Below are 71,270 nucleotides of genomic sequence, written 5' to 3'. Positions count from 1 at the left end.
TTTTTAAATTTCTCTTTTTTAATACATATTTTGATCCTGTCAATCAATGGGGTAGCAACTCCAAAACAATACATACACATCAGTAATGAATGTGATCCATTTGGTGCTAATGTGATTTTCTTTAATTATGTTGTTGCTGACTCAAGCGCTACAGGAATGCTCTTCCTCCACGTGAATGTGAGGCAATACAAAGAGTTATTGTTTCATTTATATTTTGTTGGGAAAACTACCAAAACGTTTATATTAGAACATTTGACAACAGTGTCAACAACATTTCCCTGGACTGCTGCTTAATATATTTTTATTATTTGTTTTCCATATATTCGTTCTTTTAATCTGTTCTTATTAAAGTCTTCCATGTTTCAGTAATATTGTCATTGTGTTTCTTTTGAAGGAGGCAAGTGTGTGTACTGAAAGATTAGATTATACCGTTTTTAAAAAAAAAAAAAGAGAAAAGGGAGAAATGTCTTCAAAATGAAGTACATCAAAAGTAAAAGTAGGTGACAAATGTTAATATTTGCAAAGTGCTTCTGCTTTGATCCTGCATTTCTATTTTTTTAAGAGCTTGACAAATGTGTCCTGTGGTTTGGCTTCAAACCTCTTTGCCTAGTGCTTTACTTGACCCACAACCCATTTGATCTTCCACTTGTTTTTCCTTCTGTCCAGGAGGCCTCTGGACTTGATAAAAGACTAGTTCTTATCTTCCACTTGCTGCTGTTCAGAGGCATCATTTTTTATTTTTGGTTGGATTAGGTTATTGTGTCTGTTTGCTTAGGCAGTTTTGAAAGACACATTCATTTTGCTGTTATTGTTTGGGATGGTTCCCTTCCCATTTCCATGCCAGTAACAGCTATATCAGATCAGGATCTGGATCGGCCAATTGATTCTGGCAATAGATGTGAGGAAATTGTGGACGCTGAAGTGGCTGGCTTGGATGGCATTTCTATCGTACAATTTCCAGGCATGCTGCATCCAGTATCTGAGCTTACTGTTATTTAATATACCAGACCCTTTCAGGGGCTCTGGGGAGGACTCCCTCAGGTGTAAGGATCCTATTGATTGTCTTTGTTTTTCCCAAAGCTATTGAGCACTGCTCCAGGTTCCCTTGCCTGCAGCCCAGTAGTTACAACTGGAGACTGGCAGCTGGAGACAGCTGGCTAAAATGCATATGCTTCTACAGCCCCCAAACACCCACCTTAATCTGTCCCCTCTGATCCCAACCCCTGTATTGCCCGTCATGTGTCTGATCTCCTGCCTTCACCACGCTGCTTGCCCTATCCCAATATTGTCCAGCTCAGTAAGAGCTGTCCCACTGCCCGAAAGCCCGGGCAAGCTGAAAGCTGCTTCTATGAATACTCACGTTGGCCAGAAAAGCCGACGTTTGACTTACAGCCTGTTTTATAGCATCAGCTCCTGCGTTCTCTGTCGAGAGCCCCTCCTCCCAAGAAACCATAAACCGCAACTGAGGAAAGCACGGAGGTTTGAGCTGCCATTTCAGCCAAGTGAGCCAGGAGGTGCAGCATCCTCCAGCCTACGAATCACTCCTCCAGCTCCAGGCACGGCGGCACCTCTCCACGTCTCGTCCTTGGGAGCCTCCCGCTGTCTTTAAAGAAATGGAGAAGAAACCATAAACTGAAGTCAACGATGCCCACTTATGTGTCAGTCGGGGAAGCATCCCGCCAATCAAATGTGCCCCCACAGTAGTGTTGCCCCAGGACTTCGGGTGATGAGAGTGAGGTTAGCGTTATCTATGCTGCTACCAGGTTTTAGGACAGTACATATGCCAGGGCTCCCATGTGCTGTGCATTTGTTTTCTGGCGACATGTTTAGGATATCATTTGCATTGCAGATGTGTGGCTTCTCTGCATTGCACCCAACTTCTCTCCCCGGAAAAAGGTATTGACACAGTGAGACTAATTCCACTGCCGTTGCAAGAGGCATGTATATTTTGAGTAAGTGTGCATGTGAGGAAAGAAGGGGAGCTCGCGTTTAGGAGCAACACTTACAGTGCCTTGCTTACCTGGAGTGGTTAAGCAGGATGTTATAACAGTAAAAAGACCTTTGCGGCTACATTTCTCGTCTTTAATGGGAGTGTGACACCTGCCAGCTCTCTGTTTCTCTCTCCTGCAGAATACATGCCAGCGTGTGAGTAAAGAAGAGAAGGTATGCAGCAAAGCAGACCAGGGTTCAGATTTTCGTGGGTACAATTGCCTGTCAATTAAGAAAAAAAACAAAACACATTAAAAATTCCGAGAATGAGGAAAACTGTGATGATGGCACTCAGAGATTCAGAGAGAGCCTAGCTAGGTAAACACTTCATCACCGTAGTGGCCTCCTCTGTGTTTGTTTATCCCTTTCCATTCACTCATTTTTCATGCAGAGCTATTTCCTTTTGCTCTTACAAGTATACGAACCCTTCTTCTGGCAGCTTTGTATCTTCTAATACTTGACCCTTAATAAGGCACTCTGCCTTTTGTGGGGTGGCAGAATGCTTTTCTTCTGGTGAGAACTCTTTTGTTTTCTTTAAAAAAAAAGGCACCAGGATTTTGCACCTTTCTTATTTCAGGGAATATCTGCGGCCAGATCAGCTATTATTTTCCAAAACTGTTTTCACAGGCATTTCCTGAAGACAGACTATCAGATAAAATGCTGACTTTAGCCTTTTCTTTATCCTCTGCGTAGGGTACTATTTTATTGCTCTTGTTTGTTTTTGCAGTTTCTTTTTCTGGGTTTTACTGAAAGCACTTTTGCCAGTGAATCAGGAGGTTCGGTGCCAGTGGTGTGTCAAAGAAGCTGTGCATGTCTCTGCTGGATAAATCCCTGAGCTTGTTTTATGATTTATAGCCAAACTAAGTTAAACAATTAATCATTATTAAGGAATGAATTAGATTAAAAAAAAAAAAAGGCAGTCTTTGCAAGGATTCCTCTGCTTGGGGGATGCCTCTGATGGACAAAGGCTGCTGTAATGTCTCATTCCACCTCTCAGTCTGCAGGAGTCCGAGCGGAGAGTAGAAATAACTAATGCTTGACACAGTGCTGTGATCCTCTCCACTGGCTTGCCAGCCTCAGGATGCCAGAAATATTGTCAATCTACCTCTGAACAGGTCCAGTCAATCTTTAACTATTCTGGTGCTTCTGAGGCTGGAAGTCTGCCATTTTTCCACAACGGTTATGAGCAACTGAACGCAAGAAGATGTAGTTAGTTACTCCTTAAGTACAGTGCTTTATTGTGGGGAAAAAAAACGCCAACAAAACAACCAAAACCATGCAAAATGGAGGATGTAGACTAATATACAATAATATTAAGTGTTTTAATAGAAATGAAGTTTCTCCCCTCCCCTGTAGCCTTCTCTTATGCCCTCTCCCCACACTGTTATCTGGATATACAAATTTCCTCGCATTTCCTGGAGTGACTCAGAGAAGACCAGGCATAATCTTTGTGCCTGGACACTGGTGCGCTCAGCAGTAATTGCTTGATTTGCATGAAGATGGAATATGTCATTGCTAAAGGGAAGGGTGTACACAAGGTGGAGAGTCGGGGGTCCCGAAAAGCTGCCTCTCCAAGGAGCTCCTCTTTTCCTTGGACAAACGACCTGCTGCATTGTCTCTCTGAACTTCAAGCTAACGGGAAATGCATCTTGTAGAAGATGAGAAATTTGGAACCACGTCTAAGCAGCTGGGACCCAAGGAAGGAGATTCATCCCACTTAATTGAAAGTTAGATGTTCAATTTCAGCTAATTGTCCAGATTAATTGATGGCCAAAGAGATTTAATGGCAAGGAGTGATTTAACCTAGTTTAGTCTGGACACTTATTCTAGGATGAAACAGGCCACCTTGCAGGGATGCCTATTTCCCCATAAAAAAGGCAGCTAACTTGCCTAGATGGGTAACTTTTTCATGGCCGAGAATCCATCCTCCAAATATTTCACATCTCCCACACATCGCATAGCTTTAGTAGATCATTTGTTCCTTAAACTGTTCTCACTCTCTGGATGTTGCAGGAGGGAGAGTGCAGCAGGCTTCTGCACGCACCGTGGGTACGACTGTGCATGTGTGTGCTCCTCCACAGGGGGCAGAAAAGGCGAGTGAGGGATGCAGAGAGAAGAAGAGGATCCAGCATCTCTCTGAAGAGCACTCCAGAGTGCTTGTGCTCTGCGTGCCTGCACTACTGCTTCTATTCAGCACTGGCGTTTTGTTATCTCCTCCAGCTTTTTTACCTGCTGCAACCAAATTGGCATCCCAAGAGTTCAAATTCTGTGTTATCTGCCCCGTGTCTGTTACAGTCGGGCCCCATCCTTGTCCTGGTTTCCTAGGTCTGGTTATAACATTGCTTATGTAGGTAAGCTATATAAGTGCATGCGTGGGTTGACCCCCTCCATGGACAAGGACTAACTATTTGGTGTCTGAGATGCATTTCTGTGCCTCCATGTGGTTACTTTGCTCCTCTGGTTCTCCAATTTCAGCCCAAGCATGACCCTGCCTGGCAGAAGGTTTCCCAGCATCGTGCCTCAGACAGAGCCTGACCCAGGAGGGGCAATGCCAGCCATGGCCATCGCAGAAGAGCCCTGAGGCTGCACTCATGCGTGCTGGCTATTCTCGACACCGTGTAATATGGGGAAAGTCTGTCTTTTGCTTTTGCATTCGTGGAGGTGTGAGTGGCTTTTTGCCTTGGCACAAGCAAAGCCAAGAAACCTCCAGGGAGGATGAAATAGCAGGAAGAAAAGTAACCCGCAGCAGTCTGCAGAATGGAAACTTTTATAAGTCGAGGTGGTTCAGCGCTGTTATAACACCTGTCAAGGGTAGGAAATAATACCTTGACCCTTCCCTAGTGCTGCTCAGACAGGTGCTGATACAGTGATGGATGTTACTTACACAGGGATAAGGGGGAGGCAGGAGGAGGGGCTCCTTCTTGTCAGAGAAATGAGTAAGGTAAAAGGTGCAGATTTAGCAGGTCTGGAAATGCTGGGCAAAAGCAGTGAAGGATAAGCATGACAGGAAGCATGTTAAGAGAGGCAAATGAATATAGCTTAAAAATAAGTAAGTAAGCAGAGTTAATCTGTAAGCCCAAACTCGAACCAACCTCACACTGAAACTTGAAGTTTGAATGTGCACAGATATCTTACATGAACTATTTTCCATTTTAAGGAAGGGCTGTCATTGCTGGGTTTGACCAGAATTGGCTTGCAAGGTGTAGCACTGTGAAATGTTCAGGCAAGATTTGTAGCCTGCCTTGAAACGGGAAATACTGGAAATCACATGAGAACTTGTGGTGGATTTTTAGTTCCATTTTGGAGACACAAGAGATTTGGTCTTGATCCAGCAAGACAAGTAGCTGTGTCTGACTTTTAAGTGTGTGAGTGGCTCCTTTATTTTTGTGGGACTGTGCAGGGGCTCAGTGTTACACCAAGTATTACACAGGTAGAGAGATACCCCACAAAACCCTTCCTTCATGTGATCTTTTTAGGCATCCAGGCTTTTGTGAAACATCCAAAATGAGGTGAATGCCACCATCTTGTGAAGCTTGTTGTTGCCACAGTCTGCCTGGGTTCACGCTTTTGCCCAATAAGATGCCACTAATGTGAATTATGCAAGTAAAACTGGTAATTTTAGTTTAATATCTATCTCTCATGAATAGTTTGTTGTTGCCTTCAAACAATTAATTGGTAACCAGCAGGGCTATCTGAACCTTGTGCATTATTTGCGGTACCTGCATATTAACATTCATCATCGACTGACCAAAGCAAATCTTAAAAGGGATGGGGAAAGAGATAATCTGCCTGTCCCTTCTGCTATTAAGTTTATCTTTCTGCTTGATGCCGAAGATAGCAGACTCACTTTCTGTTGTTCTCCCCCACAGGTGGCTGACATAGGCAATGCCCATCACCAGCATGACCACCTTTTATGCTCTTGCCCTTCCTGAAATCTGCCGAAGTGGTGGCATACGGGGCAGGAAATCTGTTCTTGTGCCCACAGAGTGGGGCCGTGGGATGCTGGGGCTCCTCTGCGCCCCAGCCTTCCCCCTTGCTCCCTCATCTACCCTGTGCTGCCTCCTGTCGCACTTGGAGCCGAGCAGCTCAAATCACCTTCCTTTCCCCAAGTCTCAGTTATATTGCGCTCCTCTTCCAAGTTGGCTTTTCCTCCTCAGAAATGGGCACCCCAGTTCTGCCAAAGAGTGAGTGGTAGAGGCTGTAAGTGAGGGTCCTGGGCAATTTGGGGCTTTTATACAAGGCTCCTGTAAGTCCCTTAGGAAAATGGTCATCATGGCCTTTATTTTGGTCATTAGTGTGGGCGTAGCCAAAACCCAATTTGCCATAGTTCTTTCTGCTTCGTGCCTGAGATCTCTGGGAGTTTGGTATTCTACCTTGCTTGGCTGTCCCATGGTCTTAAATGACAAAATAACATTTCAAGAAAAAAAAGAGGTTTTCTATTTTCCCCAGAATAAATGGTCTTCCATGAAATGTATCTGAAAAATTCCAGGACACCCTCTCTTTTTTAACCCATCACAACCTATAGACCCAGTGTTTTTCTACTGAGAGCAACTGAGGAGATTTTCTTTCTGCTTTGCTTCTCCCTTGTCTTCCCCCACATCCCCCATTTTCCCTCTTGTATTGTTACCTTAAACAATGCCTTTTTGGAAAGCGTACTCTTTCTAGAGGTGCTTTGTTAAAAAGCAAAACAAAAACACAAAACCAACAGCAAATAACAAACTTCCCCCAAATCCCCACAGAAACAAATAAGACGACTTTGAAATTGGAAAGCACTGGCACACAGTGCGGCTGAGCCCAGATGTTACAGCCCAGGTGTACCGCAGTTGCCCTCCAGTTGCTCTGCTGACTTATTTTTTACCTTCCATTTGATGCTTTTCCATTGAGCCCCAAGGTTTCCAGGCTCAAGTACCAACATCCACAGAGACCAGCTAATTGGCAATGGGAGATCAGAGTGTGTTTAGAAATCATGTTCCCTCTGCTTCCTCCCTCCATGTCTTGGTATCTGAAAGAGCTCTCAAGGAAGGTGGCTATAATGAGAAAGGTGGATTAGAGACTATATGCTCATAAGCGTGTGGACAAAAGGAAGCTGAGAAAGACCCCACTGAGCTGGAGCAACTGGCATGTACTAGGATGAGGTTTTTTCCCCAAAGACCAGGAGCTGCTGTTCCTCCTCCCTCAGCCCTCATGAGCTTTCTGGGAAGAAGAAAAGTAGGTGCCCCATCTGCGTAGTGCCACATGCCCTTAGCTAACCCTCAAACCTTTTTGCAAGCAGAGGACAGCTGAGCTCCCCCGTTCCAGGCAGGACCCTGAAAATCCCTCTTTCCCTGCAGCTTGACTCCCAGCTAATTATTTTGTGGTGGGCACCATCAGAATAATCATGCCGTGAGAAGGCGCCCTCTTTGCACTGCTCAGTGTTCTGGAAGGACAGACAGATGGAGGTCAAGGATAAAAACATGTGTAGTCCTTTCTCATTTCTTTTTAAAACCATACATGACTCTTAATGTTACAGCCTCACCAAGTATTTGGAGACTGTGTCTTACCATTGGAAGGACCTTAGGCCTAGTGGATTTATTATATCATTGTTTCTAGAGGAATTTCTATATTTTAAACTATCCTCTGGGCCCAAGGCTATATAAAATGCTCAAACACTTTCATTGTATTCTGGTGATTATGAATATGTATTAATTTTTTTAATGTCCTGCCACATCTGCAGTGTTGATATCACAGGACCGATTTCTCCTGACAGATACTCCTGGGTAAAGTAGCTCATGTGAGGATCATGCAGCACATACAATTTGTGTGCAGGCAATTGTATATGACCTTCTCTGCATTGTCCTACCAATGACCCCTTCTGTAATCAGGCAGAAATCATGCTCCTGAAGAGTGGGAGGTATTACTGGTTCCATGCTGGCCTGTTCCTGGGCCCCCGCTGCACAGACATTGCCAACAGTAACAAATTGCTGTGAGTTATGTGCAGCGGTTTAGTGATGTGGACTAGTTATTTATTAGAGAGGGAGCTGAAACACTGGCAAAGGGTAAAAGAGGGAATAAAAGAAAAATCCCAAATCAAATGATTTGGGATGCCTCACCTAGCAGGCTTCTCGCAAAACTGATCTCCCATTTTTCGCTTCTGGATCACACCTTATTTATCTAATGGGGGACCACATGCAGAGTTTTGAAAGTAAACCCCGTACAAGTAAAGAAATGTCCCCAAGGGCTGTGGATAAGGACAACAGGGTTGGGCTAAACTGCATTTCCAGAGGTGGCAAATCAGTGTTTTATTGTTTCTTTAGTCACAGTTTCCTAGGCGTAAACCTGGCTGTGATATTGATTGCCTCGCTCACAGGCACCTTTCAATTTGATGAAGTGTGATAAAAATACGGGAGCTCCTCCCATGCACTTGAAAGAAGACGGCAGATCCAGAAGAGTGAGGGCCCTGTCTGGCAAAAGCCAAGTCAATGGAGGCCACTGGAGCAATGGTGATTGCCATGAGCAGAAAGCCAGGCCCTGTGTTTGTTTTGACTTGAAAAAGAAACTTCTAAGTTTAACACCATGGGTCTTTAATGTGGAGGTTTCAAAAATGGGAGAAGAGCTGTTTATGGTGACCCTTTAATGGTTGTATTGATGTGCAAAAACGATGCCATTAGATTACTGGTCTGCAAAGATAACTGTTTCACCCCCGTTGATTCAATTCAGTTTGCCCAGAATGGATTTCTTGCTTGCTTGCTTTCTTCCCTTTCATTGCTGAGCGGTCACCATGCTCAGTACATTCGCCTGGTACAGAGGCCTGAAGGGCTGGAGACGCTCTGGAGAGGAAACTGTCAGCTCCTGAGGAGCAAAGGGCTTCACAGGCAGAGCGAGATGTACCAGCAACGTGACCCAGACTTGTAAAGATCTGGAGCAGAAGAATGGGTGGGAAAAGGTGTTGATGTAAATGCCAGGGCAAAAAGCAGGCTATGCTGAATAAGTGCCTCTCTCTCTCTGGGCCCCTGCCTGGGCACCAGAGCGACTTCTTTTGCTTGTGTGATGCACCAGAGAAGTCAAACGTGTTTTTCAGTTGGAGCAGCAACTGTGGCACACGTCCCTGGGAACGGAGACCCAAGGAACTGGTGCTGAACTCTTTGCTTAAGTTATCCTTCAAAAATCCCGCAACATGTTGGGGAAATGGCTTTTGCACGCAGAGAGAGAACCAAAGTAGACAGCCACATTTTTAAACAGATGTTGATCTGTGAATTCTGCTGGAAAAAAAATCTGACCCTAATAGCAGGTACAAGCTGCTACCTAACCACTGTGGGGATCGTGTCTCCAGGATCAAAGTTTGCAATAAAAAAGGAGATTGGCTTGATTCAGGTCGAATCAGCTCCTCCCCCAAAAAAACACTGCGCCAAGACCCTTTCACTTAACAGCTTTGGAGGGTCTGAGGGCTGTATCTGCAGGGACTCGATGCTGAGGCTGCAAAGCTATACATTGCTCACCGGTTAGCCACCTGTATGCAAGGCAGGGGCTGTACCTGCCTTCCACAGGGACAACCACTAGCAGACCACTTACTTGTGAAATTGTTCATTCTGTAAAAAAAAAAAAGGATTTTTAAAAAAAATTTGGGTTTTTAATTATAAATCTTTGAAATACTGGACTATCTTTTTCTCTTTCTCTTTCTCTTTTCTTTTTTTTCCATTATCTCTTTTGCTGGATAATGCAATAAGTGAACTCTTTCAATTTCCCTCCTGTTGCCTCTCCCTGATGTTTCAACATTTCCTCTGCGTTGGAGGCACACTGACCAGTTAAAGCAAAAATAGGTGGATCCTGGATATGTTTCATTTACCAGAAAAGAAAAGTCCGGGGAAGAGGAAAGAAAACTTTTCCAAGTGTTTCACAAGTACAGTTCCCAAAATCAGTTAAAAAGAAAATCTGGTGAGACCTGAAAACTGGAAATAACATTGAAAGTTCAGCTCCCCCCTGAAATGGCACTTCTGTTATTTGGCCACCATGAGCAGCAATGCATAGGATGCTTCTCACCACCTGTGAGCATACAGTGAAAAGTTATGGGAAGCTGCAGCGTTTCCAGTCCAATGTAATGGACTTTAATGCTTTTTTTTATAGATATCAGGAACAATGTGTCTAGATCCACCCAAAACCCCAAAGCCAAATCAGCTTTGGGATGGAATAGAGGAATCTCATTTTTCCTCACTTTCACTGCTGGGACAGACAGCCTTCCTCTCTTATGAGGTAATTTAATTTTCACATTATGCTTTATGGGATATCCTTTATTTACCTAATGCTTTCCTGTCGAGTCTTTTCAGACTATGAATCTTGTATATTTTATATACACAAAGGTGACTTTTCCTTCCTTTAATGACCGTGGCTTATCAGTGCAGGCAACCGATACTGGACTCATAAATATGTCACTCTCGGGTTTGCGGCAGCCCCTTCTGCTTCGTAAGACTGTTCCTTGCTGCTCGCTCCTCCCTTCTGCTCGCTGCATCTCCGTGGTCCGCTCGTCCCCTCGGCACTGCTGAACTCACCATTGGCTGGTATAAATAAATCACTGATTTAAGCTATAGGTGAAAATCATTGTGAAAGGAGCACGCAGAGGAATGTAATACAAGGTCGGTGGAGCCAGCGCCTTCCGACTCCAATTAAATATTTCCTGTAAGTCGGTGCCAATTGTGCATCTTGTAAGAACATTTGAAAGCAGGAGCTTGAACTCTAAGGGACCCTCTCGCCTCGAAACCTGTTTCCTGTTTAACAAGATTTAACAAGTACAACCAAACATGCGCCATCAGCAACAAAAGTCATTGTAAACGGCTCCAATGTGCAAAGGTGCTGGGTTTCCTCTCGGCCCCGAACGCCCACCGACCCTGCCGGGCCATCTCGGGGCGGCTGCGGCGGGGTGGCACGGTGCCCTGATGCCACAGGACTGGCGTAGGCTCAGCCATTTTACTGAGAGGGGTGGAAGGAAAGAGGGAAAAGGCAGCTTTTTCCAAAGGGGTCAAAGCTTGTTGGGTGAAAGCTTCAAGGCTTGGTCTCACTCTGCCGGAGGAAGGCGAGACTCCTGCTTGTGAAACCAACAGTTCAGACATGGAGCTTGCAGGAGACCTGCGCAAAGTGCCCATGTGCAAAGCAGTGGCACAGGGCAAGACTGCACTTCATCTCCATGCATGAAAAGGCTTTGATTTACAATAAATTTGCACCAATGGGCCATAATAGAAATGCTTCAGGCACAGTTAAAGCACAACAGCACCTGTAAGCTGAAACTGAGGTGGCTCCTTCAGCGTTAAATGCTGGACATAACCTCTGAAAGAAGCAGCTCCCAGCCTAAGGAGCCCGAAGCCTCACTAGGTAATATACACAAGAAGGAAGGAAAGCTGTAATGTATTTGCCTTGTACAGATGGGAAACTGAGGCATGCTGCAACCCTGTTTTCTGAGAGTGTGACTTGGATTTATACAAGGTCTCTGGAGCACAGCTGGGCATTAAAATCAGAAACTGCGTCTTATGTCTCTGCTCAGGAGGAGGAGGGGATGAGGTGACTGGCAAACATTTCCAGACAGACGGTGGAGCGGATTAGTACAAAAGAGGATGCAGATCTCAGCCGTTCAGCTGCCAGCAGCAGGGAGGGGGAGTACAGTTAGGCAGCTGGTGGAGAAACAGGTGCAGAGAAGGTTTCCTGATAGCAGTGCTGTCATCCTGCTTTGAACCCTCAGCTCCTCAGTAAATCTTCCCTCTTGGAACTCTCTCTTCAAAGTTTCATTTCCTCACGTTCCTAAAATAGTTCTCGATAAGCAACTTGTCCTGCTGGTAAAGCTCTTTTGGTTACTTTCCTAGAAATCTATTTTCATGTTTTCTCGCTGGGCTTCAGCTGCTTGCATTCCCATTCGGAAAAAAAATATTGATGAAAAAAAAAATCCAGCCAAGGCTTAACACAAGAAGAAGGTGAAATGTTTATGTTTAGTAGCACAGCAGGACCTTGTCTGTCAACTGGCTTTCCAAGCAATGTCATAAATTTATGGTGGTAGAACTTGCACCTAACCAGAGGGCCAGGGGGAAGGAAATATGAAAATATATTCTTTTGCATGTAAAGGATCTGCAGGAAATACAGACTTTTTACTTTCAGTGGCTTCTTGCAGGGCATTTTGTGTTCAGGCTACAGGCAATTAAGATGGAATAAAGCAGAAGTCGTCAAGCAGCGGTTTTTAAGGCACGAGGAGCCCTTGTGCAAGGCAGGTGCTCTTTCCATGCTCAGCTGTCTCATTGGAGACACACAGGGGCTGCGCTGGCACAGGGCTCCTGGGCAATCCCAGGTGGTGAGGGAAGGAAACTGGCAGAGTATACTGGGACTAACATTGCTAAATCACCTCGTAACCCACATCCAGATCATCCCCACCCCATAGGAAAACAGTGGGGAATCGCTACTATCCCCAAATAATGATCTTCTGCCAGAACTCCTCCCTCAGCTTTCTGATGCCGGCAGTGTTGTGTTGTCCCACGGCTCTCACATGGAAAAGATTTTGACACATAGTATGAAGGTTTGCCTGGGGGAAGGTTGGCCATCCTGTTTTGTAGGGCAAGAGTTTTCACAGAGACTCATAATAACATGGGAGCCCAGGACTACTACAGGATTGGGGGTGCTGGAGGGAATAAAAGTTTGTGGGTGGGGGGCACTTGGCTGTTTGTGGTCTCTTTAGGTGAACTAACTACCCTTCCTTGTGGCAAGAACAGAGGTCTCTGTATAGAAAGCTGCAACAAGAGAATGAGAGATGATCTTACTGGGATGGCACCAAAACAGGATGAGGAGTTTGCCCGGGAGTGACTTGGACGCATTATGTTAGAAGTGGGTCATCTGATGGGAGCAGCCAGGGAAAGAAGCTCTGCTCTTGATTTGAGTGCGAAGCTCAAACAGCAGCTTAGTAACTTCTGTGGACTGGGAAACCAGATATCAGAACTGTTGGATTCTCTTCTGAAAAATTTTTAGCTGATTTTGGGTCTCTAACAACAGATGAAATAACTAGTGCCAACTCTGCGGCTGTCATTAGAGATACCTTTTTTCCCATGATGTGCTAGGACTGTTTCGTAGGGTGAGAAAGGCAGAAGGAAAAATGTGCTAAAAGTGACCTGCTCACGACAGCCCTGCTTTAATTCCTCAGCAGTGTGGGGCAAAACCAGAACCCTGATGTGGGCAAGGGCTACCTGAAGCCCTCAGGACAATTTATCCAGCCTGTCCACCAACCATTGTAGCCTTTTCTCCTGGGAACCTCTTGGCAGCCTGGATGAGCTATTCCAGCGTTGCAACCTGCCCACAGTTGCCATTTCTTTCAGGGGACCTTTTTCCTCATCATGTGAAGCCACACATCCATCTAGGGCCAGAGAAGGGCCCCGTTCCTCTGGAGAGATAGTGGCTGGGAAGAAGTTGCTGCCCCCGCAGTGGGCTCAGCCCTCCAGACGCTGGTTCCCTAACCATCCCCGATGGCTGCACCATCTTTCCCAGGTGACAGGCAAGGGATGCGTGTGTGCACACGTGCAGCAGGTCCAGAGCACCTCGGTGTCTCCAGGAAGCACGTGATGGACTGTGCCTGGCTGTGTGGGTCTGGCGGTTTGATGAGGAAGGGGAGGCAGCGCCCAGCCCTCTACTCCTACTGCAAGAAGATCCAGGGCTCTTCTGAATGGAGACATGGAAAGAAGCTCACAAGCTTTAACAATATTCCTTAATAGATAGGTCATCACAGTGTAGCTACCCCACTAGCAAACAGCATATTTCTGTTTGATTTTCATGTATTTCTTCCCACTCAAGTTTGACACAAACAAAAAACACTGCCCCCAGCTTAGCCCAAAGGTGACCTCTGGGCAATACAGTCTCAGAAATACCCAAACTGCACACACCCTAAACATAGACACACATTTTTCTAGAGTCAAGAAGTCTTTTGTGTGGGTTTGCAGCGACTTACAGGCATTTGGGAGGGAATCAAACAGGAACCAAGACAGTAATTCCTCTAGTGTACATCATATCTTAACAAAATAGCCCCGTACCGTGCTTCACCCTCTGCACTCAGACAACCGCCCTGAGAGCAAAAGCCTAGTTTCTCTGCGATCAGAGAGATCCACCATCCCATAGATCATCCTAGAAAATCACATTCATTTGGCCGGACTACAAACTCTGGATCCAATCACTGTTTCATTTGGGTTAATGGTAGTTTCTCATTGTTTCTCATAGTTTCTCATTGAGTGTCATGGCAGCACAAGAAGGCTCCATCCCAGAATGCACCTAGGAGCGATATTTAAATCATCTTAGAATTTAAACATTTCAATATTGAATATTTAAACATCAATGTTGGCATAATTTCCCAGCTTATTGAAGATGGGTTCCCTAGTGCTGCAAGGGGCTCCTCACTGGTGCCTGAATACCATTGAGAATGTTTGTTCCCACTTGTCTTAACCCTAATAATTGCAGTAAATTGATTTTAAAATAGTGAATCAGGAAAATCTGCAGAAATGAGTCACTTTTTTGTGTATATTGCACGTATTAAACATGCAGAATGAAGAAAATTTAGAGTCATCAAGGCACAATTTCCAAACAGACTTGCATCATTAAAAAGCCATTTAGCTTCGTAGTTCAAGGTTAAGTTTGTTCCCAGAAGATGAGGTAATTTAGTAAAATAATAATGCTCCCATTAAACAAGCCCCGTAATAGAACTGAGCCTTAGCGGCTGCAAAGGAAGGAAACCGTAACTTCTGTCAAAGCACAGGGATGAGATTAGCGTTAATAAAGCATTCCTCACAAAGCAGAATGATAGTATATGGGGGAAGGCACATCCAAATAGCTCTCATTTCCACAATGTTTCCTCTCAGATATGGGCTTTTTAATTAGCCATCGGAAAGAAAACTGAAAGTCTACTTTCTCCTTCTCAGTTTCTCCCTGGCTATTAATCTCCATGTTGAAAACGGTGCCACCAGTCCATCTTATTGTTATTAGCTAGTGGAGACGTAAAAGAACTACATTCATATTCCTTATCGCAGCCCAGAGGTATTTCCTTTGTGTTACGAGGAGTATTTTGATTAGTTTTGGCTGTGTCTGCAGGGAAGACACAGTTTATATTTTCCACAGCTAAAATAATTTCTAGAAATTAAGGTTCCTTCCAGCACTCACTGGTATTTATTGGTGGGGTTTAATTGCTGAAGGGGTTTCATTGCTGAGCCACAGCTGTTCCTTTTTTAACTCCTCTTGGTTTCATGACTAAGTTTGAGGCAAAACATTGATAGTGAATTGTTCCTGGAGCTGGTGGCTGATTTTCAATGAATCATTTATTTGAGGAATGTAACTTTTCTCCCTTGCAACCGCACTGTCCACCAGCAGACGTGGATCATCACTCGTTTGCAAGAGCCAGAGAGGTATTCTGTTGGGAGGGATCTCAGAGGGCTACCCAGACCTTTTTTTCCCTATATCTTGCCTTCCCCTAAGGTGTTTAACCTGCTCTTAAAAGCACAGGTGATGGGGATTCTCCACTCTTTTCTGGCAGACCTTTAACACTGCCTGTACCTTTCTCAACAGGCAGCCAATCATTTCTGTCTGCCAACAGAGAAAAAAAATATTCCTTTTCTCTTTGCAGCAGCCTAATTTATATATTTGAAGCCCTTTACCTGAAGACCCACTTACTTTTTCCTTCATCAGACTGGACAGCCCCCAAATACTCCATTTCATTCCAGACGGTGCAGGAGGTGGGATCTGAGCCCGCGGAGCAGTTTTGAGGTGGCTTGTGGCTGCCAGTGGCAGGTGCTCTCCATCCTGCTTGCGCCCCGCGCTCCCTCGGAGCCAGGGTGGTGCGGGGGGGCCATGCACAGCGTTGTGCTGGGCCGGAGCCGTTCTGCCCACCCCATGTCCTACACACAGCCCGGGGTACGTGCACGGGCAGACAAGCAGTCGCGGCACTTTTGCTTTACAGTAGGAAAAGCTCCCTGGCAAATCTGGTCACGGCAATTCAGCATGAAGCAGCTCTGGCTCCCTGTGGCTTTTTACCACATGGAGGGGAAAGGAAAGAGCAATGTTCTCCTTCCCCTCTGCAGAAAGTGGATGTGGCGGCTGGGCTGACAGCCCCCAGGTAAGAGCCTTCACAACACCCAAAGCCCAAAAGAAGAAGGTTTGCAACAAACATTGCTGCTCACTTGTTGCTAAAGCCTTGCCACAGAGAGAAAAAAATTACGGTGCATCACAGGTGTACAGGTTTTGCTTGAGGGAACTGATGGGAAACATAACCCACTTTTGGGTATGACAGATGTAACACACTCACACTTTCCTTCTCGAGGTTGCTAATTTTGCATGACTAAATTAGCTGAGGAAACCAGATTTAAAAAATCAAATGTTGGCAAAGTTCCTGCTGGCTTAAGAAAAAGCAGGGCTGTGTTCTGCTTCAGTTTATCTTTTGTTTTGCTCACAAACCTGAAGTGAGCGGAAGGTTTGGGAGTGCTAACTGCGGATCAGCACAAGTCCCTAAATAATTTTATGACCACTTGTATTGTTTTGCATGTGGAAAATGAAATATAAAAAAACAACAATGGCAAATGGACCCCTGATTCGTGGATTCTTGTCACCTCAGATATTTCCTACCTTGGCAGCCTATGAATGTGCCTCCAGATGAAGGATCAGGGTACACTTCACCGTGAATTTATTTTCTGGAGCTGTTATTTAGCTCTCCAAGTGCTTTTACTCTCTGCAGTTGCTATTACCCTAAACCATATAGGGCAGGATTTTGCCTACTGGAGTGACATGACCTTAAGCATAGCAGCCCCCAGGACAGCTTTGCTCTCCTAGCTGAGCCATTGCAACATCTCACAAGCAATGGCAGTCAGAGACGCAACGTGCCACACCTCAGAGCTGTGGAGGGAACTATTGGCACCCAGGGCTGACACCGGCACCCTGGAACTCAGACACCAGGTGCCCAAGCCACCCACCGCTTCTCTTTGTCACCCTATATACCCAGTCTCCATAGGGTATGCAAGAGCAACGCTCCTGATGTAGAGATACAGTAAGCTAACTCCATATTTGTGGAAGATCTGGAGCAGATTCCTTCCACTCCTGTAGCATATGCCTCAGAAGAGTCTTTGTCTACTGCAGAAATCTCCCTGTGCCCTACAATCCAGGGAGCAATAAAAAAGGTATCTAAAAAATGTGGCAACAGCGCATAGTCAGCAGTGCTTGAAATCAAAACAAAGTCTTCAATGAGAAAAACGAGCTTCCCACTCTGGAAAAATTCCTGATCCCCAGTTTCCCAAAATGTCATCACAAAACTTTATTATCTTGGCACGTCCTATCTCTAGCATGTGTCATTGAAATGGCCTGAATGAAGTTGCTATTTGCAGTGTGTAGCTCATGCAAAACTTGTCTCAGTGAAGCTACTTAATTGCTCTTCTTTGGGACATTAGGCAATTGGCTCTTCTAGTAGTTCTCCTTGTCAACACAGAGATCTCATGACTCAGTGTCATGAGGGAGGCTTCTCCTTCCTGCCAGCCGTAATGATCGGCTCACTCCCGAATCTGCTTGCTCCTGCAGATGGGAGGACACCTCTTTGTTGCTGGCTTCAGGAATGCATCAGAAATGATTGTATTCAAATGAAGGTAGCAAGGTAAGGCCCTTTTCTCCTTTCAGAAACTCTGCAAGATGGAGGTAATGGTAGATAACTTCCTTATGCTATTCATTAATATTGCATCATTTCTTGAATAACGGTTTGGAAAGTATTGCTACAGCTTGATTTGGAGACTCTGTAGCCAATGCTGTATTTCTAACAGGTGCTAAAGTAGTGCCAGATAGTGCTGTCACCCAGAGAGGTGACTGAGCGTTGTCTGTTGCATCATTTGTGAATTTAATCCTTACTGGAGGCTACCCCAGGCTCAAGCCATTCTGCTACGAAATCTCACTGAGGAACCTCATTCACAAGCACGTAGTTCCCTCCATCCCTCTCATTTAGCATAAAGCAGGTGCTTTAAGCTCCGCAAATGTAAAAAGTGCGTTCCTGAATGAGGGCTAGTATGAACAAGATCCCCTAAAATAATGAAAATTAATTGTTAAACTGACTCCATTATGAGATTCTCCTTCCTATAACACACCGCTAAAACTCAGGAGCCCACTTCAATTCATGCTGAAGGCATTTAGATTTGAAGGTATTTAACGTGATGGGGATGGGAGAAAAAAGCAGGAGAGGAACTGCTTTATATAGCCTTTTTTGGGGAGGTTTCCATAAGTGCTTGCTGCTGGCAGCTGTTGGAATGGGACATGAGGTGAGGGAGGTCTTTGATAGCTCAGTCCAGCAGTTCTCACCGCAGATTTCTCAGGTCTCCCCCATTCTTCAACCTCTACCATTCTTCTCTTTTTACCTTTCTTCCTTCTAGCTCCAGGGGAGGCCCTCGCCTGCTTGCTAGGCCCTGAGGCTGTCTAACGCCTCCCGCACTTCGTCTGAAGCACCGCGTACGGGGTTATGAGCCATCTAGCAAAGGGTGCTTGCTTCAGCTGGGCAGTCAAGCTGAAACACACTTCTGGAGGAGATCTGCTGCTTTGGTTTATACTGGATTTTATAACAGCTCATGACATCTGCTCCATGGCTGCTTCCTGATGGCCAGGCAGCTTCAGCGAGCCAAAGACAGTGGTAGTTTTACCTGTGACGTTACCAGAGCAGCCTTCATCTCTCACTCCGTCAAGGTGCGCTGGCTTTGCCAGCTACCAGAGCTTATTCTGTTGCACACCTATAAAAAAAAAGTCCAGGAGCTGTTTTTTTTGTGGGGTTGACCCAATCCGTCAGTCCATGAACCACCTCTACAAGATACGCGTGATGCACGCCCACCTCAGTGCGGTGGAATAGGGCCCAGCAAAGCTCTGCAGGGTACAGATGAAACGTTCCCTGGCTCACAGCGAGACGAAAGGTTGATAACAGCAGCACCCGGGAACATTCCCCTTCCCACCTACTGCCACCACCTTCTCTCTCTCTTGAAAACACAAACAAGCCAACCCAATTTGCATTTTCATAGCTGGGAGTAAGGGATTGCTAGATTAATGAGCACTGCTATTTATATCTAAATAATCACAGTTCTAAACAACAGCTTGGAGGCATCAGCATGGAAGGTAAGATTCTGGGCTATGATTTGAAGGGATTCAGACAGCGCTTGTCATCAGAAGGAGGAAAACACATCTTACCCGAACTACAAAAATACTTTACCATGTTTTGGACAAAGTGAGGGAAGCTGGAAGAAGAGAGGTATGTGAGCAGTGTATGCAGGCTTGGCTTGCTTAGCACAGTCTGCTGGCCTTAACCCCATTCATAGCAATTACTTTTGCTAAGCAGCTTCCTTTAACTTTCTTATGCGCTACAACCCTGCTTGGGACTTCGTCCGCATGCTGTACTGCCCAGATCCATAGGGTACCCAGCATTGTTCCTCCCTAGCCAGAGCGCAGGAAGAGTCCTTGCAAGCCAGCTCTCCCCTCGCTGCTTTTGGCTGAGGTTCTGCAAAGTGAATCTCTTGGCTCAGTGCAGAGCTTGCAAGGCCACTTAAATCTCTCTGACCCCTTAATGAAGTTTTTAAAAGGGCTTCATAAATCTTCATCACTAAGAATTGCTTAAAGCTCTACAGGGTTTCTCTAGTGGCATTAACCACTAAAACAAGTAGACAAGCTCAGGTATATTTATTGCATTCATCTTCATTATTCCATTTTCCTTCTTTCTACTCTTTTACATAAACTATAGCCGGGAAAGGGAGCGCAGGAGTGGGAGCTCTGAGTCAGTGCTGCCTGTCTGGCAGTTTGTAACCGTCCGCTACGACTACGTCAGATCAGTCCTCTTCTTGGGAATGTTTTCTGTGCAGGCAGCAACTGTATGCTCATCATTTAGCTTTCCATAGTTAAATGATCATATTGCTCCTCATTTGGGAAAGAATCTGATTTTTGCCTATCCTCTGAAAGCATGCCTCAAGTCACAATCTGACAGCTCCAAAAAGGATTAGTTACCTGCCTGCCTTTCTATTTGTTTTCTTGGAATTTTGGCTGACTTTGGTAAGGGCTTTTTATGAATGAGTCTTCTCTGAAATAACTGCTAGCTTGATGGATATATAAGGTAAAGTCACCAAAATCAGTGAGAGCCTATCCTCCCTGTGTGATGGGAAGGACTTTAGAAATGGCGGATAAACATGAAGTATTTGAACACATACGGAAGTTTATATCTCACCATAGTTTGAAAAAATGGTTCCAGGGCTAATTCTGCAGACAATGAAGGACTCCATAGAGCTCCATAGAGCTCTTGAAGGATTGCAGGTCCTCGTGGTCCAACCTGGTCCAGCCAAGCTTGGACCATCCCATTCCATCACAAAATCACTTTCGTGAGCCAGATGATTTTCAAGGGTGACTTTTCATTAGGTATTTTGCTTATGCCATCAAGATACAGTAGAGTGCCATGGAAGTGCTCCTTTACAGCCATTGGGACGTTATTTTATTTTAAGTTTATTTGCATTATAAGAAGGCCTACTAACCTCAGGGAGGACTGGAACAGTGCATGTGGAGCAGACGAGAAGCAATATGCTTGCGCAGGCAAACAAGGTCGTCTTATTGAAAAGTTTGACACTGAAGTCTTAAATCTGCCAAAAGTACTGGTCATCAGTAACAAAATCTTCTAGGTCCCTAGTCTAGGTCAAGACTGGAAGGAAAAGTAATGCTGATGAACATGGTGGAGGCTCAAAACCCAGATTGTGATGTGTAAGGTGAGTTACCTGAGGCACTAAAGGAGAGGTCCAAACCCACCTGAATTGGTATTTCTTTCATTGACTTCAATGGGTTCTGGGTGATGTCATGCTGTGATGCTGTCACTTGTGAACAAGTCAGATGATTGCTTTTAATATAGGGAACTGTAGGATGGGTTATATGATGTACTATGTTGTCTGCTTTAGAATGCATTGGTTAATAATGTGCTAGGGACACACTTTTACCCTAATGGGGAGAAGAAGATTAGATATTATCTGACTTCCTGTATGTTAAAGGCTATGCAAGTTCGCCCAAGTGCTCACATAGCTGTATCCAAAAATTCAAATTAGGTTTTAGCTTTTGAGTCTTCAAGGACAAAAATCACAGGAGAGGAGAGAAGAAATCAAAGGGCCACCATCGCCTGAGGTCCATGAAGTGGCAGGAAGTTGGAGAGATAAGAAAGGAGATTTCAGCAAGTGACTCATGGCCTCTGCTTTAAGAAAAGATCGAAGAACCCCAAATCCTGGCCAGAATGACCCAGCAGAAGTTCTTACTCAGTCCTGAATCACATACACAGCTTGATCCTTAGCATGTAAACAAAACACGTAAGGCTGTGATCAGAGACCCGCAAGGGAACACAGCTCATGTGTGTAGGTGGCTCTTGCCCTGTGACCAAGGCTTTGTCCCTGACTATATGCCTGCTCCTAATCCTGCCCGTTTAAGCCTTCCACTGACTGAAAGTTAGCCATCTAAATAAACGTCTTTAAGGCAGGCCTCGTGATTCGGCTGAGGCTTTGCCTACACTCTGTTTCTCCATGATATAACTCATGTGACTGCAAATCTCTGATGTAAATGAACCAGGCTGGGGTAGGAAAGCAAGGCTGGTCCAGCACTTCTGTACTAGGGATTCGCAGCAGAGATGCTACATGGCTACAAAAACGGTCAGGAAAGGCAAAGTTTAAGTTCATACAATGAACTATCACACCACAGTCCCATGATACGCTGCCTTTGGCAGCTAAGCTGCTGCAACCAGCTCCTGCCCCAGATGCTTGCTCCCACCTCTGGCCTGCAGTTTGTCACCTCCTCAGTTGTGCCAAAACAACTGCGTATAGATCAGTGCTTAAATCAGAGCACTGAAGTGATGGAAGTTAAAAATAAACCGTTCACAGGAGGAGGAGAGGGAGAGTTATTTTTAATTGTAATCATTTCAATGGTCTTTCTTCCAGTGTGCTCCCACAAGGAATTTCATTAACACAACTGGGAGAAGGCAGTGGATTGCTGTGCTGGCACTGGGGTGACTCCTCCAGGCAGAAGAGTCCCTCCTGGCAGAGAGAGAGGATTTCTTAAGCCAGGATTGTACCAAGGCCAATGTGCTGTAGAATCGCACCTTCCAACATGCAGAATTGTGTCTTCCCTACCTGGGTCAAAGTCAGACCCAGGTCTCCCAGGCTCTCCATTTGCTATTCTGTCTCCTAGATCCTCATAGCATTCATTTTAAAAAATATTGTATGCAAGCCAGCATTATTATTAATAAAAACAAATAAAGAGACGCTGAGGTTTTTGCCTGTTTTATAAACAAATAATCATTCTGAATATTAGCCTCCTCCACAATTTGCTATAGTATGGCTAGATGTCACCCATTAAAATCTATTCCAATACAAAATGCACAGTAAACCGAGGACAAAAAACATCAGAAGAGATGCAAAATAACATAGTTTTATTTAATGAAGTTTGTTACATGATCAACAAAGAAAATATTTGTACGTTCCTTAAATAGCATTAAAAGTTCAAGGCAAAACATCTGAAAAGAGTTCAAAAGGTTGCAGCGCAGCTACGATTTGGAAATTTGGAGAATAATTCAGCAACTTGCTTTTGTTTTGGTCTTGGTCATTTCTGTGCTTTGATGAGCTTCACTGTGAGCGAGTGAGTTATATGTGCAGAGCCTTGGTTACGTCTTATGGTTCAGGCACCTCAATGATTTGCTTCTGTTTGAACATGAAACACATCCACTTGCATCCAAATGCTTCTGCTGCATTACTCCAGAGAGGTGCTGCACCAGTTAAACACGTAAAATACAGACTGGTTTCAAACTGCTGTCACGTTTTGAAATAAGTAATTAATTACAATTTCTTAGGTGTTACTAACATTATTAAATGTTTTCTGTGATATTGACTGAGTTTCAAAGCATTTTTCAGAAAATTCAGTGTAATTTCCAGCACATAGAGAAATGAAGTAGCATCCTGAGTCCCACATCAAGGCATCCTCCTTCGGGACTCCTGATCCGTGTTGCTGGATCGCACCAGTTCCTGGATGCTTGGGTGTACAGGCAAGATTTAAATTTAAATTACTAGGCTCTGAGTATGTTTAGTATGTCCTTCAATTCTCTTCTAATAAATAGAGCCAAGGGCATAGTGAGTCAGTTTCGTAATTAGATGATATAATTGTCTCATGAACTCTGTACAAATTACCTCTTCTCTTATTGTTTTTGCAGTATATTGTTTTTCTTGAATAATATGGCACATATCCAGTTTATATTGCAGTCAATAAATTACCCCGGTTTATAGCTTGATGGCCCACAAATGAATAACTGACATCAACAAAAATAATTAAGTCATTACCATTTTTAATACTGTCAGTACTCTTCATTTAGACCATTAAATTTATTTTTAATTATTAACAAATTTCCTTAAAAGCATCTTTTTGCTTTTTTTTTTTTTAACAAGAGGTAACCACAGATGAACCACTTTGCTCAGCTTTTAACAAGTTTGTGATTCTAAGGTTGACACTAGAGTGTAATGATGTAAAGGAAATTGCATTTTATTACATTTTAATTAAATAGGTCAACTTGTGCAGGCCTTTCTCCAGCAAAACTCCCACTGGAGTTTGGTCCTTCGTCGCTAGACTTTATTTTCTTCTTGAGCTTTAGACAGCAGGTTTCTGCTTTCCAAACAGGGGACTGATAAGATAATTTAATCCATTAAGTGGTGTATTTTTGGCATTCCAATTGACAGATATGGGAAGCATTGTAATGCTGAATACCATAAAGGATGTGCGTTGTTATCCCTTTTAGTGAAGCGTAATTCTGGGTGTGCTGGATTCTGCTTTTATGCAAAGAGTTGGGTGGGTTCAAGGCAGCCCGTGAGCCAGCCCCAGCCTCTGAAACCCCATGGGGGCGGTTGGCCATAGCTCCGTGCCTGCTTTGGGGGTATGGACCCAGGGTGGTACTTCTTCCCTGTGCTGAGGAAGAGCACATTTGGGGGCCCTGTTGCCTCCTGGGCCCTGCTGCTGTCCTGGGGTGCGGCGAGCGGGGTGCACACCACATCTTCCAGGCAGCAAGGAGGTAGGTAGGTCCTTCTCCCCTTGCATTGCACCCGGGCAATGGCACCCCTCCTTGTTACCGCAGCTCTGGCCTTCTGCACTGACTTGCTGACTCCAAACTTGTATTTTTTCTGTTCGCTTAAAAACAGTAATGGAGCCCTGAATGAGATTGTCCCCATCAGCCTCCCCTTCTCATCCACTTAGCATTTCTCTCCAATTCTACCCTCAATCATAACAAAATGGCCAACATATTCTGCTTTCTCTGTAATAACACTGGCTGTATCCAAAATGCCCAGATGACGTGAAGAATTCAGCCGAAATACTCACATTTAACATTCAACCAAGCTCTTCCAAGGCCGGTCCTACTCATTTGGTCCAAGTACCTAACCCCGTTAAATTCAGGGGGCCTCCTTTTCCAGTTCAGGTTTAATTGTTTGCTTTCTGATTCTCTCCATAGATTCATCCTCGTCACCTCTATGTTCCACAAGTCCAAATGCTGAGCTACGGTTAGCATATTTTTGTACAGAATATTTTTAACCTTCTAGTAGCTGCAGCTCACAACCATTAGTTTCTCCTCTCTACGCTTATTAGAGGAAACACTTGTGGAAGATGTGTCACCTTCTGGACCTCAGAGGCACACGTAGTTCCAAGCAGGCACAAGCAAAATATGTTTTTTTCCATTTCTTGCAAGCAGAAATGAAGTTAATTTGTTTGGAAAACTCCTGCCAAAGGAAATGTCATTCAACAATTCTGTTGAAGCTATCAAAAGCAAAACCGAACAGATTTGAAAACTTAGCACAGGTCACAGACACAGTTCATGAGATGAATAGTAAATATTCTGGTAGGTAGTAAGAACTAGAGTAAGAGTATAGTTTAAATTCTGGTTTTAGGCTGAATTACACTCCCCTCCAGTTCCATGAGTGAAATACCTTGGAGCATATTCATGTTAGCTCCTAACTTTTCCAGTAAAAAAAGTTTGAAACTTTAAACCCAGAGCACAGACAGCAATTTAAGCCATTTCAGGGGCTGTTGCTTTCTCTGTACTCTGGTGACCAGGCAGAAAACAGCAGGTTTTGCTGCAGTTTCTCGTGGCTGAGCAGGGACGAGGTGTTGAGATCTTGACTTCTGGTCCAAGCGTGACAGACCTTTCCTACCACCCCAGGTGTGACCCCCTTACCAACCTGAAAGACAGAGGAAAATGCAAAACACTTTGTCTGCCCTCTCAAGATGAACCTTCTTGGTAATTTGTGTCCAAGTCGATCTTTTTCTTTAAAGGGTTAAATAATTCAAAAACAAGGTGAAAAGCTTTATTTTGGATAAAAGGATATGGTTTGACTGGTATGAGCATTTTTGGAGGGAAGGGGTTTGACCTTGTGTAGAAGCTGCAACACTTTGATTTATGGAAAGTTACCTAAAGCTGTGGTCCCTACAGACTGGTTGGTGGTCTCTGGGGAGTGGTACTGCGTAGGGTACCATCACATTAGGGGCATTTGGGGTAAAGCTAAGAAAAGCTAGAAAAAAGCCCTCAAGCCAGCTGAGCCCTGGTGAGTTTTCCTCTGCCAGGACTCCCAGGGCTCTGATAATCCACCTCTGTTGGATTTAGCCATGAGATGCTACTGCTGTAACTGCTCTTGTCCGCCTCCCTGCTGGGGTCTTTGGCCCCCAGAAGTAAGGGCAATGTAAGTTTATAGGGTTGTGCTATATGGAGCTATACGGGCTGTCTCCTGGAGCTGGGGTCTGCCATCCTTAGTGTCCATGCAACGTCATGGCATCTGCATCGTAAAGAGATGCTGTTAAACCTGACAGAGCCTGACATAAAACATGAGAGCATCTATGTTACCTTTACTGCTGTTAAGTTCATTACAGGAACTATGGTAGTTGCTGAGTTAGTGCTGATTGGATTTGTTTGGGACCAACAGCTTCCAAGCTGTGACAGCAGAAAGCTCTGCATTAGTTGTCCAAATATTCATTTAGGTTTGGGGACAGGATCTGCTTAAAACCAGCTTCGTTAAGCTGCAACCATGACTTGCAGGGCCGAATGGCAATTCTTGTTGCTAACCTCAGGGCTGATCCATTAGCAAGATTTATTGATTCCACAGGTGTTTTTTCCATAGAGGTCTGTGGAATTGGCTCTTTATGCTTTGGTCATTGTGAACGAGGACGAATTCCAGCTGAATGAGTAGCCTTAGACCATTTTAGGATCTGGATAAATAAGCAGAGATACAAAAGCAGGGCTGATCCACATGCACTCACATCAGTGTCTGATTCACTATCAGAAAAACCAACCTACAGCAATGTCACAATGAAAATGCACAGCTGCAGAGCAAATAATATGTGTAAATTTATAGTAAAATCTTTTTTGCATTATTTCACAGGTGAATATTACAGTTGTGTGTGTGGCTAAACTTATGTTTGACTGTCATCAGAAAATGCTAAATGCACGATCCAGACACCATCCTGGTTACTGACGGATGTTAGCAGCAAATCCCTGAAGTTATTTATGTTCAGAGTTTATTGAAAATGTCTAGGTCCTTTTTTTTCTTGGAAACAGTAGTCGCTGTACAGCCTGCCATCACACATTGATTTACTCTGAGGATTGGTTACTTCAGAAAAGGGCTGCTAATTCTATCCGTATTACGAATACCGAAAAAAACCCCAGTAACATTGGGATTACTCCCAGCTACTTTGCTACTACTTGTTACATCTTTAAATACTAAAACTATTACACCTATCAAGGACGATAAATTAAAAAATTATGTATGTAAAATGTATGTAGGTAAAAAAATGTAAGAAATCATTACAGCATGAAAAAAAATCCTTATGTATATCAGACTACACTACTTCTTGCTCGTATTCATCTAATGGGAATTAAAATAAAGTCGTTTGACTCCTTAAAATTCAGTCATCTGTGACCTTTTAAAGTAAGTCAATAACAGCAGTGGAACAATATATCATAGCTACCTAGTTACAAGCATCTTTTGAGACAATCGGCTTTTTAATTGTTCTTTTTATTGTTTAAAAATACTGATGTCCTTTAATAATTAATTATAAATTCAACGTCAGCAGCACCAACGGCTGTACAAAACCAACCTTTTCCTAAAGTGATCGAAAATTGCGAATTATTTGCACAGCCTCTTCGGTGCTGGAGGCTTAAGCGAGATGGATAAACACTGCCAGTGATTACATGAACGAGATGGAAATTGCGGCATTCACACGGCGAACGTATACATTTATACTTTTAACTGCAAATAGAGGACTGTGTCCGCCAAGCCATTAACACCAAGGTGGGGAGGTGGGGGGGCAAAAAAACAACAAAAAGGGTAGGAAAAGCAAAAAGGGAAGGAAGGCGTCGCCTCCTCGGAGGTGAATTAGCAGCATCTCTTGTCTGTAGGGAGGTGGGGAGGGAACCCGCCTGGCCGGGACCTCCCTCCGAGACCCCGATACATCAAATGAAGGGGAAAGCCGGCGTCTGGAGGTGGGGGCAGGCAAAGCAAAGGGGGGGATACACGCATTTTGCCTGTCGGTGTGGCCCCACAAGTCTCGTCGGAAATCTCCCTCCATCCCTTCGGTCTCCATCCCATCTCCGGTGGCATGCCCGCGCGTACCTTCCGAGGCAGGAGCCATCCACCCGCTTTTTATAGCAGCGAGGGGCAAGGCTATTAATAGGCTACCTAATTACTCCGAACTGTTAACTCTGAAGTCTCTAATTCTGTGATGTGGTTGTTTTGATTTGTTTTTCCAATCCAGTAGGACTTGCATTTACAGAACTGGTCAGACTCGCTCTGGAAGATATTATTTTAACGTTTTAAAATCAACTTTCATTCCAAGCAGGAACAAAGTCCCCAAATTTTGACATTTCTCACAAAAGCAGCAACTGAAAAACTATTAATTTGGATCAAGGGAAGCGTTTTGCTTAGCTAAGATTGCAAATTTCGGTTTGTTTTTTTTTTTTTTTTACTTGGCACTCGGTCTCAGACATTTCGGAAAGGCAGGTAAATGACAAAGAAAACGGCTTCAGAAGGGAAGGCGAGGGGTTGCCACGATGCCGGCAGAAACAGAGCGGCTCCGCCGGAGTTCGGCATGGACACGCGTGAAACGGAGCTACTCCCGCAAAATGCCTCCAGGAGGATGGATTCATTTTGTCCTGTGGAAAACATTTCGCTGAAAGGTTTTGACCGGTTCTGATGGTTTATTTTATTTCCTGGGCAGAGAAATAAGAAGACAACGATGGGCGGGGGGGGGGGTTGTCCGGCAGGTTTCCATGCAGAAAACGATATTTTCTTAGCGTGTGCGGTAATGCCGACAACCGGCCCAGGGAATACTTGGTGATGGGGGATTTTGTTTGTGCGGTTTCGTTGGGGGTTTTTTTGTTTAGCTGATTTTTTTTTTGGTGGCTTTTTTTTTTTTTAAGTGAAAAAGAATTAAGTCTCTGCAACCTCTGCTGTGGGGATGGGGGCGGAGGCAGGATAGCTAATTGCAGATCGGATTTGATATTGCCTCACATCCGTGATAATGGACGGGGGGAGGATGAGGAGAAGCTCTGCTCTGAAGCGGTGGGGAGGAGAAGCGCGGCTCCGCCGTGCCCCGCGTCCCTCCGTTTCCAGCTCTCTCCCACAACGAGCCCTCGCAGCAAGAAACCCGAGAAAGTTTCCCCCGGGCTTCCCGTGTCCGATCCAGCAGAAAGGACCCCTGAAACCCCTCCCCGGCACCCAGGCAGGAGCACGCAGGGACCCCGGGGGGGTCCCCCATGGCCCCGGCCCGGGAGCCGCGGCGGCGGGGAGGGCGCCGGGCTCCCCCCACGGCCCCGGGCGGCGGCGGCTCCCACCCGCCCCGCGGCCCTGTCCCCCGTGGCGAGACGGCGGGGCCCGGCGGGGTGGGGGGATTTTCCTTCTGGCCTGACCCTGCAATTAAAAATAATATGTACTATTCGTTATTGCAAGGAATACATGAAAGCCGGCCCTGCTTCGTAGCGAGGGCATTAAGGTAGCCGTTGATAAAAGCATCAGAATTAAGCCATTTTCGTCACCGGCTCTTAAAAATCCATAAAAACGCAGAGTAGCAATAAACGCAAACCTTAGCTCCTCATTTTCAAAGCCTCTGTGTATGTGTTAGAAAGAGACAAAGTGCGTATGCAACTGTTGGACAGAAGCAGCTAAATGTTTTTTAGGGTGCTGCGGGAGTCCCGGCTGCCTCCCGGTCACCCCGAGAGCTGAGGACATCGCCCTCGCCCTGCCCGCCCCGCCGCGGCTCACTGTGCCGGTACCGCGGAGCGCCGGCTCCGGGAGTCAGGTTACGCGGCAACAGGAGCCTCTCCTCCCGCGTTTTGTTGATTTAAATCCTTTTTTTTTAAAGGCTGAAATCATTAACCAGGCGGACCTCGGAGACTGGAGGGAGGACAAATAAAAAGAAGCTGCAGTTCATTATTTTTCAAAAAAAACCCCAACACCAACCCCACACTCTTAGCCACCTATTGCATAAAGGTCCGTGCGGGCTCTCTGCTGCCTGCTGCTTGTTTGAGCGTCAAGGCTTGAAAGACACCGTGGAAATCACCCAAAAGCACGGCGGCAGCAGGTCACCAGTGACGGGGAGGCCGCTTGCTGCAGGGGGAATAACCTCCTGCCCCGCTCCCCGCCGCCGGGCACGGCTTCAACCCCGGGGAGAGCCCAGCTACCGGGCGGGAGCGGGGAAGGCTCCCCGGAGCCGGGGCAGGGTGTCCTGCCCGGGGCGGGGGCAGCCGGGAGGGCCCGGACCCTGCTGCCTGCAACCAGCAAGAAAGGCTGGAGATCAAGCCCGGCCTCTGAGCCCTCGGCAGCCCTTCGCTAGGAGTTTTAGGGGAAGAAGAAATAATCCCCCCTCGTCCTTGTGAATTGGGCGCTTCCCCCTCGCCATGGGACACATCTGATGGCTGGCAAAGGGCACCCCCACCATGCCTCCCCGCCTTGCTCTGGTGTATACCCTGCTGCTTCGGGGGTCGAGTTTCACGAAGCGCTGCCTCAGCTCCCGCGGCTGTCCCGCCCGGCCCGAGAGGGAGGTGATGGGCGGTGGCAAAGGACCCTCTCCCTCGGCTGCCGCTGAAATCCCCCTTTCCCCGGCTGGTGCGGATTGACCCGCCGGCTTCGGCCGCCGTGCCTGCAGCGGGGGCTTGAGCCCTGCGCGGCGGGCAGCGGCGGGGAAGCGCGGAGCCGCCCAGCCGGCAGCTCCCCGCTGGGCTGGGCGCGCTTGAGCGCTGCCGATGCCCCGATCGATAAGTCCGCTTCAATGTCACAGCCGCTGGGGAATGGAAACACTCCGTATCGTGGGGTGGCCTTGATAAAAGTATATTTTAAGTAGCGCGGATAAGCGAACGGGAGAAGAGAAGGGGAGAGCTGCCGGCACGTCGCCTGTAATAACCGCTACGCTTATCAGCCTGGCCTAAACTCCCCAGCAGTTTCTAAAGTACATTAAGTTACATAAACACGGCTCGGAAAAGAATACACTCCATCCTGCGATAGTTACCAAAGTGACCCCTCGTACCGCCTCGCACCCGAGCCCGCCGAGCCCCCACGGCCGCAGCGCCCCGGGGGCACTGGGGACCGGACCGGCAGGAGATTGCCCGCGGCTCCCGGGCCTGCCTGGGCCTGGGGGGGCGGCGGGGATGCGGTCGCACCGAAGCCTTCCCCCTCTCCCTAATGCAACCCTGGCAAGGGATCAGATTTGCAGAGACCCGGGAGTGGGGGAAGGAGCAACCACACTGTGCCTGCACATGGCTTTCCCCCAACCCTTTTTGGGGAGGTTAAAGTGTCCATGAGGGAATTTGCCTTAATTGGATACACACCCTTTCCACTCCCCCCCCCCCCCAATCTGCCTCCTTCCCTCTTTGGCCACAGCGAGCAGGAGCGATGGTTACCTCGCTGGCACCACCTCCCCAGCACCGAGCATCCCCCCGCCCCGCTTTTCTCCGCAAAAAATGCCTCTGCGCTCTCCCTGCAGATCCTCCCCCGGGTGCTTACCCCGGCCCCGGGGCATGAGATACCCGAGAGGTTCCCGGAGCCCCGCGGTGAAAGTTACGTCAGAAGAGTGGGATTTGGGAAGGGAGTGACGTCATGAAGTTAGGAACAGAAGGCTATATGATTTGAGCGGGTGGAGAGCAAACCTGAAACGAAAAGGAGTGGAGAGGAAAGGGGTGATTGGGAATGGTTTCCCACGCTGGTCCCAGTTCAAGCCGGGTTTTCTTATCGGGTCTATCGGAGGAAATAAAATGAAACTTGTAGCCCGGCTATAACGTAAACAGGCTAATCAGCGGTGAAAAACCCGAGGCGCCTGAAGTGTAAAACACAGGTCACTTTGGAGCCAGGGAAAGAGGCGCCTGACAGGCCAGCGCGGCCGTTCTTCCTCCCAGCCATCCTCACCTCTCGGGCAGGCACCCCTCGGCCCGGGCACACCCCGGGGGCACATGGGCATCTACCCCCTGCTCCCAGCGAGCAAAGCCTGCCTCGAAATGCCTGTCCCTTGGAAAAAAAAAAAAAAAACCAAACCAACACGGCATTTCTCGCATTATATCCACCCAGATCTCCCTTTAGACATGCTTGAAATACCCTCTGGTTTAGCTCGATAAGGGGCATCCGAAAGACTTAAACGAAATGTGGAGTTTAAAGCCGAGAACTAGGCGCTTTTCAGCGCAGAAATTTGCAGTGGCAGCACCCGAGCTGCGAAGAAGCGGCGTGGGCATCGACACGCGTGGTTTCCCCTGTTCTTGTCGCGCTTTTGCAGGTAAAAAACACGGGAAAATGTTTTACGTTGCAAGTTCGGGTCGGAAGGCACGCCGGGCATTTAGAGGCAACGAATCGCTGCCCTCACTTGCAAAAGCTTATTTTCTATTTAATATTACACCCACTAAAATACACCTAAAAGTAAAAAGAAAAAAAAAATCACTTCAACCTGGCAGGGTGACCAAAAGAACAATATAATTTAGAGAGAACTGAGAAAAAAGAAGTATCGCCTTTAATCGTACAATTTAATAGAGAAACGGTTTCTCGGGAAAGTGGTTATTTTCCGATCAAACCTCTGCCGCGCTATATCACAAAAATTAACGAGCACAATAAAACTTCGAGGTCGCAATCGGTTCACCCATGCCGGCAGAGCGGGTGGTTACAGCCAGAATTTTACCGTACCCCCAGTGTTACAAATTCTTCGCCTCCCGATCACCTTGCCTGGAAAGACCGAAAGAAAAGCCGTGCCTACCCCGGGAGCGACAGCACCGTGCATCAGCAGGTTTGGGCTCGGTTTCTGTCGGGAGGGCTCCTGCCTGCCGGCTGCCGAGAGCTGGGCTCTGCTCTAGTCCAGCCCTTTGCCGCGGATGACTCTTTCTGTACAAACTGATGATGACAGATATCCAGCTGATAACCTCTGGTGAACGAAGTTATTTTAATTTCCAGTCACTTTCTTGCTAAGTACCATATCAGTTTGTACACAGCTGAGATAAGAGGACTGGGGGGGGGAGAAGGGGGGGCCGATAAAAACAGAAGAATAAGAAAGAAACAGAGGAAAAATGCCTACCGCCTGCTGCTGGGGTGGACACATCCCACAGCTTGCTTTGGCTTCACCTGACGGTTGGGGCAACTCAAGGAGGAGCCACATTTTTTCCCCTCGGATAGTTCTGATTTTAACGAGCAAAAATAAGGAGATTTGGGAGGGGGAGGAGTTCACCTGGTTGCTTAGGGCGAGAGACAGGCACACATCCCCCCGCGCTGCGAGGCCAGGAGGCGCGGGGAAAAAACCTTGTAAAAGGTGAATATTCACCCTAAAGAAGATATTATCGGGGGAGGGGGGTGGGGGAAGTATGTATTATTTCTGGGTTAAAAAATAAAAAAAAAAAGAAGAAAAACGACACGGGCATCTGGGAGGCGAGTCCTCCTCCGCTCTTCCCCGCTCCCCGAGCAGGGGGTCCGGCGCCCCCCTGCCGCGGGCACCCCGAGGTGCCTCCCCCCGACTCCCCTTTTCCCCCCCCGCCCCGGCTGCGCCCGTGCCCGCCCCCGGCGCGGCCGCGCTGCGGGCCGGCTGGCCGCCGGGACTGGCACCCCTGCGGAGCTCCGTGTTTGTTTAGGGCTCTCCGAGCCCAATCAGGGCCGGCTGCCTGCAGTTTTCCGGCAGGGCTGCGAGAGGCGCCTCCTCTCTCCTTTTTATACATGAGCCGCCGGCAGCAGCCGCCGGACTCGCCGCCGCCGCTGGCCCCCGCCGCACTGGATTTACCGCCCGCCGCGGCCCCGCGCCCCGGCCCCATGCGGGGCACCGGCAGCAGGTTTGGCCCCTCTCTTCTCGTTTCCATTCCTACCCCCCCCCCCCCCGCCGCCGCGATTTCCCTTTTGCTCCCCCGCTCCCCCGCTCCCGCCTCTCTGCCCTCGGCCGCTCCGGGCGGCCAGCGGCGCGGCGGCGGCTGCGCCGGGCTGGGGGAGCCCGAGGGAGACTTTGTGGGCAAACATCCGATGCCGGTGCCTGGAGCCCTTATCTGCCGGAGCCTTATCTCCCAGTTATCTCGCAGGAGGGAGAGACGTATTTGGTGCCTATCTGCGAGGGGGCTGTGCGTGTGTGTGTCCTGTATTCATGTGCCTATGGTTATCTGGAGAGCCCCGAGGTGGGCTGAGAGCGGAGAGCCTCGCCGCCCGCTTCTCGTGCTGTCACTTCTCTGCGTCCCCTTTCGCTTTCTGCCCCTTCTCCCAGCGGCTGGGCACCGGGGGCTCTGTGTCTGTCTGTCTGGCCACTCTCATGCTGGCGGCTCCGGGATGCCACCGGTCTCGGCGGGGGCCCCGGCGCCGCGGCTGGCTGCGGGATGGATGCCATTCCCCAAAGGTGTGCTCGGGCTCGGGGCAGGCCCCCAGCCCGGGCTGCCGGCTGACACCGGCCCCTGTGGCAGGCACAGCCCGCCCGACCCGGCCCCGGCCCCTGTCCCGGTCCCGGCGCCGCCGCTCACACGTCGGGGCCCGGCCCGTGCGCATCTCCCGGCTCCCGGGTGCCTTTCCCTCGTCCTCCTTCTCCTCCTCCTCCTTCTCCTCCTCCTCCTCCTCCTCCTCCTCCTTTCCGTGACCTTGGGCTGGAAATAAGCAAACAAGCGAAGCGATGCGCGGAAAAGTTAACATCGCACTCCGGAGAAGTAACCTTAAAGGGATCGCCTTACTAATTGTTTTCTCGGTGGAACCGAGTCAAATGACTCATTCATTGAAATAATCATAATAATAACAACAGCAGCAGCAGCCAAGGAAGGGGCTTTGGCACAGACCGCGAAAAATGCCCCTCTTCCCCCCTCGCTCCCCTCTCTCCCCACGCCCTCCGCCCACCTTCCCCCCCCCCGGCCTGCTTCATGTTCAAATCCGCAGCCCAAGATGCGGAGGGAGAGGGGGGCAGCCCGCGGGAGGCGCGGGGAGCGGGGCCGGAGCCCGCAGCCCTGCCCCCGCGGGACCGCACTCCGCTGCGCGGCCGGCGGCTCCCGGCCCGTGTTGACCTGGGCTGCCTGATCCCATTCCGCCGGGGCGAGGGACAGCAGCGCCGAGGCGACATGACTGATTAAGCGCTCAGAGGGTCCAGATAAGCCCTGATGAATCTCATTAAGGGAGGGAGACGGGCTGTCCTGTTTGCTAACTTTGTTATTATTATTTCTCTCCCCCCCCCCCCCCCGCTCTTTTGTGTCCTCCTTCCCCGCCCTGCCCTGCGGACCCCCCCTCCACTCCTCCTCCTCCCCTCCTCCCCTCCTCCCCTTCCCCCTCCACACCCAGCAGCTAGAAGGGGACCTGGATGGCCGTGGCTGAAGGCGGCTGGTGCGCGGTGAAGCGGTGCGCTGCGGACGCCGGCGGTTCCTCCTGCCCCTTCGCGACCAGGGAGCCGGGCCCGTCTCCTCCTTCGCCCTCCTCCTCCTCCTCCTCCTCTTCCTCCGGCGGCTCCCAGGGCGAGCGCGGGTCCTCCAGGACTCCTCTGCCGGAGCCCGACGGCAGCCACCGGCCGGCCCCGCCGCCGCCCCCCGCCGCCGAGGGCAGGTCGCTGCTCGCCCCCTACGTGCACATCGGGGCCCCCCACCCCTCCGGCCTGCCCAGCTGGGAGGACATCCTGCTCTTCGCGGATTTAGACCAAACCAACAAGCTGATCTGGTCCAGCCGCGGCTCCAAGCTGAGCGCCCTCGGCGCCGAGCAGCCCGAGGAGATGTACCAGACCCTGGCCATCTCGGCCGCCCAGGGCCCCACGCCTTACGACGGATCTCCGGGCGGCTTCATGCACTCCACGCCTAGCTCGCCCGTCTACGTGCCCACGACCCGCGTGGGCTCCATGCTGCCCACGCTGCCGTACCTGCAGGGCAGCGGGGCGGCCCAGCCCAGCCACCCGGGCGGCGGCCACGCCGTCTGGTCCCAGCCGGCCGCCGAGAGCCCCTCGTACAGCACCGGCGGCGGCTCCCACCCCTCGGGCCGCTTCCCCTACTCCCCCAGCCCGCCGGTGGCCAACGGGGCCTCCCGGGAGCCCGGCGCCTACAGCAACAGCCTGGGCGCCAGGGACCAGTACAGCCCCCTGGCCCGGCCGCTCAACGGCTCCTACCCGGGGCCCTACACGTCCTACGTGGGGCCGCAGCTCACCCCCGCCTGGCCCACGGCGCCCTTCGAGAACTCCATGCTGCACTGCCTCCAGGGCCGGGCCGCCCCCATCCCCGTCCGGGCACCCAGCGCAGGTAGGGCCCGCCGCCGGGGGTGCGGGCAGGGCAGGGCGGGCAGGGCAGGGAGGAGGGCGGCCGCTGCAGGCCGGGGCTGCCGGCTGGCGGGGCCCCCGGGGAGACGCGGGGGACGGCGGCGGGGCAGCCCCGGTGCGGGGTTCGCGGCGTGGTGCGGCGGTGGTGCCGGCGGCAGGACGGCGGTCCCGGGGCCGCGGCTTTTCTGGAGTGAGGGTGGCTCTCGTCGCTTGCGTTGGGCTGCGGGGCGGGGGGGGACGACACACACCAAAAAAAAAAGCGGCGTTGTTTGGAGTATGGCAATCGGGGTCGCAAACCCGCCGTTCCCGAAACGAATCGCCCGGTGTAAGCCTCGCTTTTGAGTTTCCCAGCTCCGTACATTTCTGCTTCCTCCAAATGCGATAATCTGGCCACGAAATGGTGACAAATTCGCTGCGAATTAACCTTTCTTGTAGAGTAGAGGAAAATTGCAGGGGCTTGCTTAACCCATTTTGGATTATTTCAACTACAAACCACTTCGCCGCTTCGTTAAAACAGAAAAGCAGCAAAGCAAAACCTCTAACACGAACGAGAAACCCCGTTTATAAACGGCTGTTAAAATATGGCACCTCCTGATGGGATTTTACTTTCGCTTCCGAGGTGTCCCGTCCTTTTTTTTTTTTAGTTTAGGGAATTCTCGGTGTCATTAAATTAATTGTAGAAGCGGAGGCTGAGCTGCGATGATTTAGTCAGAGGTAGAAAGATTAACGATTATTGCAGTCTCTTCAGCTTTAGAATATATGCATGTATATATAAATACAGATGTATAGAGAGGTGTGTGTGTGGGTATGTGTATATATTTATGTGTATTTATATATATATTTATGTATATTTATATATATTTATGCATATATGCGTATGTATACACACGCGCACACACACATTTGATCAGCATTTGCTTTAATCATAAACTACCCACCAGGTAGGTATATTTTATATACACTGTGATTTTCTCTTTCAGTGCAGTGTTGCAGAAAATTACTCGTGGCTTTTCATCTTTCTATAGGGGTGTACACGATGCTCCTCCTGTCTCTCGATGATACCCGGTAGATTTAGGCATTTTAAGCCTCCCACTTGGTGTTTACTAACATGACAGAGGGAAGAAGACTCAGTTGTAGTGGTGGTAGGAGAAGGGCAGAGCAAAGCCGAGAAGCCGCGTCTCGGGGCGACACGAAAGTTGAGGTTTTTAACTCAATTTCCAAAAGTTACAGTGTAAAACTAGGTGATGGGGCGGGGGGGGAAATCCTGCTTTTTTTTTTTCAGGGGAGAGAGGTGAGGTTGGAGAATCTCACGGAAGGAAGAGGAGAGGTGTGGGGGCGAAGGGGCAGAGGAGGGAAGCAGCAGGGCGCTGGAGGAGGCTGGGGCAGGAGTGCCAAGCCAGCCGAGGAGGGGCAGGGCAGCTTCCCTTGCTCCCGGGGGTCTGGCCCGTCCTTGGGTCTCTGGAGCCGCTCCCGCCCGCTCCCCGCGGGGCCGTTGAGCCCCGGCCCGGCTGGAAGGCGCAGGCAGCGCGGGCAGTGCGGGCAGCGTTTCCCTGGACGGTGCCTCCGGCCCCCGGAGCCGGGAAGCGGAGGGATAGGGGTTAGGCTTTCGGTGAGGCGGAGGATGGGTGCCGCGGGAGCCGCATCGCGTTGTAACGCCGGGCAAAGCAGCCCGGAGCTCCTGGGCCACGGGAGTTTTCTGCTCCTGCAAGACAAAATGCGGCAGCAAAGCCGAAGCCACGCGTGCTCCCGTCTCAAATAATCGCGTCAGCGGTCAGGAAAATCGTAGCCGCAATATATTTTTACAGCTAAATATTAGACAGTTTGATACAGTTTTCTTAACGTTACTTGCAGACTTACTAAAACAATATCTAAAATTAAACCTTTATTTTGCTTTCCTTGGAGATAAATGTATTTCTCACGCACTAAGGGGAAAAAATATTTTTAAATGCCCGAGAAATACTGTCACGGCAGAATTTCTTCCTGCAGGCACGAAGGTAATGTTATAAAGTAAATAGCTGAGACAAATAACTGTTTAACTTCCAGCGTCCTTGAAGCCTTAAGCATTTTCCTGATTACAGTCTTCAATGGCGCTTTTAGTGCAAAGATTAATAAATCTTAGCGATGTGCTAAGAGCTACAAGCTGACAACGTAGGTTGAACTGTGCTCTCTGGACTCTGCCGTGTGCCCGTTCCTGTTTAGCTCCTAATAATTTGCAAACGAAGGGAGGAGAGAAATGTATTTCGGTGGGTGCGGGCCAAAAGGCCGTTTCTTTCTCAGCTCGATGCCCGCTGTGTCATCGCAGCCCTGTCTCCAAAGCTGCCTGACGTTTACAAGCTCTCTTTCGCTTTACAGCGCAAAGCTAGTAAGCGAAACGTAAAGGGATAACCCAATGATGAATTAAGGCAGGTAGCGGAGGGGATGGAGGGAGCAAAACAATCAATGACGAAGCTGTGAGTCTGAAACAGACTTTCCCAGGCTCAGTGCGAAAACTGCTGCAGAAATCCAAACACCTCCTTTTATTATTTCTGCACAACGTGGCGCGGTATATGTAAAATCCGTATTTATTTTTTTCTCCCGAAATATGGAGAGGTGAGTCACAACAAGAATATAAGGATTCGCAGGGGTAAAGGTGTTTGCTTTTATAGGTGGGTTCTCTTTATTTTTTGCCGTGCATTTAGACCCTTTTTTTCCCCAGTGTTCAGTAGCTATGGGAGCAGGAGGCAGAATATCGCGTATTTTTCCATTTCCTCCGTTTCCTACCAACCAGCTCGAATTTGTCTAAATAACCCAGGCAAAGTGGTCGCTCCCCGTTGCTGACTTGGCACACCAGAGTCCCAAACGCTGTCTCTAAGTTTGAAGTTTTACTAGTTGCGAGGCATTCAAAATGAGAGTCGGGGTAAAAAACTACTTGCCCAGCCTCGACCTGGGAGAATGTTGGGCAAAACCACCGCTCCTTGTATCCCGTCCCTGCGGTCCGGCCCCCAGGGTGGGCTTTGAAAGTGGGCTATTCTGGCAGGCACCTAACTCCCCCTGCCCCCCTAAAAAGCCAGCTGCACCCTCCTCTCCGCCCGGTGGGCACCACGATGGGGGTTTCACCCACGGAGCGGACCCCACGCTGATTTCCGAAGGGCCAAATCCCGACGTGAGTACAGGGCTCCCGGGAGTCGCCACTCAGGGGGAGCACCGGCTCCGCTCCGGTTTGTAAAGCAAAGGTTGCGCCGGCGCCGGCAGCGAGTCTGGTACATTTAAAGAAATTAAAAAAGAAAAAAAAAAAAAAGAGGATTTTGTAAAAAATCACCGCACGGCCGCGATCACTGCCGGGGAATTGCTTTTGCCAGGGCTAAACAGCGCCGGTGGCTTGCTCGCCCGCGGCCCGTCTCCCGGCGCGGCGGGGCCGGGGCAGCGCTCCGCAGGGCTTCGCGGGGCTCCGCGCCCGCCGGCGGCCGTGCCCCACCGCCTCTCCCCTCTCCTCCTGCCCCCCCAGAGCTGCTGGAGGACCTGTCCGAGAGCCGGGAGTGCGTCAACTGCGGCTCCATCCAGACCCCGCTGTGGAGGAGGGACGGCACTGGCAACTACCTGTGCAACGCCTGCGGGCTCTACACCAAAATGAACGGCCTCAGCCGGCCCCTCATCAAGCCCCAGAAAAGAGTGGTGAGTGGGGATGGAGGGGAGGAGGGGAGCGAGAGGAGCTGCATCCCGAGGGACCCCCAGTCAGCGCTAGCGCGAGCCACGGGGAAAGCGGGGGCAAGGATGGGGGAGTGCAACCAGAGCGTGTTAGCCTGGTGATGTCCCCGGCTGCAGAACCGAAGCGGGGCTCCTGACCAGGTTGGCAGGCCAAAGCGGTGACGGCGTGGGCGATAGGGCTGGCAACCCTCTGGGTGCTGCTTCGGGCCCACCTTTGGGCCCTACGCTGGCGAAATCGCCCTCTGCCCCCGGTGAGCCGCACACCGAGCACGGGCTAGCCTGGTTTTTTGAGTTGATGGACCCTGTCAGTGAGGGGACATCGGTGGCTTGGAAGAAATTTGTGCTGCTGACGTTGGACGTTTCCAACAGAAAAAAAAAAAAAAAATCAAGGTTGGAAAGTGTTTGTTCAGAGGGCTAGGAATTTCTCCAGACCTGCTTTGTTTGCTGAGAGCTCGATCCTTGGGAATGTAAGCAAGTTTTGTATATAATTCAAAGAAAACCAATTGTTTAAACAATGATAATAGCCTTTGTTTTGTTTTACTCCTAAGAAATGAGCGGCAATTTTTCTAAAAATATACTCCTAAAACTAGGGGGGGAAATAAATAGTACAAACCAGAACCCCTGTTTATAACTCAGGCTGGCACTGAATAGGCAAGAAGAAAATTTAACAAGCGGGAACTGCACATTATGTTTAGCAAATCTGGGTGGAGGTCAGCCGAGAGAAAGAATACGCTCTTCAGTAATGGCTGTTACCGAGCGAGCCACAATAAATCACGCCGGTATAATCCAAGCTGATGTTTGGACCCTTGTGTATGGAGACCGTGTATCAAACCCATCGGCCTTTCAAGCCCCTTTCAATCAGCCAGCTGCTTTGCTCCATGCCTGTTTTCCTAGCGTTAAAACACATCCCGCTCTTTATTTCACAACTGTTTGAATTTAATGCCCTTACTGGGGGTGGGGGAACAAAAACCGAACGCGCAATGATCAGAGCAGACAGTAAGCGCTCACGAACCAAGCCCACCTCTGCTTGAAGACCTTTCTTTAAGCCAAAGAGTTAATTTAACTTTAAGCCAGAGATTAATTACTGCTGGGTGCCCATTTTTTCTAGTTGGTCATCTACTAAATTTCATGACACAAGGTGTTATCTCATCACTGGGGACAAACGCAGCAGTCGGGCCACATCTGCTGCTTGTCTGAAGTGTCAGAGCTCAACTGGCCATGGCACCCTGGCCCAATGCAGACTTCAAGTAGCTGATACCTGGCTCTGGCATTTCTGTGTTTCTTTTCTTTTTTTTTTGAAGGAGGGGTGGGGGTGAGGAGTCTAAAACAGAGTCAAACTGCAGCCTGATTTCAGCCTGACACCTCAGCAAAATAACTCTGAAATAGCTCTGCGTAACAATCCCTACCGAGTACCCTGGCCATAACTATAAATCAACCATGACTGTGTGTTCATACAGTTGGAAATATGTAGGTGAGAAGGGAAAATGTTTTGAAAATGCTAAACATGTTTAGATTGCACCGAAGTTTCTGATAAAATTCCTGCACCAGAAAAGTCATTTTAGCTTCAAAACATGCCAAAAAAACTCCCATTTGTTTAAGTATGGGAATGAGCAAAAGCTATTGAAATAAAATATATGAAGATTTATACCAGAATGCATACAAAAGAAAGATTTAACAGAGTGAAACATCTGACAGCATTTCACTTGCGAAGAAAGAAAATGAAGCATATGTGTAAAGACCAGCTTTTTTCTACCTGATACATGTAAAACTCATATTGAATCGAGGAGTGCAATTTGGACGCTGTGAGGATACGTGTTTAATAACAGTGTCAAAAATTCTGTTTTTATGAGACCTGGATTTTTAAGATTAAAAAGTATATGCGTGTACTTCAGCCTGTATTACACTTGGCTGTTTTTTCTTTTGCTGTGCAATTAATAATGGATTACTGATTCAAAGTTACAAAATTCGTATTTAATCTGGAGTTCTTTCTGAGCTGTGGTAAGACGACAGCTTGCTGCTAAAGAAACTCGAACAGATAAAATTCAAGAGACTCGGTTATTACTCTGGAATATTCTTCATTCTCAAAACATTTTTATCGGTTTCCCAAGTGGCAAGCAGCTCTGCAGTATCAAAGGTGACCGAGTTACGTCTAACAACCCAGCAGTAAATGATTCAAGAGGAAGGGCATTGTACCCTTAAGTTAGTAATTTCGGTTATGGGTGCTTTATAGTCAGAATAAGATTAATGCAATCCTCTAAAACTGACTTCTCCATGTAAACTTGTTCAGCTGCCAGACACAGAGCTAGGCACAGAGTTTTTCATATTTTTTTTGACAATGCCATACTTTGAAAAAGACTAGATTTATGATGTAGCTGGAATTCTTTGCTTGTGATGAACGTAAAAGAGATCACTTGTTACAGGGACTTTTATAACCCATTCACCTTCATTTCACATGTTTATGAGGACTGCCTTCACTTATGATATACAGCCTGCAGCCATAAAGCTCCGGGTTATACGGTTATTTCTGATACAAGGTTGCTTCATCTTGGCTCCAAACTCCACGGAAGAGTGTCATAAATGGTTTGTTTGCAGTGGGGACCTTGTTGTCACCCACCAGCTTTTCTGCTGGCTGAGAGGAAGCTCTGTTCTGTAAAACACGCTCCCGAAGCACGTTGTTTTTTCGCACAAGGATAAAATGGGTGATGATAAAAAGATCTTTTTATAAAGATGCCGCTGTTGTACGTGTTACCCCTCAGCGCCCGGTAAAGTTTGTTTTCCCCAGCCGTGGTGCCACCAAGGGAAGGTGATTAAAGCGGCTGGTTTTTCCGATGAGTCGGGAGTATCGGTGGCAGGTTCAGAGCTGCCTCTTTGCCTGCCGCACAGGGGAGAGGGCGTTGAACCGGCTGGAGAGGTGGCACAGGAGTGATGTGCCTTCCACTCAGCGGGATGGAGCTGTAGTGGAGATGTTTCCTAGCTGTCCTGCTGGAGGAGGAGCCAGTGCCTGGTGGTCTGAACAGAGGTCCCCGGGTCAGCAGCTCCCAAAATGTGAATTTTGCCTCTGCTGCAACTGCCCGGAGTTGCGGACTCGCAGTACCTCTTCATGTCAGCTTTCCAGTCTCTGAAATGAGGATAATCTTGTTTTAATTCTGGGATGTCACTGATAGATGCTATAAAAAAACCTCCAACCGTCCCCGCTGCGCGTCAAAGTACTTTTTATAAACCGTAAAGACATAAATCATTGGCTCCTGCCCGCCTGTTTACGCCTGTGTTTGCCTACGCTTGCCTCTAGCCCTCGTCCCGGCGGCTGGGCTTGTCCTGTGCCAACTGCCACACCACGACCACCACCCTGTGGCGCAGGAACGCGGAGGGCGAGCCCGTCTGCAACGCCTGCGGCCTCTACATGAAGCTCCACGGGGTAAGCGGCCACTTCGCCGCGGGACATTCCCCACCGGCTCTGATGCTCCTTTGGGAAAGGGCCCGTCCTCCCACCGGCGGGCGCCCGGCGGCTTTGGGAGGGTGATATCGGGCTTCCTCAAGTCGGGGCAATGTTTCTGTTGATGCTAATGGTCTCGGCTCGCGGTTTGGATCGCGGAGTTAAAAAAAATGGATAAAATGACCGAAAAATGCCTGGCATTAGAAAATGGATACACTGTTTAGCAATTTATGCTTTTGACGTTTTTGCCATTGTAGCTCTCCCAGCAGATTTGTACAAAGAAACCACCTCTGGCTGAGTGGCAGAGGTCTTTTTCCCACCAGGATTTAAACCAGCTCTTCAGTGGGGAAAAAAAAACCCTAGACCTTTAATAAGACAGTTTTTCATGGGCAGACATAGGTATGCCAGCAAAAGTTTAAATGTAATTCAAGCCATAGCTATGCCAGCAAAACTTTAAATGTCATTCCAGCCTTTGCTAGGCAATAATAGAGGAAGAAAATAGCTCTATCCTGAATGTGCTGGAGTATGTTTTGGGTGAGCTTGGAGCCTGTTATGCCCCTGTGGATTAAGTTACAGTCAAGTACAAGTGTTTGAAGAGTGACGGCATTAAGAGCGATTGGGACTCGGTCTAGTCCTCAAGGAAAAAGTAAATTATATCACAGGTTTAAACATTATAATGGTAATAAGCATATGCCTGAATTGTCTTTCCCCAAACTCTTGTTATCATTACCTTAAAAAATATTTTAAACCAATGTTTTCTGGATAATGATTATCATTGTGATGACACAGAACACAAAGCTGATTTTTGAGCGTTTTCCCTATAATTATAAATTTGGATACTATAAAGCTGTATCATAAGCCAAACTGCTTATAAGAACAAATGCTAAACTGATTATGGCCCGAAGCCTCTGTCCTAAGACACTTACGGGTGATGATCTGGTTTGTGTAGCTGGTCCACGGGAAGATGAGTATTTTTTCCCCTGATGTGCATTCTTGCTTTCCAGAACCAGCCACTGGAGATAACTCCTAACTGACTGACTGGAATAAGGAGTCAGGGATCAGATACACCCCGTCCAATTTAATTTCATACGACCTATGGCCAAATGATGCTGTTTTTCCCTAAAAGCGTGCTGTTTATCTATGGACTGACTGAGGTGTTGGTAAAATTGTTCAGGCCACATCAAGAAAAAAGTTTCCCTGCTTTCTTTATTCAGATAAAACTCCCCTTGAAACAATTCATTGCTGTGCCCGAATAAAATGCACAGGTTTCTTGGAATTGCTGTTGTGACACAGGAAAAATTGACTTGCTATACATGACTTCAACAGGCATTTTCAACTTCACCATTTGATCTTGTAGTGTATTTTGATTTTTGGTATTAGAATATATATACAACTCTATGATCGGTGTGGAAATTTAATTTTTTTTAGGTTCCCCGACCTCTTGCTATGAAAAAAGAAGGTATTCAGACCAGGAAGCGAAAACCTAAGAACATAAATAAGTCAAAGGCATGCTCTGGTAAATATAAAAAGATAAGACAGTTGAGCTGCAAGAGTTTTTTTCCCCTTGCTGGAAAATATTTGTTTTTAATACCAGTTCCTGATCTTTCAGGTAACAGTACTACTGCGGTTCCTATGACTCCAACATCCACGTCTTCTACCAACTCAGATGACTGTAGCAAAACCGCTTCTCCCAGCACACAGACTGCAGCCTCTGGGGTAAGCCATAAGCCGGTGTCCGTGTCTGTAAGCAGGCTGATCACTGTGCAATGTTATCGCAGCTTTTATCTTATCTAGCAGAACAATAATCTAAACAAACTTTCCAGTTTTGTTAGCTGATACTGGAACAAGATTTTCGGAGGATATTACATATAGCTGTAAACACAACGACAAGTTGAAGTACTTTACAAACCTCTTAATTAAGATCTATATAATTTTTATGATTAAGTTAACCACGCCTTAGCCCCAGACATTTTGTTTTGAAACGTTCAGGTTCTTCTATTTCAAAGGTTTTCTTCTGGAGCAAAGACAATAAATCATGCCCAACTGATCCTTTCAAGAAACAACTGTGCATGTACCCCTTTTTTTCTGAAATGATCTGAATTTATAATGCAAGGCACTGATGCTCTCCCGTTTTCCAAAAGCTGTTTAATATATCTATGCATTTGTATGCATTATCCCAGATGAGTGGTAAACGCCAGCAAAACGTTATCCTGCTGTATGGAGGGAAACATAGAGGCTTTTATTTTAAGCTAGGATGTGCACTTAAACTGTGATCCAGACCCAACTGAAACCAGGCTGGGGAGCCCCGCTGATTGCAGTGCGTAGGGGATCAGCCCTCTCCTCGCAGAGGGCTCTTCAGGGGCCAGATGCTCAGCACCTGGCAGCACCAAGCTCCAGAGGAGCACCGGAGGAGCGCTGATCACCCCCTGCTTTGGTTTTGATCCTTACTTTACATCATGTACTTAAACCACCTCAAACTTCCTTTCTTCACTCAGTTAGCATGTCTGATAACAAATACTACCGCTAAAGTTGTGAAGCTTAATGTAGATTAATTTCTAACCCCTTGGCTATACGTATCCGTATCCGCACTCACTCCTCGAGCCTTCTGTATCCTTTAATCTGCCACATCATTTGAAAAGCTTTCCTAATGTGGCTTTCTCTACTCCTTTATTAATAAAAAGAAGACATTGTTTATAATAACTATTTTTCAATATGTCTCGGCGTTCCCACATCCAAATTCCTTTCAATAGTTTAATTCCTGACGTACAAAGTTTCATTGTACAAGGGGAGGAAAAAAAACATTTTTAGCAAATGCGATTGTTCGTGGACTGACAGGGCCACCCAGTTTCAGAGGCACTGGGTTTTGGGTTCGGATGCTGCCAGACAAGGACATTACTAAAAGGGCTTGTCTTTGACATGAGAAAACCCTGTCAGTCCAATAAAATAAACAGATCACATCAAAAAAAAGAAAAACACTAACCAAAAAGTGAACTGTTACAGTGTTTCAGGCTACCCCCAGTGAACTACTGGGCACTGTTTTAGGCTCTCCCCTAATATTTGCAAAGGAAAAAATGCAGCCAAATTTTCCTTAAATTTTCCTTTGATTGCCTTAAGCAGAATTCCTGATCTGAGGAATGTCATGGGATTTATATAATGGACAGAATTAGAACCCCATCCCAGCTGAGGCCGAGGCAGCAGTGTAGGCTGTAGGCAGCGCAGCCGTGTGCTGCTCGGGGAAGGAGAGGCCATACAGAGGAGATTCTGTTTCCTCTATGCTGTTGCTTTCTTGGCTGGCTAAAGCCTGCCTTCCTTTCTGTAGCTCTTCTCCCTAGGAGAGCATATCAAACCTGTTACGAATAATCTTTATGTTATAATTTTAATAGTATTTGTATTTGTAGTAGTATAATTTTAATAGTATTTGTAATATAATTTTGCCAGGTGGAGTTGTGTGGGTACCAGAGGAGAACGGAGTGGGGGCACGATTTGTGAGCCAAAAGGCTAGCTGAAAACTGTTAGCAACTAAGAGCAAATCCCAGGAACCCTGAGGCTGCTCTTAATTACACGACAGCATCCCCCAGTGCCAGGACTTCAGTTCTCCCTGATTTTTCTGTAGTAGATCGGGCTGGGAGAGGACACGTGCATGAGGAGCAGGGAAATCTATCCCCTTGTATCCAGCAGGCAGCACGGTAACACCTGCACAGCCTTTTCTCCACCGCCATTCGATCAGATGTGCACTGCATATGCAAAGCACTTGCAAATTACCTCTCGTGAAAAATTTCAATAAAAGGAGGCGATGGAGGGAGGTTGTGAAATGCGTTGAAGCAGCGACCACACATATGGGCATCCCCTTGACTCTCTCCCACCTTATATGAGGGGCTAGTGATCTCCCACCCATGCAGCCCAGCCCCAAATGTATGTAAATGAGGATAGGATTTGTATGGGAGCTGTTGTCAGGACATGTCATGGGTATGGCCACATCCTTCCCTTGGGCTCCTGGCTTTGCCCAAGCATCAGTAATTCAACGGGATGAGGACGGGGTGACTGGAGGTTGAAAGTAGGAAGCGGTGGCTGTTAGGACTGGCTCCTGTTGCCCCAGGCATCATTTGGGAACATGATCACTAGCTGCGAAGGAAGGGAAATAATTTCTTATGGGCCTAAATCCCATGGGAGGGGCTGAGCGCTCATAAGGGGCATTGAAGTTGTCGGGAGCAAAGGGATGTCAGCATTTTAGAGCAAGGCAGCCTGTAATCTGATCACATGCCGAAGCAAAGATACTCTACTAGACTTCTCTTTTCCTTGATTTTTTTTTTTTCATTTGAGTTGACCCATTGATAGCCCGAAGGTTTGTATTTATTCTTAGAACAGGCAATGGCTTTGCACAAGGAGAATAAACTTCTCCAGGCTGTGTCAGGTGGGAGAAAACTCTCAGATGGATGAATCTGTACTCTTCGGTCACTTTAACAAGAACGGCATCGATTCCTGCCAGCAGCGCTGGTGACGTTGCCGAAACATGGGCACCTGCTGGAAGAGCGAACCTGGCTCATTCCCCGCGCGTTACACAACTGGCATGGCAACTTGTTTTTGTTTTGCTCTGTTTTTACTTCTCCAGCCCTTATTCTGTGAGGAGCGGAAAAATGCCAAATTGACATTAGGCAGAGAAATCTGATGACGTTTTAGAAACTGTTGTCTGAAATTCACAGCAATGTTGTTGCTAAATGAAACAGAGAAAATGAATTCCTCTGCTGGTACAAAAGTAATTTATTATGCCTTTTATGGGAGGCTGCCAAAAGAGTTCCCAGTTATGTAGAAATCTCATGGAAATGAGATTCAGCAGAATTCATTTGTGTCAGTAATATTCACTTTTTGCCCTACCTTTCTTTATCTCTTTTAAAGTAAAATAAAGAGGGGAGGGTGGAAAAAGAGAAAGGCAGCAATTACTCTTGGAAATGTCTTTGAGACTATCCGTTTCATGAAGGGAATCTTATACGATGCCAATTTTGAGACGAATTAGCAAGAACCTTAAATGTTGATTTTATGTTCTAGCTGAAGTTTAAACATTTAAAAGACATGATTAATGAATTGCTGTGGGTGCAAAGTTGATTTCAAACATCCCAAAATGTAGAAGTGTTTGGATCGGAGATATTTAGTTGTCCCATTGTAAAGGGGCTATTTGCCAAATTCACATCTGGATCTAGGATTAGGCCTATTTCTGTTTTCCTAAGCAGTATAAGTACTGGGTGTCCTGTGTTACTAATATGGAAAAGGTCCAGCTGCATGATATATGAAGTTGCCGTACATCCCCATAAAAAGAAGATTTGAAGGTTTCAGACAGCCTGCATCTGCATCTATACCTGCTCTCCCTTTGATGCTGCTGAAACTGTACAGAGAAAAGCTACGCACAATAATTTGCTGAAACGAAGGGCACGGTCTGTAGCGCACACCCATCCATTTCCATGCAGGGGCTCCACTGGTGTGATTACCAGAAGGGCTTTATTCCCTTATTAGGATAAAAGGCAGTATGAAAACTGCTGTAAAATCTGCTTTTTATGGCAGGACATGGAGGCTCCATGAGCCAGGGCTGATGTCAGTAAAGGCTCAGCAGCACCAGGGAAGCTCTTCTTTCAGAAGACTCTACTGCACCCTGTGCCTCCAGTTTGGAGCTTTCTCAGAAGGACCGTAATCACACACCATAGAATAACTTAGGACAGTTGTCTTGCAGGTAAAACTAGCGCTTACTTCCCATGGAGGTTTACCAGGACTGGCTCTTCAGTGTTGTAGGCTGGAAAGTGGGAGAGCTGACTGAAACGGCCTCAGCAGGTGGTGAGCTAGCAGGAAAATGCAGTTTTAAGTGTCCCTAAAATGCCCGACTACCTGGGCTGAATTCACTGAATAGCTTCTCCTGCATTTGCTTTGTTTTGTTTTCAGAAGAGGGTTCGTGAGGTGGTTAGAGGTGGTGTTCTTCACTCCTTTTTAGGCAGCAGATTGGTAGGACATTCATGCAGGCAACAGGGAATCAGCTTCCGTAGAGTATCTCCCAGAGTCTGGATGAACCCAGAGACTCAACCTCTTAAAAAGAATCTCCTAATCACCTGGATGTTGGAGAGTCGAATGGCTAAGGGTCCTTCAGGCTATCTGATGATAAGATTTCAGTTGGTATAGAATAATTTCCTAGCTGTTGGGACAGAGTTTCCATGAGAAAGGCTCACCAGCATGGTTGTTAGGACTTTCACCTGGAAAATGGGAACACGGTGCCTCAGTCCTGGTATGAGTAAATATTTATCTAAACCAGGTGGAATAAGATCAACAGGAGGCATGAGGAACATGGCAACCTAAAATACCAAATAGTCTGGTAGTCAGGGTATTATGCCAGGAGATCTGATACTCCAGTTTAAATCTTCTCTTGGTCTCCTACCTCTTCTGCGTTAGTTCTCACTCCTGGACAAAATAGGATGCTGCTTTCTTCTCCCTACTCAGTTTCATAAAACCAGTCATTCATTTTCTTTGCTCCGTGTACATGTATCCAAAAGAAAGCATTTCATTTTGTATCAAACAGAACAGGGCAATCCAGCTTTTTTGTTTCAGCAGGGAAAACCAAGGAGAAAGAGTATTTTTGGTTCTACCCAAAACTTCTATATCCATATGGACACATACATTTTGCTTGGTTTTGTTTTATTGCCAAAGCAATAAAGCCAATTACTCATACAGCCCTCGACAGCAGAGGGGTCATCAGCTTTCCCAAGCTACGCTGGAAGTTGCCTCCCGTAGGAAATTAATGAAGTATTAACCACAGTTTTATGTTGCTATAATACAAAGGAGAGATTAGAAGATATGTAAACTTACACGTCTGCAATATAAACAAAGGATCAATTGGACTAGCAAGAGATGACAACTTTGTGTTGTAAGAGGGTCACTAATTCAGAAAAAAAAGCTGTGGTTTAGCAGTGCTGAGACTTACTCTTCAGAAACCAGGGAGAGGGTGCTCTTGGTGGGGATGGCCCAGGGAGGCTGAGACTGGAAAATTAAGGACTCCGCTGCAGTTTGCCACAACACGTTACCTGCAAAAGAAGTTTTTGCATGTGTGTTTCAGCTGACTACAGTTATCATTTAAGTGTAGTGAAACTAAACTAAGCTAACAGAAGAGGAAAAGAGTATCAGCTGAGACTCAGCTTACTACAGACCTAGTGTAATGTCCAAAATTTGTGGTGCATTTTGAACCCGTGAAGCGGATGGAACAAAGATCTATCTGATAGAGCAAAGGCCTAGATCAAGGCCACTCGCCACCCCCTCCAGCTGTTAGCACAACTCCTTGCCCAGAGCTTTTGCCTCTCGACTGTGGAGGCCGGGGGGGTGTGTCCTTCCCCTTTCCCCACTCTCCGTTCTGGGCAGACGGTGCAGGAAGGAGTAGGTGGAAGAAAGAAGGAATCCTTCAGGCAGAGATGCCAGTGCTGTTCCCCAAGTGCTGGCCAGCCCAGGCTGAGCAGCCTGGTTTTGATCTGGGCCAGCTTTAGTGGGGGTGAATTTGGCTCCGGGGTGCTGCCGGCAGAGTTGGGTAGGATGTAGGTGTCTAAGTCTCTCTGTGGCTCTGGCTGAGGTCTCCCTGTGAGCGTGGTGGGCAGGTCCTCTACAGAGAGGCTATCTCCAATCCAGACAACCTGCCTGGGGGCTGCCCCATGACCAGCTCTTGCTGGTTTACGTAAAAAGAAGGGATCCTTAAACCACCTTTGCAGATACAAATGCAACCTTCCTCTGTTTGTTTGAGAGGCAAGCTCTTCCCAACGGGCTTCATTCATTTTTTCCTCAGGAAGCTGAGCTTCAGTTGATTATCAGATTTCAGCAATAAAAATAAATCCATTACCTTTTTATTGGTAGAGCCAGCTGTTGTGAATTAGAAGAGCTCGTTGACTTCAACAGCATTGTTCAGCTTATTTATTCCAGCTGACAAATGTCCTCTAATAACTAACTGTAGCTTCTGTCATCTTTCATCCTTTAAAGCTGGAGAAGTAAGGGCAGAGGTAGGCAGGCTCAGGAGCAGAGCTGTGATTCAGCCACATCCTTTTCATGAGCTAAAGTTTGTTTTCTGTGTCTCACTTTGGGAGCTGCCCAAGCTGCCTGGATTTGTCATGACACTACCGGGGTGGGGTTTCCAGGCCCGGCGGTCCTGCCCAGGTCCTGCCCGCCCTGGCTCAATGGAGCCAGGATCTGGCCTTGGTCGGGCAGGGATGGGCAGTCTTCAAACAGGACGTGCCTCCGTGTCCTCCCTTCTGGGGTGCCCGAGGGAGGGGTGGCTGATAACCCCACATGGAAACTGCAGGTCCCTGCGCCCCACCTTTGTAGGGCTGAATCAGGAAAAGGGTGAATTACACTTTCCAACACGGAAAAAACAGGTAGTGATAAGATAATTTGCCTACCGGAACAACAGCGGCAAATATGGGCAAATGGGAACCTTTCAAAGCAGCTCCTAGTATTTTTAGCTCAGGTTGAGCAAACACTGCTCAACTCTAATTTAAACCCTTCTTCCACTGTGGGGAGACTCAAGATCTTAATAGTGATGTCTTTTGTACTAACAGGAGTCTATTTGGTGTATTAGAAATAAAAAAAGCCTTTTTGAAAAACTAGGCTGATGCAAGACCAAAACTGGACCCAAAGGTTAGCGTAGCACCTGCCTCATTGAATTCTCTGTGCATAGTCACAGGGAAAGAGGATACGGAGATTTGTTATCACTGATTGGAAATTGTGTATTTGAGAGAGCAATAAAACATATTTCTTAGGATTAGAGCTATTATGGCTGGTTTTTGGGGGCAAGCAGTTGTTCCTTCCATCTCTGCATTTCTGATTAGCGACCGACGGAGCAGGATCCTGGTTGATGACTGGGTGGAATAGCAGTGATCAACCATTTTAGTAAAAGCTAAAGAAAATATTGGAATCTGGATTATTTCAGACAAAAGTGACCACTGGCAATGAGTATCTCTTTCAGAAGGTGAGGTTTTCCTTGGATTAAGCACAGCAGCAAGAACCCTGCATAGCACTGTTTGGAAATTACCTTTGAATAAATGAAGCCTTGCTTTTCCTATGTCAGGACTGCTAGCTTGGCATGGCTCCAGGAGAGCCAAGAGCTCTACTCTTGTAAAATGATTAAATATGTATACTTTTCACTTAAACAGCAGGCAGGAAGCTTCTGCAGTCACAGTTTAGGATAGTCTTTTTTTTTTTCCTTTCTTTTTAAGGAATCTCATCCGAAGACTATCCATTAACAAGTAAATTAAGGTTTTAAAGTTGACATATCCAAGAGTTAATTTTGCATGAAGTCAGCTCTTAAACATTTCCTTTATCAGGTGAAAACGTTGCCCCTTCTCTGTCTGGCACTGCAAATTTTTCCTCTTTAGCGGATCTGCTCAGCCTCATGGAAAAAATGATCGTTTCTTTGTCTTTGTTACTCTCCATTTCTCTGTTAAAATAAATGGACTTGTTCCAGTGCAGCTCAGAGGTTCATCTTCGTGCCTACCGGGGCTCTCCGTGCGTTGTCTTATGCATGTAGGTGGCAGGACAAAAAGGCTCCTGGTTCAAAGGCATAGTGTTTCTCCACTTGAGATGAAAGGAGCATCTCCTTTAGTGGCCAGTCTTAGAGGGATAAAGGTTGTGACTAGTGTTTTGAAGGGTGAGGAATGATTTTAGGCATTTCAAGGTCTGAGGGAGCCAAAGAAGGCTGATTTCCGGGAGGTGCTCTGCACCCGCTGCTGGAGAATTGGGATGTGTCGGGCTTCTCCCACCGGGGAAGCAAAACTATAGGTGCCACCGCTCCCGGGTCACATTTTTGGTGTTGGCATCTGTGTCCCTTCAGTAGGGGGCAGCGGGACACACGCACGTTACTTCTTCATCACGGTCCGATTTCCAGTTTTTTCTGCACATCACGTGCTTTCTTTTCCACCTTGTTATGAAGATAACCACGTGCTGATCTCCAAACACAGATATCACTCCCATCAGCGGGGCTGAACAAGTGGGCTGACCCTGAGACATCTTTTCAGTTTCAGGATTTCGAGGCACAGGGGCAAGCTGAGGGCAAACCCTGGCTTTCCATAGAAATCCTGGGATAGCGGCTGTGCCCCAAGCCTGCTGCGCTCCCACCCACACCCTGGTGCGCGCAAAGCTCACCCGCTCAATGAAATCTCTCTTTGCTCTTCTCCTTGCTCCAGGCGAACTCATCGGTGATGTCTGGCCCAGGAGAGAGCACCAGTCCCGAAAGCAGCAACCTTAAGTATTCAGGTCAAGACGGGCTGTACACAGGAGTCAGCCTGACCTCCACGGCCGAAGTGGCGGCGTCCGTGAGACAGGATCCCTGGTGTGCCCTGGCTCTGGCGTGACCCGGCGCGAGGGAAGCTGGATCCCGGCGCTGTGCAGCAGCCCCCAGACGTCCGCGCATGGTTTCTTCTGCGGAGCAGTCGCGGCGGCAGCGAGAGTGCTGGCAAGGACCATTCCTCTGAAATTGTTTCTGTGCCTTGGCGGCAGAGGTGTTTTTCAGCCTCCGAAAGAGGCTCTGCCGAAGCATCCAGTTCCTCATCTATGCAAGAAAAATATAGGGAAAGCAAATGCCCATCGGGGGATAGCTAATGCAGCCTTACACTCTCAAAAAAAAAAAAAAAAGAAAAGGAAAAAAAAGAAAAAAAAAGAAGAGATAAACCTAGACCTATTGATAGATTCCAGAAATACATCCTCGACTTACCCAGCAGCGCTGCCTTTCTGATTATATAGTTGTTTTCACTCTCTCATCACCCTCTCTCCCAAGAATTTGGCGGAAGTTGTCAGTGTCGGGGAGGGAGTACCAAAGGCTTTAATTACTAGAGATAGCGAGATACTTTTTAACGAGCGTCAGAAGTGTGTACTGCTTGAGTCGGCGCAGACGTCTCGCACTGAATTTGATGTCTTCACCCCATTGGTCCTCTCCTCCTGCGCCCTCCATCTTCAGCATGCCTTGCTCTGCTCTTCAGAGCCCAGCTATGCCCCTGGAAGAAATCACAACGTTTGGTACAAGTCTCACAAGGTCCAGCTTGTTAAGGAGATTTTGGGATTTGGGGTTTTTTTTTGGTTTAAAATATTTACTCACTTTGCAAGACTGCGATATAACTTTTAAAGTACACTGTGACTGAGGTTTATGAAAGTTCGTATTTTCTGGCTGAACTGTATAGGGTCAGTCGAAATTTGTAAACAGGGTAGCAATCAGATATTTTTCTTCCATATATACAATAATTTTTTTAAAGAAGTGCAATTTGCGTTGCAGCAATCAGTGTTAAATCATTTGCATAAGATTTAACAACGGTTTTTATACGAATGAATGAATGTAAACATTTTAACTTAATGGTACGTAAATAATTTAAAAGAAAAACTTAACTAGGCATCCTTAGGCTTTTTAGCGCAACAAAACCCCATCCACTTTCTGTATTTCCAGTTGTTAAAGCAAGAGTTTCAAAGAACAAGCCTTCTCTCAGGAAAATTGCCCTAGCCGTTTGTAGTATTGTACAAAAATGCAAATGCATCCCCATTTTTTTTTTTGCCATTGAATAAGTATGTGCTGGAAAGAAACAAATTGCGATGAAACTTTACTACCTAACTGATACATATGTAAATACTCCATAAGATATTTAGGCATCTTGAAAATGTAGGATGCAATCTGTATAGTGTGACTGACGCATAGTTAGGTTGGTTTCCATTGGTTTTTAAGTGGGATGTCATTTGGAAAGTTGTTTCATCAGAGCTTTACAAATAAAAGGGTATCATTTTGGGATTTTTTTTTCCTGTACACTGTGCCTTCTCCTTTGTCTCCAACGCAATTGTTAAGCTACATTAAAAGCTATGGAAATGTACCTGATATGGGCGGCATGTCTGATGGCTGCAAGGAAGGTCTCCAGCTGAAATGCCTGCTTTGTCTAGCTAAATCTGCGTTGCGTGTGGCTTTTCTGCAGCTCCCCTCACTACGCCTGCTGATGATATGTAAAACCAGGGCCCTGCTCCTACCAACAGAAGCCCCTCATGGGCACATGGGAGGTTTTTCTGATGAAAGTCTGGGGAACTGATCCCATGCCTTGTGAGGACTGTCATGGTTTTGCTTGGCCTTCACACCATAGCTAAAGGGTCTCACCCAAGTCCCCTGTGTGTGCAAAGATCTGCCTGTCACCCACTGCAGATGTAACTGGGTAAAGCCAACCGGGTGGCAGGGCCATTGCGTGCCTGCTGGCATCCTCCAGTGGCCAAAGGTGAAGGGCAACAAAAACTGAAGGCGCTGCTGCCGAAAAGAAAAGACAGTGAATTTTAGCTACTTGAGGGGAGTGGAAAACCTTTCGCTGGCTCTGAGGACCGGTTCCTCTGCATTGCTTGGCTGATTGGAGCAAGACAACACTGCATGTGATTTCTAGCTACATCGGCAGTACTGTCGGACCGGGAAGCTGGAACGGCCGTGCCCAGAGCTGCTGTCAACCCGTGGAGTGGCTGCAACATGGCTCTTCGCTTCTCTGAGCCAGACTTTCATTTGGGGTGAACTGGGATAGCTCCTTGGCCTCCAGTGAAGCTATGCTGATTTGCACCAGCTGAGAATCTGCCCCTTGGTTTTCCAACCCAGAGAGTTGAGGCTGTCTCCTTACCCTGGGGGTGTTGTGAGGACCCCGGGATGAAAGCTGCAGCACAGCCCTCGGAGGGGAACAGCTTCTAGCAAAAAGGGGTCAGGCTAAGCCTCGCCTGGGGTTTGGGCTGCTCTAGCCAGCCACGAGTGGGGACACCTTACCCGTCCTGGTGGGGCCATGACACCAGCCTTGGTGCTGTGACACCTCATGTCCTTGCTCCCTGGGGGTTGTCGTGGCCGGGTACCCCAGCCCTGGGGCCACATGGACTTGGATCTCGTGATTTACAAAAATAAATCCCTCTCTAAGTGCAAATTGAGCCATGCAGAGAAACATTGAGTTTAAAAAGCAAAAGGTGTGGAGAGGTGGGTGAATATCTTCCCTTTTGAAGCCTTTGTTGGCTAAAATGCCCTTTTCTGTGATTTTCCAGTGTTGACACTTAAATGGATAGAAAAGCTGTTGCTAACTGGTGTTGAAGAGTGTTCAGCCTTAGCTGGGGTCAGCATCCTTTTTTTTCCTTTTTTCTTGCCAGGGGTGAAGTTTGGTGTGCCACTTCTGAAAAGCCTAGCACAAAACTCAATGACAGGTATGTCAGAGCTGTGTTGCTCAGAGTTGTGATAAAACAGGAGTTTTGGGCTGGTGACCCAGCAGAAAAAGTCAGCTGGCTGCTGATGCTCTTGCTGGCAGGCTGTGAAAGGCCACGCTGCTTTGAAACCCTGCGGCACAATGTAAGAGGGCTCCCGGGAGGCCTTGCTCTCTTCTCAGCACCACCTTAACCCAGGGTCTGGCTTAGGATGGTTCCTGCAGATAACAAGTTTTTCAGGGGGCATAAAAAGAAGTCCTATGTGAAAAGACTCCTCTTGGATCTGAGGCTGAAAATGCTCTTTCAGGAGATATCAGGAAAAAAAACAAAGAAAAAAAAAAGAAAAAAATTATTTCCTAGGGAAGGTGTTTCCCATTATTTCTTATCAGCAAAAACATCAAGAATGAAATACTTCGCCTCCTTGGACCAGAAGCAGAGCTAAATCAGGTTTTTATCCCTCTGCAAGAGGCAGGGGGGATGCAGTACTGTGTTGCCTTACTCTGTAGATGCCGAGGAGCTCAAAGCCAGGTTCTGTGTTATGATTTTACATAGAAAAAGACTGTAAGAACAGTACCTCCCTACTCATCAAAACTGCTCTCCAAGTGTACCAATTGCTGGAGCGGCTACTGCTTGACAAAATAAAGGTTTCTTTTTTATTATTTTTTTTTTAATTTCTCGTTTTAGTCCTGCTGAGCCGGCACGGCTCTGGGTGTGTGAGCTGGACTTTGCTCTGGCTCATACATCATCAATAGCACTGATACTGATGGACGGCCTGGCCAGGTGCTTTCCTCACTTATCCCTGTTTCTCTTCAGTGACAGCCTCTGGGATGGGCTGAGAAAGAACAAAGAAAGAGTTCGACCATGGGTCTCAGTTACTAGTGAGGCTGAATGAGCCAGACTGACCCCAGAGCAGCTCTCTAGTACCAGAGTGAAGCTTCAGAGTTGACATTTGGGGGGAAAAAAAGAAGCATACGATTACTTGTCACCTTAGTACCTTTTCTCTGGAAACAACGGAATTAAATAGATGACAATGACTCGAGGCATCTGCTTCAGGCTCCCCCACCAAGCAATACTAGAAGGCTCACATTTGCTTGGGTGGCCCCTCAAGAGCAGACTGCTCTTGGCCACATGTGTTACCCTGGGCTCCAGGCTTCCCTAGGTCCCAGGCTTTGTCTTAGTAGTGTTCCCGTCACCCTCACCCATAATCATATTTTTTCTGTTCAAAGTGCTTGAAATAAGTTGAGATCCCTACCATGGTCCAGAGTATTTTTCAGCATGGCATTGAGGGTGTATACTGGTGTGGTACGAGTACTGTGGAGGTATGTGAGAGTGTAACAGCTGCTGGGCTTGGGTTGGTGACATGGGTAAAGCGGAGAAAACCAGCCTTGGACAGGTTGCCCAAAGGGAGTAAGAAGTGCCTGGCTGTTTCCAGAACTGCAGGTGGGCTTTGTTACATGTGGATGATGAGAGGGCAAGGACCTGAGTATGAAGTGAGGAGCCAACGTAGCTGATTTGTTTTGGTTTTCTTGCTGCAAAGCTAGACAGAGCCACGCGCCAGCCCTGTGACATTTGCCATATAGAACTTGAGTAATTTACTGTCTGTTCCTGCATAAAAATAGTATCACTTCTGCTCCTTTCCAAGAGAAGAAGGGATTTAGGAGTTACACCCTGTCCCTGGTACCACGAGCCTTAGCTGAGTACAGGCTGCAGAAACCCAAAATGGACTTCAACTCTTCCTGTGTGCTCACAGCTCCAGATCTTCCTTATCCAGCTGTCCTGAACTTCATTCCTCACAGATCCTCCAGTTCCTAAATCTGTATACACTGGACATTCCAGGGTTGTGTCAAACACACTGAATTCAGTATTAAAATATAGGGCAAGGGTTATTGCAGTGGGCTGGCGAGAAGGAAACTGAGGGCTTGAGGAGCAGTTTCAAGTGGTCTCTGCCCTGCATGTTGCAAAAGGCTTGAGGTCTTCGCTACCTGTTTGCAACGTGTTTTGGAATCACTTAAAGGTATCTGATGAAGGATGGTATAATATATAGGAGAGGGGAGTAGGATTTAGGTGCCCAGGTGGACGTGCAGTCAAACAAGAGTTGTCAGAGCAACGTAGTAACCAAAAGTGCTAATGTACTTCTTGAGCAAATAATCAGGAAAATACTGAGTAGGAGTAAGGAGGTAATTTTACTTTGGGATGCTGCATCCAGACCTGGCATCCACATTTGAAAAGGATGTTGAAAAATTGGCGAGGGTAGAGAAAAGAACCGCAGAAATGATTTAAGGACTGGGGAAAATATCTGGCCTTGACAAATTTAAAGACCACAGTCCGCTTAAAGTATCCAAAGGAAGACTAAAAGGTGACTGGTGTAGTAATTCCCTTCAGGGGGAGAAAATGGTAGATGCTAACAGGCCTTTGACCGTGCAGAGAAAGACATAACAAGATCTAGTGGCCACTAGGTGAAGCCGGACTAATTCAAAAGATAAATTAGCTTTAGCTGAAACGATGAACATAATTAGCAATGGGAACGGCAGCAAGGGATGAAGACGAGTGCTCAATCTCTTGATGCCTTCGTAAAAAATCTGGCTGGAAGATCGGCTTTAGCCGACCAAAAGCGACTGGGTCCAGGATTGAGCGGGTTACATCTGCTGCATCGTGATTTATAGGCCGGATTAGTTTCCATTTGGTCTGAAACTGTATTACTTTTTGGGATGAGACCCAATGCTGAGATCTTGAATTTTTGTCGTTACTAAAAACCCCATGGCACACTTCCTGAGAGCCGTGGTAAACACTGTGGTGTTTTGACCCAGTTTCAGCATAAGTAATTATTTTTTGCCTACCTAAAATGTCCTACTTCCTCTCCAAAACTGTCCTGCATCTTTATTGTTTCCTGTTAAATACATCCTGAGTTCCACAGAAGAAAAGGCCGTGTTTCAAAGTCAAACAAAAAAAAACTTGAAAATCTGTCGCCTCTTACGGCCTGGCACACAGGCAGGGCCTGCTAAGCAGCTTCTTGGAGAAGCAGGAAGGAAACCTTTTCTGAAGACCGCGGTCTGCAGGCCTTCGGTCTGTGACCTTTTGATGCCGCGAAGACCACAGCCTGGAGAACGAACAGAGGCGTGTAGAGCATCTTGCAAATGTGGCGATTTTAAAAAAAGGAGAGCAATGGTGGGTTTCTATAGCGCACCAAACCCCAACTGCGATCCAAATCCTACTTTTTCTTCTCATGGGAATAAATAGCATTTTAAAAAAAATAATGCTGCTTTTTGTACCTTGCTTACAGAGGACCCAGTCTTGTGGCACGGGAAGGAGAGGATGTGCCTTGTGTATTTAGCTGGTCATTTCTCTGACCCCTTTGCAGTACAGAGGAGCCCCAAACCAGCCGGGGGGATCCTGGTGAGCCTTCACACTCTGGAGGGATTTTGCAGACGTGTCTCCCCTGCCTCCTGCACCAGAGGCGGGAGTGGCCTTGCTGTCGGGAGAGGGTGTGTGTATTTGGGCAGGGCCCTGGCGGGGGAGAGGGAAGGAGGCCTGGTGGAGGGGAGATCTGCTGTGCCCCAACTTCAGCGACGGGGCCACAGCTGCTCGCGGGCGGCTTGAGGTGCCTGAGGATCAAGAAGCTGAAACCAGCCTTCACCGAGCCTGCAAGGACCTCTGGCAGGCCGGGGGCCTCGTGTGTGTGTGCATGTGCCTTCCGTTTTAAAAATTAGATCTTTTACTCTTCTCTCCTTCTTCTACCGTAACCCACAGTGGTCTACAGTTGTTCCTTTTTGCCTGAATTGAAGTTTATTAAAAAAAAGAAGCGCTGGGATGACAGGCCATCCGGCACCGGGCGCAGCAGGGCAGGGGCACCGCTTGGGGTTTCCATGGGTTGGACAAAGAAATGAGCCATACCCTCTGTTCTTCACAGAATCAATGAAGCGTGTCACAAGGTTCATTTAATTTAATTTTATTTTAAACTATTAGGAACATTTCAGCCTGGAACAGGCTGCCGAAGACAGCAATACTCCCTTCCTTATAACAAGATAATGTCCTGTAGTTTCCAGTAACTTTGACTTGTCTTTTTTTTTTCAGATCAAGGTGAGAACCTGGAGACTGGAAAATAACATTACTGTTTTACCTAATGGGAAAAAAAATTTGCTTAGAAGTTTGACCGACAAAATGTGTATTCTTCATGGCAACAACCAAGTGATTCCTTCAAGGTTTTTAAAAGCAGCATGGCTACACTCAGAATAGGCACGGAGAAATTCTACTCTGTACAATTTAGCGACTCTCAGAAAATTAAAAAATTAAACAATACTTCTCCCAAAGTATTTGTTAGGATTAACTGTGCACTAGGCAGAAGGAGGCCAATGGTGTCTCTAAAGTTAGAGCTCCCACTTTATTACCCAGTCTTATGCTTTGCTCAGAGTAGTGATAAAATTCCTGGGACTAAATGAAAGCTTTGTATAAGCAGGAAATTCAGGAAAAACAGCTTGTCTTTCTAAGTCTCCGTGATCTGTTTTCAGCAAAAGTAAGAAACTTCAAGCACAGATCCCAGCAGACTTGGGCTTTTTAAACAAGTCACTGATATCTTACCATTTCTCTGTGGCTGAGTTCATCAGGGAAGACAAGGATAGGCACTGACAGCCGTGTGCCGTACCCCTTCTTCAGTATAAACCAGTCCTGATCCCGCTGCCTTTAATGGTGTGGGATTTTGCGACAGGGTCAAATCTGTCACACTGTGAAACCCTTCCTTATCAAAAGCGAAGGATTAGCACTTCTGAAATGAGCCACATATTAAAAACTCAGGTAAAAGCTGAAAGAAACTCGTATTTCACACCTGTTACGTACTGAGGCACTACAATATTGATGTAGACTCTGCTTTCCCTGTTCCAGGCAACCTAAGAGGTGGTCAGGACGCTTCGCTTATGATTTAATGTACTCCATTGATGGGGAAACCTAAGTGAGTGAAACGTTAACTCTGAGGTTTCAGCCATACACGGTTCTGAGAAATTTTAACCTTGCCTCTCTGTCCACGCAGATTTACACTGAGATCTCCCATATCTCTCCCAGCCCCAGGCCTGCTCTTGCTCCCCTTGCAGTCAGGAGTGAAACTCCTTGCAGCTCAGTGGCAGAGGTGAACTCTGATTTATAAGGACCTTTTAAAGAGATGAGCCCAGTCCTAAATTATGGCCGGCTAAAGCAGGCAAGCACATGGGAAGCAGCAAGCTGTCTGGTTCGATGTAAAAGCTGTGTTCGCTACAAAGGCAGGGAGTATCTGTTTGACACCTTTGTAATTAATGAGACTACCGAAGGCAGCCACCTAGATCAAGCCCCAGCCATTGGGAGGAGTCTCGTAAAAGGCAGAAGAATTCAGGACAGGCTTCAGCTAGCTTTCCCAGACAGTTTGAGCAGGGCAGTCTGTGGTTCAGGGGCTTGCCAGGTGCCGGAGTTATCGGGCAATCTTGGCCATCAAAAGCCCAGGCTACCCCCCATACCTGGGGGAGGGCACATCAACCCCCTGCCGTTGGGGCATTAGGTCTCAGCTCCCACCTCCGCCACCTAAGTGGTGGTGCAGGGGAACAGTACCCACCTGGGATGCTGCTGAGGGAGCTTGCACTTTGGGCCCAGAAATTCTGTCTTGAGCAAAAATGGCCTGATTAAAGGAGAACGAATACTCCCTGTGGTTAAAACAATGAGTCTGTGCTACCTACTCAGCATGGGTGGGAGGGAAGTGAGATAGTAATGGTCAGATGGAGCTCTGCTAAGAAAAGGCATTGCAGCAGAGGCAGTGGGAATATACCTTTTCAGGGAGAAGATTTAAGATTAAGGACAGCTGCAGCACAGGATAAAAGCAAGATGAACCAGAAGCTGTAGTGTGATCAGAAGATCAAGTCTTTTCAGCAAAGGTTTTTGAAGACATTCCGTTATTTGTTCTCATTTCATGAGTTAAAAGTATCTGGTTTTCAAAAAAAATTAATTTTCATCACAACCAGCCTCCTTTGACAGCAATACAAACATTTTGCACAACCTCTTTGGTTGAGAAAATGTTCCAGAATTTTTGGTTATATCTTGCATTGTACATTTTCTGATCGCAAAATTCTTAGTGGAGCTAAGGGAAATTTACAATTTGCCAAACTTCTTGTTGCAGTAATTTTGCAGTAATTTTGGCATGGTCTGCACTTGCCTTGCTCGCATCAGTGAATGCTTATAGGCACCCATAGACACTGAGGTTGCATACTGTCCTGGAGACAGCTGTTCCTAAGAGAGAGTCCTCAAGAAGGGCAGAACCTGGCCCATAAAATCTGTGTGAGTTTAGAGATGTGTAGAGGAAAAAGAGCCCAGATTAAATGGATTTTTTGGGTAAAATCACTCTGAGCAGAGAGGGGACTTCGCTGTGGAAGCAGACAAGGTAAAAGCATTGGGGAGAGACAGCAGTGACTATCTGAGCTCTCTTAATCACCTGACCTCGTTAGCCACGCTGGCTTCAGCCTCATCAGCAGGTGAATGGGGGAAAGAGGAAGCCACAGACACTGTATTTCTGGGGTGTCACCCTCAGCTGCACCCGATACGTGAACGCGGAGGCTGTGTCTCAGCCAGCAGGCTTGGACGGAGTGCGTGCGGAGAGGGCTTCCCTAGCCCTATGGAGAAGAGGGGTTTATTTTCCAACCACAGATGTGATTAGATTCACTCCTCTGCTCTGTGTGTGCTATTGTGCTTCTATGAATTAAATATGTAGCCAGGGGATAGGACAGCATCCTTCTATTAATAAATACAGAGCAGATAATTAAAAGAATAAATGTGAGAGTTTTATTATTTCAAAAGTTGAGCAGTGGACCTGAGGCATGCAGTATGTTTTTAATTAGCGTTATTACTTAAAGTGAGTAATAGTGAAAAGACTCCTTAAGTTCTCTGATAGCATATTCATTAGCTAATCAACAGAGCTATTATTTTCTTTGATGTATGCCCTATTCTGCGGTACTAAAGTGCACACGCTGATTTACTGGTAAGGGTAATTAAAGGGCATGTCATAAACACCACCGACGTCATGGAATATTGCTCTTTAACCGTCTTTCTAGTTAACTCTTCCACGTGGAAAAACAGATATTTTGCAGCTGACCCTCACCTGGTGTTGAGCGTTCTCGATCTCATGGCATCATTGCAGTTTTGTGAACCCATGGCAGCAGAGGGTGTAGTCTTGCATTTATGGCTTCCCACGACCATGAAGTATATGCATTTGAAAGTCTTTCATACACCAGCCTTTGCAAAAAGCCTTATTGCTGCGCAGAAGCTTTTTCACAGAACTGTCTCATGTATGAGTTTCACAGGAGAGCCTACACCTATGTAACCTACATTACCCAGAGGTAAAGTCCTGCTGGGGGTAGTGAACTCCTCAGAAAATAACAGCTTTCCACCATGCTTCCCTCGTACTTACACCTTCCCTGAAGGTGGAAATATAGCCCTGGCTGGGCAACATAGATGGTATATACCTTTCAGTTTTTAAATGGAGATCTACTGTTTGTGTAAGGGGAAGGCCAGGTAGGTCAGAAGAACTGCAGCTAAATTATGCATTTCAAGCATACTATCTCTATGTAGCTCTACATATGGGCTGCAAAATTTGGAGGATCTTCAGCATTGAAGTCTGCAAATCGGAGGTGGTTTGCATCCAGCAGAGCTGCAGGCTTGTAAATGCCGTAGTGGCATGTGGGTGGATGATCAAGCAAGGGACCATCAGCCCGGGTGGTTCCTTCTTGCTTGCTTTCCCTCCTTCCTTCTTCCTCTCCTTCCCTCTTTTTCTCTTTCTCTTTTTCTCCCTCTCTCCCTCTGTTTCATCCTGTGCATTTTGTTCTGTTTCTTCCCAGCTACAGGGCTGTCTCCATATATTTCTGGACAATCGAGGGATTGGAAAAATCTTTAAATCCACAGCACTGAATAAATACTTCCTGAATAAATAAAACTTCCTGATTTTTTTTCCACCCCATTTATTAGGTTCCTCAATATAAGGAAGTGGCAGCCTCTCTTTACTGAATTTCAGGTAGTGGTATCATTCCAGATAACAGCAATAAGTAGGTCATAAAAATAGAATGGATAATCATCTTTCACTCACACAATGAAAGAAGAAAAAAGATATATACCAATAGGAAATAAAATGCAAAACACTTCATTTCAGAATATGGCAAAATAGTTTTAACTACATATTTTAAAGGTATATATTCCTGTTTATCTCAAATATGCCTGTTTCCAATGCAGATGACTGGCTTCATTTGTAATTTAAAGCAGTGGCCAAAATTCTGTTCTGATTATGAATTAGACCCACTTAAATCAGTATTTATTCTCTGTTCAAAAGAAAATTATCCAACACAATGGGATAAACCCAGTTGTACAGCCAGGGTACTCACATGCTTTCCCATTACTGTCCAAGTTGGAAAATGCTCTGTCCTCCCTCCACTGCTGAGATGTAGGGTGGGGCTTATTATCCCCATTTTATAGATCAACAGGGATAAGAAAGCCTCTATAGTTTTCCCGAAATCTCACAGGAGTCATTCATAGAGAAGATATTTACTGAGTATCTTCCAGGTCCCAGGCAATGTCCCAGCTGGTGGACTCTGGCAGTATCTCAGGACATGGGCAATGGTGTGTGACAGCTCATATCAGTGACTTCTTGGCATGGTTTTGGTCAGGACCACCTAGCACTTTCCCAGCTGTTGCCCATGGTTAGGGAATAGCAGCTGGGCCAGGGACTGTTCCCGGTTTGGATTGCTGCCCTCCTGCTTTGGAGGGTAAGAGAGATGAGCTGGAGGGACATGGGCTGTGCTTTGCAGTACTCCTCCTTCGACTGTCCCCTGGCCCATTTTATTTCCCAGCATAGACACAGCCACTTGGTGTGTATTTGTGGTGGGTGTTAGTCTGCTTGCACGTAACTGACATATTTCAAGACTGGTTGGCGAAGAAAGAAGAGGAAACACGATATGAAATGTGGATGAGTCTTATGTGACCCTGAGCCAAGTCCTGCCTTAAGACTGGGGCCATTTTTTCATGAAGGCACGTGATTCTCTGCCTATGCAGTGTCAGCACAAAGCAGAGATAGGCCCCAACACGTGACTCTTTAGTGACTAGTTTGAATGGAAATGTGTGATTTCTGAACAGATTTATTGTGCAAGCAAAAATGTATTTGCTAAAGATTACAGCAGCGTGTTTGCTCTGAATGCTGAGCCTGGGAAATAAAGACTGCCCTGTGTGACTTTTCATAACACGGTGAAATAAGGTTTGTGGTGTCAAATACCTGTTTTAACTTCGTTATCCCTGTCCCATGGTCTGCAGCGCAGGGATTAGGCAATGGAAGCAGAGCAGAGCTGGGGATGCAGACACCTCTCCATGGCTCAGACTCCAGCTCCTGCATCCCTTGCGGATGTGGACGAAGGACCTACTTACCACTCATATGGCCTCAAGGTCTGTGCCAGGTGTGGACAAACAACCTACATGCCCATTGCTCCCTGACCTTGCCAAAACGCTTCTCTGCACCATGTGTAGGGGGACATCAAGGAGCTCCTTGGCCCACCGGAGTCCCTGGAGTCCTCCTCCAGGCTGTCCTCAAGCTCCTTTCTGCCACCTCCCTCTCAGGGTAGCAGGGACCCAGGAACCTCTGCTGATGAGAACCAGAACTCACCCTTGGACCTCTAATTAGTCATTACCACTTCAGATAGCCAATATTACTACCTTTTATGTCAGAGGTATCATATGTTGTATAATTGCATAGCTGGAAGGTTTTTGCAGGAGGTAGGACTAGGATTCTGCTGCTGTGACCATTGTCCATGAAATGCAGCAGCTGAGGACCTGGGTCCCCTCCGCTCCAGAGCTGTTTTGCAAGGTGGGTTCATGAGCATTTCCACTGAGGATAACTCATAGGCCACATAGTCTAGTGGACAACCAACCGTCTTGGTCTGAAAGCACATGTGTGCTGGGAGCGTGAACCACGTGGGTGGGTGGACAGAGGTGTCTCAGGCTTTTTGATGAAGGCAAGTGAATGCAAAGTGCCATTTGGGGAATTTTCACGAGTCAAAATCCACCCTGTTTCTTTTGTCTGTTTTTCATTTTTAAAGCACTCAGATGACTGATCTGCAACTTGTAGACCTCAGTTTGGTTTGGAACTGCAGTTCAGACACACTTGTAGACAAAAATTTAAAACCATGATCTTATAGGCGTGCTCAGGGGCAGCTGATAAAAATAATTCTTTTGCCGGTGTGTTGAATCCAGTTACAGGTCCCATCGCTCAATTTCCCTGGCAGAAACACTCCCAAGACTTTCTTTTGCTGATACACTGCCGCACTGTTTGGAAAGAGAAACTCAGCCAACTGCTCAGATATCTTGGAGTTGTCCTTGTACAAAGGAAAATGGGGCTTGATTTGGTCTGGCAGTCTGCTAACATTTGCTGCCATGGCATTTTTTGCCAGTCTTCATGACGCCAGTGAATGGAGGAATGCTGCAGCACGTGTATTTAAGGGGGTTTGTTTAGTGTAAGGGTGTCTGTAGGAGGAGGAGTTTCCTGAAAGGAACAACCAGAGCGTCTGACCTTGCACTGATTCTGCTGACAGTGTCTCCTTGAAATAAGGTTGCCCTAGTCTGGTGCAACATCACTCACCTCCAGCAAGGGAGTTTCGAACTGTTAGGAGACACATAAGAGCTATATAAGGAGTAACACGTCCACAGGGATCCCTCTGTACCATCACAACATGGGATCTGAGCCCTTGCAGGGTCTCCAAGAACTCAGCTCCAGACCAAAGGATGCAATGGGATTATAAAAGAAGTCTCTCAGCTCTGCATATCTTCAGACATCAGATTTCAAATCTAGTTCTGGATCCCAGGTCAAGTTAAAGGCAAACAAAGGGGAAATATCCTGAAATAGGAATCAAAATGATCTCCAAAGTACCTGTTCTGCAAGGCTAGCAGGAGCAGCATCTCCATAGCTGTTACTTAAAAACATGAAAATCAAAAAGCATTGTTGAAAACTGATTTAAGGGGCCAGACAGATTCAGGTGCAAGGCAGGAGATTAAATGTTTTGCCTCTTTGCCCTCCTCATGTTTTATGCCTTGGAAACCTACCTACGTCTCTGCCTGTTAATGAACATCTGCTTTTGATTGTCACAAACCCATATATTTCAGTAAAATAAACATACCTGATCTCCACTTGGGAAACAGCCTATTGTTTCTGCTGTGCCAGGTTCAAGCATTGCTTTTAAATCAGAGATGGACATTTTTTTTCTCACTTGCCTACTAGTTACCTTTAAGTGCTAAATGACCCCAGCAGGAATTATGCTTCTGTGTTTGGACTAGCTGCAGGACATGGGCTGAAATGTTGCCTTTTCTTTGGTGTCTGATGTGTCCTGTGTTGAAGGACTATCTCCTGGGTATACCGGCTGTCGGTGTTAGAGAATAAATACATCTGTCCTATCTCTAGCTAATTCTGTGTTAGTCCAGCTGGACACTGGACTAAATGCAGATGACAACACTAGGGCTAAAAAGCATGGCTTTACCAAGTTCTGTTCATCTCACCTGGTAACACTAAGCTACTGTCTTTACTAGAGCTGTCGAAGTTGTTACCGTTGTGGCTGTCTATCTGTCTGTGAGACTTCATGGCTCCAGAAATCTGCACAATAACCAAATAAGAAAAAAGAAAAATATATGTGCACAGTCACCATGAAAGCTGTACAGGGCAGGAGCTCCCGGTTTCCCAGAGCAGGTAGACGTTCACATGTCATGACATGGTGTTTGCTGCTTGATGACCTATTGATCTTGTCGTACAGTACGAAAATCACTGTTTCTACACATGGGAGAAATCAACATCTGTTGATTTCATGTTGACTATTGGACTATATGATCATGACCATTTCTAGCATGATTATGGTCTTGCCTTATAACACTGCTGAGAGCAGCTGAGATTCCTCACCTTCAGCTTTTCAGTCTCGGTTTCAGCTAGTCTCCAAAACTAGTTGTGAAATAGTGGGGGTGGGAGTGACTTTCGGCTCAAGAGAGTAAAAGGTTCAAGATTTAATCCCTCTTTTTTTTTTTAAAAAAAATTTTATTATGTTCTACCTAGATGGTATAAAAGCATTTAGCCATCTAATTGTAGGGAAAACATCCATGCGAACGTACTGGTTCAAACCAAGGATCCTTCTAGCCCAATACTCTGTCTCTAAAACTGGTTACAAAAAACTGGCTACATGCTTGGGGAGCGTGAGAACAGGGCAAGTATGTATAATGTTTTCCTTTAATTCCCTTGCACACTCTGACCATCTTCAGCTCAGAATGTTTTGGACTTTCCTAGCCACTGCAGTTGAATTATGTAGTAGCTTGCAATGGATTTCTTGTCCAGGGCTTGTCCTGTTCCCCCTGAGCCCATGTAAACCGTGTGCATCCACAAGGTCCTTTGACAAGAAACGGCACAAATCTAGCACCTGCTGCAAGAAGAACCACCCCCTTTGGCTTGAACCCAGTTCCTGTTAGCTTCATTTGATGGTCCCTAGGTCATCTTTTGAAGATACTGTGGACAGTTGATCCCTCTCAAGCCACTTCTGATAAATGACTGTCTCTAATATCTCAAAACCTGGATCCCCCAACAGCATGCTGTCCACATCATGTTGACACTGCTTGTTGGTGTTTGAGAGGAGTATGGTTGCCTTTATGCAGTGTTATGTCACCCTCCCGAGGGATACACACAAAGGCCACATTCAGCTAGAGAGAGTTAGTTGACAGAAAATGGAGAGAAGTGGTTTTGTCCAGAAGGAAGCCTGTGCTGCAGAACTGGCCTGTTTGTGCACAGCAGGTCTCTCAGGGACATCCAAAAGCATCAGGCCAAGTGCACAGGCACAAGGAGACTGTCCTACACACTGAACCTGCCCAAAGGCACTGGTCTTGCTGCTGAGGAGAGCAGTTGGCCAAGGGCATGCCATAGCTGGTGCGGGAGAAGTTCAAACTCTGCCTGGACAAAGTGCCAGCTGAAAAAAGAGGATCTCTGCAGGATCCCCAGCTATCTCCTGATAGCTCTGGTTAGGCAGAAGTGTGTGCTGGGAGATGCTCTCCACCCTCTCTGCTGTGTTACACGCTTGTAGGTCTCCTTCTTGGCTTACTGCTCACCAGTCTGTCCTTGAGGGCAATTTCTGCTTTGCTAAAGTTAATGCCGTGGCTGCCTCCGGACAAACATATCTGATTTCCCAGATATTGGAGAGGAGTTCACCCGCATCCCAAATCTAGGCTAAATCAAGGCCAAATCTGTGCTCAGATGAGCGTTCTTCCACCCCTGCCCCCTGGTTTCCACTTAAAGATGGTCCAGGCTCTTTGCTAAAGGGTAGAGATGCCTCAGGCTCTGACCAGCTGCCTGACCTGTAGGACTGGGGCAAATACAAATATAGTAAGCCCATAGAAATGGAGTAACCGTTTGACTGCAGGTATCAGTATGGATCAGCCAGGGACTTGCTGGAGAGGTGGCTGCTAGCTAAACCTTCCTCCTCAAGGGGAATGCCACTAGCACATGGCTGATGCTGAGGAAGGCTGGAAGGGCTGCTGGGATTTGGTGCACGCACTGCAGACTGGGGTTGAGTTTGTTTGGGGTCATGATGACATATAGAGATATATATGGCCTGGGATAGGGTCAAAACATCTTGGACACAAGAAAGAGAGTGGCAAGAAAGAAAAAAATGAACAGACAGTACTTTTATTTAGGTTTCATTTGGGATCAGGGTGAAAATTTGCATCATTCCTTTTTTTTTCCCCTTCTCAAGCATCCACCATTTTGCATCACTTATGATTCACGCAGCTGCAAAAATGAAGGGACTGTGGAGTGGGCAGAGGGGGGACGCTCTGCTGTTACTTGCTATCACAGCAACCGAGAATAATTCATGGAATGATTCAATGAACTAATATTACCTCGTGGTTCTCATTTGAGCAGCGTAAGGTAAAGGCTAGAACAGCAGTGCTTACCTTCCCCTACCCCCAAAGGCAAACGAACCATTAGCACTGCAGTAAAGCAGCAGAGCAAAGGTGTGTTTGCTGCACAAGGTTGGTCTCATAAAACTGAACTTTGCCCAAGACTGAACAAAATTGTAAGAAAGACACTCTCGACAATTAAAGACATGCTTTTTATAAGGACAAGTTATTTATGACCTTCATCTGACATTTTATAAAGTTTTAATTTTGTTACACAACATCCATTCCTTTCATGCTTTGGCAGGAGAGATGTCAGGGCATTAGGACAGATACAATAACCACATTTTTTATGCTTACTTGTTACTGAGTTACCTTCCCCCCTTTAAAGTGTTTTATGGTCAAGTTGCTCTATTTGCATAATTACTGCCACATCACCAGTCAATCAATTTTATGTGTTTCTCTCCCAAACCAATCTAAAATATAATATGTATATAAAAACATCACCCATGATCATACAGACTTTTATTATTTCTTCAGGTTGAAGAGATATGATAAAATTACCCTCTGTTGTTTCCCCTTCCCTGCCAGCTTCTTTCATTCACAATTCCAAATACTTTCTATCACACAGTAGTATTGTTTATCAGCAATTTTATTTTTCTCTGACTGGGAGACAAAAGAAAATAAATAATAGAGCAAGTCAAAACAAAGCAAGTAACTACCACAGGCAACTATGAGAATTGCTCATTTTTACAAGCGCACAGAATCACAAGCAATTGTACAGATTGACAGGCTTGTCCCTCAGACATCTGCAGGAAAGACAAAAATAGTCCTGCTTTCTGGGTAAATTCCAGACTTGGAAATAGATGGTTTCAATGGAACCTGGACTTCAATGACAGGAGAAAATTGGCTCTATTTCACATCTTGGTGAAATATTAAAAAAAACCCTAAACATGATCGACACAAGTGTCATCAGAAGCCAAGATGAACAAATTCTTTTCTAGATTTTACATATCAGTAAAGAAGCGTGACACAGGTCATCACTGTTACGAGTTACGCTGGCTGGATCTTGCCAGCAGTCCATGTGATAGGGAGAAAAATCAGAGATACTACAATCATTGACAATGAGGTACTTCTTGATTTCTTGATGGCAGGAGTTAGCTCCCAGTTATGAATTATCATAGAATTAACAATCTGATGATGTTCTTTAAAATTTGTTTGCTGATCCTTGCTAATCTTCTGTCTAGGGCACACCACAACAGACTTTACTTTTCATCCCTTCATAACGCAGATTTACTGAGTGTAAAAATCACTTCTGAACATTTGAAGCAGAAATGAAAAACTAGCTTGTTTCCTG

At 46.9% G+C, this 71,270-nt stretch overlaps 1 protein-coding gene across 2 annotated transcripts; it reads left to right on the top strand.

Moving 5' to 3' along the window:
• The first annotated feature begins 34,776 nt into the window (after nt 1-34,776).
• GATA6 (GATA binding protein 6) lies at nt 34,777-54,620 on the top strand. Of its 2 annotated transcripts, none has more exons than XM_075141992.1 (6): nt 34,777-35,695; nt 39,197-39,363; nt 42,686-42,811; nt 44,258-44,345; nt 44,439-44,545; nt 53,020-54,620. In XM_075141992.1, the coding sequence occupies exons 1-6, from the start codon at nt 34,777-34,779 to the stop codon at nt 53,185-53,187; spliced, it is 1,575 nt and encodes a 524-aa protein (XP_074998093.1). In that variant the 3' UTR covers nt 53,188-54,620. The 2 variants fall into 2 exon arrangements, with proteins under 2 accessions (XP_074998093.1, XP_074998094.1); XM_075141993.1 differs by having other exon boundaries at nt 35,178-35,695; nt 44,439-44,572.
• Nucleotides 54,621-71,270: the final 16,650 nt, after the last annotated feature.

This window comes from Calonectris borealis, chromosome 2, assembly GCF_964195595.1.
Source record: "Calonectris borealis chromosome 2, bCalBor7.hap1.2, whole genome shotgun sequence".
Taxonomy (NCBI): domain Eukaryota; kingdom Metazoa; phylum Chordata; class Aves; order Procellariiformes; family Procellariidae; genus Calonectris; species Calonectris borealis.
The sequence above is the reverse complement of the archived record's forward strand: the minus strand, read 5'-3'. Positions and strand labels throughout refer to the sequence as shown.

Coding starts and splice junctions, on each gene's coding strand:
- GATA6 (XM_075141992.1), top strand. CDS start 34,777: ATGGCCGTGGCTGAAGGCGGCTGGTGCGCGGTGAAGCGGTGCGCTGCG. Junction 35,696..39,196: donor CGTCCGGGCACCCAGCGCAG/GTAGGGCCCGCC, acceptor CTGCCCCCCCAG/AGCTGCTGGAGGACCTGTCC. Junction 44,546..53,019: donor CACAGACTGCAGCCTCTGGG/GTAAGCCATAAG, acceptor TCCTTGCTCCAG/GCGAACTCATCGGTGATGTC.